This window comes from Lactuca sativa, chromosome 6, assembly GCF_002870075.4.
Source record: "Lactuca sativa cultivar Salinas chromosome 6, Lsat_Salinas_v11, whole genome shotgun sequence".
Taxonomy (NCBI): domain Eukaryota; kingdom Viridiplantae; phylum Streptophyta; class Magnoliopsida; order Asterales; family Asteraceae; genus Lactuca; species Lactuca sativa.
The window spans coordinates 167,697,498-167,769,586 of NC_056628.2; the positions used below are offsets into that span (position 1 = coordinate 167,697,498).

At 37.8% G+C, this 72,089-nt stretch overlaps 3 protein-coding genes, 1 non-coding gene and 1 pseudogene across 4 annotated transcripts; 1 reads left to right on the forward strand and 4 right to left on the reverse strand.

The window, feature by feature from the left end:
• Nucleotides 1–509: 509 nt before the first annotated feature.
• Nucleotides 510–615, reverse strand: LOC111911422 (small nucleolar RNA R71). Its single transcript, XR_002856855.1, has one exon. It is a non-coding gene; the product is annotated as a small nucleolar RNA R71 (small nucleolar RNA).
• An 8,910-nt stretch (nucleotides 616–9,525) lies between these two features.
• On the reverse strand, nucleotides 9,526–11,359 carry LOC111911405 (uncharacterized). Its single transcript, XM_023907186.3, has one exon. The coding sequence runs from the start codon at nucleotides 10,898–10,900 to the stop codon at nucleotides 9,782–9,784; it is 1,119 nt and encodes a 372-aa protein (XP_023762954.1). The 5' UTR covers nucleotides 10,901–11,359; the 3' UTR covers nucleotides 9,526–9,781.
• A 14,586-nt stretch (nucleotides 11,360–25,945) lies between these two features.
• LOC111911389 (subtilisin-like protease) lies at nucleotides 25,946–28,165 on the reverse strand. The gene has a single exon (XM_023907173.2). It carries the CDS (start codon nucleotides 28,163–28,165, stop codon nucleotides 25,946–25,948), a length of 2,220 nt encoding a protein of 739 aa, XP_023762941.1.
• Nucleotides 28,166–54,984: 26,819 nt separating this feature from the next.
• LOC111911390 (subtilisin-like protease) lies at nucleotides 54,985–57,196 on the reverse strand (annotated as a pseudogene).
• A 13,760-nt stretch (nucleotides 57,197–70,956) lies between these two features.
• Nucleotides 70,957–71,798, forward strand: LOC128126919 (uncharacterized). Its single transcript, XM_052765098.1, has 4 exons — nucleotides 70,957–71,079; nucleotides 71,151–71,299; nucleotides 71,395–71,526; nucleotides 71,608–71,798. Exons 1-4 carry the CDS (start codon nucleotides 70,957–70,959, stop codon nucleotides 71,795–71,797), a joined length of 594 nt encoding a protein of 197 aa, XP_052621058.1. The 3' UTR covers nucleotide 71,798.
• Nucleotides 71,799–72,089: the final 291 nt, after the last annotated feature.

Genomic DNA, 72,089 nt, shown 5'->3' on the forward strand with positions numbered 1-72,089 from the left:
TTTTCAATCGGAAAAAGAATTTGAAAGTTTCGAGAGGACGTCTGAAAAAGAAGGGAATTGGATACGAGCCAGAAACATCTATCGAAGAAAGTTCAGACAAAGAGATAAAAAGCGAGGTTGAAGAGATGGCGGATATCACAAGAATGACGATGGGGGATTACAAGAAGAGGATACGTGAAGAACATGGACCAGGTCTTGTTCCACCCGAGATACGAGCTGACAGAGGTTTCAAACTCAAAGGGAATATTCTATCAATGCTCAAGGATATACCTTTCGTTGGGAAAGAGTATGAAGATGCTTTCAAGCATATTGATGAAGTGAAGGACATTGCCAACTACGTCAATGCTCATAATGTTCCAAGAGAAGTTGTGTTACTTTGGATGCTTCCAGTTACATTTATCGGTGAAGCCAAGGTTTGGTTGAAGTCACTTGCACCCGAATCAATTACTATGTGGGCAAATCTTCGTGATGCTTTTATTGAACAATTTAGTCCGCCTTCGAATATCTCAAAACTTAAAAAAAGACTGTTAACTTTCAACAAGATGTTGAATAATCATTGTATGAAGCATGGGAGAGATACAAGGGCTTGCTTAGAAGTTGCCCTCAACATGATCTTAATGTCCAACTAGAAGTGTCCATTTTCTATGATGGAGTGAATGTCACAACAAGACAACTTCTTGACTCGCAAGGGCCAATGACAAAGAAGGAGCTGGCTACCATCAAATAATTGATTGAAGAATTTGCCAAGCAATCATGTAAGTACCACAACCCAAGAGAGGATGTTACTAGATGTAAAGGAAACGGAGGGAACGAGAATAAGTTAGTGGTTTTGGAAAAGTTAGAAAATATGGAAAGAAGAATGACAAAATTGGATTAATCCATTCATTCCATAAGAGTTGAGTGTGTTAATTGTAGTGGGTCACATTTGACCAAAGATTATGATTTGGACGAACATGGAAACAAAAAGGCACAAGTTTTTTACTCTAGTGGTGACAAGTATGATGAAGATTGGAGGAAGCCCAAGAAGGAGTGGTTTTCGTATGAAGAGTAAAAGAAGCAAAATGATGAAAAGTATAGACAAACCGGTCGGGGTTTCTACCAAAAAGAACAACCACCTCCCGAAAAGAATATGGTTTTTGATTCGATGCTTCATAGGTTTATGGAAGTCTTACAAAAAAGTCATGATGCTAATGATGCTAATGTGAGAAATCATCAAGCTTCCATCAAGAATATAGAGACTCAACTTTGGCAACTAACAACAATCTATGGATTGAAACAAGCTTCTCGCAGATGGAATCTTTGCTTTGAAGAAGAGGTTAAAGAGTTTGGCTTCTCTAGAAGTGAGGATGAATCTTATGTATATGTCAAAGTTAGTGGGAGTAGAGTCACCTTCATGGTATTGTATGTTGAAGACATATTTCTCATAGGAAATGACATTCCGACTTTGCAAGAGGTTAAGTCTTGGCTTGGAAAGTGTTTCGCTATGTAGGATCTGGGAGAGGCGGCTTATATTCTGGAAATAAGGATTTTTGGACTTAGTGAAAGCACATATTTGGACAAAGTGCTAAAGCGTTTTAGCATGGAGATCTCCAAGAAAGCAGAGTTACCTATCTAGAGTAATACCAAGATGAGTAAGACTCAGAGTCTGAGTACCAATGCAGAGATAGTAGAAATGATTCGAGTTCCATATGTTTCCACCGTGGGATCGATCATGTATGCTATGACATGTACTCACCCTAACGTGGCTTTTGTTTTGATTATGGTTAGTCGATATCAAGGAAATCCAAGTAAAGCTTATTAGATAGCAGCCAAGAATATTCTTAAGTATCTGCGAAGAACTAAGGACTGGGTCCTTGTGATTGGTGCCAATGATGACTTAAGAGTTGCTGGGTATAGTGATGCCAACTTTCAAACAGACAGAGACAACTTTCGTTCTCAATCTAGTTGGATTTTTACCCTTAATAGAGGAGCTATGACTTGGAAAAGTTCCAACCAGGAGACCGTAGCTAATTCTACATGTGAATCAGAGTATATAGCTACGAGCGAAGCGTCAAAGCAGGCTATATGGTTGAAATTGAAACCTTGGAGTTGTGGACCTAATGGAGATTTTATGCGATAATGAAGGAGCGGCTGCCTTGACCAAGGAACCAAGAGATCAAGACATATTGACAAAAAATAACACTTTATCAAACATCGAGTAGAAGAATGACACCTCGTCGTAAAGAGGGTATCATCTAAGGAGAATCCAGTAGATCCCCTCACAAAGGGTCTTAGTAGGGTGAAACACGTTCAACATGCGAGAAGCATTGGTCTAAAGGATGATATTAGTTTTAGTGATTAGATAGATATTTAGAAACTTGTAACAAATAAATGTAACTTACATTTGATGATTAAATAAATGGAGATTTGTTTATAAGTATTGTTTACTATCTTTTGTCAATTGTTTATCATTGTGTTTCACTTTTGCATGTTTTACTTCCCGAGTAATTGGATTATTTAAATATCCATAATCGATCATACTTTGGAAGTAAGTAGTGAATTAAGACTGTCATGAATCGGGTTGTAGATTGTCTAAGTGTTTAGACATAACAATGGTTTGCTGCAACATTCATGAGTACTTTTGGAAATGGGGATTTAAGTATTGGATTAAACCCACGCTTAGTGAATTACTTCATGGAATTTATCACGAGTAATTCTTAGACAATAATAACGTATAATCTTTAAATGGAGATATATGAGTTGTTGTTTACGAGTTGATTGTGCATTGATAATGTGTAAATGCATTAGTAACTTGTTGTTATAAAACGTATTGTTGTGCATGATTTGATGAGTAAATAGTGCAAGCATATAAGTCAAAGTTTATTTGTTCCTTTTTTCCTAACAGGAAAAGCGATATCTTGGGCCCCTCGATGATTTGGTGTTGACTTGTGTGTCGGGCCTGGTCAAGACTGAATTGATGTGTTCAATTAAGTTCTTTGTCATTACAAATCAGAAATCGGGAAACAAACTGTTGGACAATGAGAATGATTATGTTCCATGTCATTTGTCCACATGATATCTTGCAGAACGGAGGATTATATGATCACTTATCTTAGGACTCATTACCGACTCAGTCAGAGTTTGACAACGGCTTTTGAGAGCTACAATTTGATAGTTAATTTTGAAGTTATACTTGCAATTATAGTTATTAGACTTATCCAAGTGGGAGACTGTTGAATTAGGTGTCTAAGCTCAAACCTATAATTGGTATGTACTTGAATTGATAGTAGCACAATCCTTTTGGGTTTCCTTCATACTAGCAACTTGACAAGATGACTTTTGGAGAGAAAGGTTGAATTTATTATTTGGAATAATAAATTAGTATATAAAATGATTTTTTAATGTATTATGAAAATAATATATTAAATAGAAGTAATGTTGTTTAATTAATATTTAATTAGAAATTAATTTGGAATTAATTTTGGGATTAAAGGAATTAATTAAAAGTACATGGGCTGTTTTGCAATTAATTAATAGTTGTGGTTTGGGATCTTGGATCACCCTAAAGAGGGTTGGCCAAAAATTCTAGGGAGGCCCTAAGAATTTTCGTCCAAGGCCTTAAGGATGAGGAGTCCATGGTCTGCTTAGGCCTTAAGCTGGAAATTAGGGTTTCCACCAGCAAACCCTAGCTTTGGCTCTAAGCAATCAACAACTATATAAAGAGCTCCAGCCCCTTGAGATTTCAGCCATATGTTCCAAACCCTAGAAGAGCTGAATTCCAGTGCTTCGTCCTCATCTCTCTCCTCACATCCTCTTGTTTGGTGTGTTTGTGAGCCATTAGAGGTGTTGCACTTGTGACACTTGCTCTCAAGAGTTCAAGATCTTCAAGGAAACCATTTTTATTACTACATAACAATAAAGGTATGTATCTTAACCCTAGTTTAGTTAATTTCGAAAATTATACATGTCTCCAATGGTTTCTAATTTTTTGTGTTCAATGCTTGTATGTCTAATAGAGAAAACATAGATCCAACAATCAGGGTTGCATGCACAGATATGATTGTTTGTTATGCTCAAAACCCATCAGTCATTGCACCTTAGATTAATACCTCTAACCAAAAAGGGTTGAAGTTAAGTTCCCTTGCTTAAGCATATGTTTTTAGGATTTTTAGTTTGAAAGAAAAAAGTGAAAAAATAAAAAGAAGAAAAAAAAAGTTGCAAAAAGTTTGAGTAAATAAGAGTCTACAAAGCTATGAAGATCAAGAAATATCATGAAGAAAAGTTCCAAATCGAAGAATCAAGAATAAGGCGAAATTTTCCAAGTTATTGTAATTTTTATTTTCTAGGTTATTTTTCCATATGTATGCTTCGGGGTTTAATCAAAAATACCTTGAGGTTAAGAAAGTTTTATGGGGATGGATTTAGAGGGATGCATAAAATGAGTGTTATTCAAAAGAAGTGGGAGAGTGTTTATGAAGATTGTGAGTATTTAGGATTTGGGAAGTTCTTAGGAAAATATAGACACAAATACATGCATTGCGGTCTTGAAGTAATGGAGAAGCTCAAAATGGATTGTCTTGTGCGATGATGGTAGCTAAAGTCTTAATATGAAAATAATAAAATCAGTTTTTCTTGAGGGAAAACAAAAGAGAAATGTGAGGTATTTTGATATGTGCATATTTAACTACATATTTAATGCATATTTCTAATACTTTTAGCTACAATTATGTTTATTTGGAACAAAAGATGCTTATTATGTTTAGAATATGTTTTGTAGCAACAAAGACTTGTTAAGGACAAAAAGGAAGCATACGAGGAAAAAGAAGCAGGAAATGGGAGCTAAAACAAAAGAAAAAGAAAAGAGGAATGAAGACAACATCATGGTGATCTCCAACACGATGTGGCAAATGGAAAGTTCGCGACCAATCAGATGACTTGAAAGATACGGGATAAACATAAGGACCACGTCGTGGTAGCGATCAACCACGATGTGATGATCCGATTTTGACAATTATAAAATCCCGAATACTAGGTCGAATTAAAGAGGATGCAATCGGTTTTCTGAGGTTAATTACGAATGAGAACGCTTAGAAACCCAGAAGAATATCGAAAAACAAGTGGAGCTTAAGGATTAAAGAAGATTTAGAAGATTTTCACATTGATCTAGTTGGTTTGCTTATCATACTCATGTCTAGTTTAATTCACATGGATCTATTGTGTTTTTCTGCTACAATGAGAGGCTAAATACATTTTACTTCTGTTTGGTGAAGATAAACTTGATCCCAAGGTTGTCAAGATCGGCATCCTACCTAGGATCGCTTTTGGGTTTGCAAGATCGGGATCGATATCCTAAGATCCCACAAAATATAATAAAATTTTAATTTATAATATTTAATCATGAAAAGTATTTCAAACATTTAATTTTTCATTCAAAAATTATAAAAACTTCAAAATATTAGTCATAAGTCACAATAAAAAATGATAAATGATAGATTGGTAAAGGATAAGAGACATAAAGTGGTAAAAAAAAACTCATTTGCAACAAAAAAAAAAAAAAAAAAAAAAAAAAAAAAAAACAAAGGAAGGTCGGATCTCAATCCTACGATCCTACCTGCGATCCTACCCCAAATACGATCATTTTACGATCCGGATCATTTTTCATACCTAGGATCGTAGGATCGTACGATCCTACAATCAGGATCACGATTTTGACAACCATGCTTGATCCATATGTGTTGATTTTGATATTTGGATGATTATATTTGATTTTACTTGTGTTTGATATATATAAAAACCCTAGCATGTTTAGTTATAGCTTTTATTGCTTATAAATCATATGATGTGTAATAATCGATCACATTAATTGAATGAATTTGTCTCCTAATTGTTTATGATCATTAGATACTTAGAGCTATGATTAATCATACCTTAGATTAAATAATTAAAGCTAGTAACTTTAACTGTGTTAGAGAACATAATTAATCTTAATTTGTGTTTGGTTGCTTAACTTGATCATGGGAAATTAACTACTATCATTCATATTCCAAGGAGATTAACTACTATCATTCATATTCCAAGTTGTGCTTATTATCAATTTGGTATTTAACTTGTGCATGATCATTGCTTTGTCATTTATAAATTGGTAGGCCTGGTTATTTGATCATAATAGCTAGTAAATTGGTAATCAATATAATCCATCCATTAGAAATCAACCATGGGAGAAGGTGAAATCGGATCTAGGCAGAAGTATTCTTTTTAATTCTTGAAATTAATTTGTTTTATTTGCTTGCTTAATTATTAGTTCATATTAAGTTCTTCCGATCTTGCAAAATCAATAAAAACCCAAATCATAGTTTGTATCTTGGTTTAATTAGAAGTAGTTAATTTATTCAATTGAATTCTGTTTCCTGTGATCGACACCCGACTTACCTAAGCTATGATATAATCTGACTAGGTACACTGCTTATAAGTGCATAGTTAGCAAATTAAGTTAGGTTATAAATTTAAAACGAATATGTACTATTGTACACATCATCAAACATTTAACAACTTACTTGTCCATGTCCTATATTATCGTTGTCCACCAATAATACAGTTTCTAGCGTAAGTATATCTTGGTGCTCCTAGTATTAATACAATACATAGATGTGTGGTATTTCTTTAGGAGAAGGTTAAGTATCTAACCGATGAGAGGTACCAAAATCTGAACATGAAAGTCTTCACCTATAACTATCATCTTCAAAATTCATTGATGTATTTAGTTCTCCCATTTTATTTTATTTTTTCTAATAAGGTCCCGAATTAAGCATCTTTAATCATTACTATAGTGTTTAATACAACCTTACGACACATAGATCTCACCCTTTTTCTTTTTGAATTTTACTTTTAACTCAAAATGATGGCTACACCATTCACTTTACCTAAATGATATCATAGTCTTAATCCTTCAACTCTTCAAATAAGCTCCCTTTCTTTCGGTCTAATCATATGAAATCCATTTTTTGTTTAAAGACATCAATGGAGCAATTATATACATAAAGTATTCGATAAGTATCTACTAATTTCTGATCAAACCCATGAAAACCCAAAAAACTACGAACCTCTATCGGACTTATAGGTTGTTCCCATTTCATAATTGATACTATTTTATGTGAATGAATCTCGATATTGTCATGGTTAACCATGTGACACAAGAATTATGCATTTTGGATCCAAAAGTATTATTATTATTATTATTATTATTATTATTATTATTATTATTATTTTGAGATATCCTTTTCAAAACCTCTAACATGTACATGTCTTTTATATTCCTCCCTACTTTTAAAATAAACTAGAAAAGTGTCACCCCCGCGTTGCGGGGGTTAGCTGCTATTAGTTATGTGTTTTGATGTTCTGAAACTTTCTCTTTGTGAGTCGTTGATTATTACATGATGATATGTGTGTCGACTTCAAATAGGTGGTCGTGTTTCTATTACTGTGATTTTTGGTCATCGCCGGATGAGAACTCGAGATTCAATTCACCTACAAATTCTCATATGCAGATATTCGATTTTTCCGATTCATAGGGTTATTCTATAAATAAAAGTTTGACATATCTACTATCAAAATTTCCATATAACATTTTTAAATAAAGAAACGATGCTACAATAAATATTTTGAAAGGCAGAGTATGTTTACCTGTCTTGACAGACCGGGACACGTCAAGGTGCAAGAGGAGCAAATTGATTAAGCTATTACGAAGATGATAATATAGGAGGATATGAGGGTTAATAAATGATCATAAATACACAAAATAGATGCAAAAACGTATAAGGAGATGATGGCTTAAACGATCAACTGATAAACCTAAATATACACAAATAAATATATACACATATACACAGATAAATATATTTCGGTCTTTTGACAACATAGATGCAGAAACGTATAAGGAGAAATGTCACCTTGCGCATTTAATTTTTATGATTCAAAGTAAAAAGTTATAACAAAAAATATTGAAAAAGTAATGACTTAACTACAATATATATTGTTGTTTTCTCAAATATTTGGAAAGTACTAAAATCATTGTTGCTTTACTTTCTTTCAATGTGACACCATTTGACCATCTTCTTATGTCGTCTGAAGCTTCTAAATCCCAAAGCAAACTGAAGTCAATGAGATTATGACGTGTTAATAGTGTTTTCTTTGTGATTTTGCAGAAAACAAATTGTACACACACATATAATCTTATTTTTGTTTTTGTTTTACAAAGTATAAGTGAACCATTTTATTAAAAACCTACAATATTCCCCACAATCGTTATCAGATCAATGAAAAATCTACTTAATTATTTTTGTATACATGTTATTATTCATAAAAATATAAGTATCATGCTTTTTACCGAAGTGTTGGTTTTCTTAAGATAATAAATATGTTGGTTTGTACGATCATTGAAATTATAATAGATCATGTATGATTTAAGTGATCAATCAGATCATGAACCACATCCCCTTGAGTGTCTAAGAACATGGAATTCTAGGAATGGATTGGGAATTGAAGCTTTTGTAGTTCAAATTTTGTCTAAGCCTATATTCATAGAATATTTGTTTTTTATGTCTGTGAATGTTTTAAAGTTATGTTATTTGTTTCATGATAAACTTCCACATGATTATGCTTCATAGACATGAATTTTTTTTTTCTTAGATTGTGCTTTTGAAGGGTTACAATATAATAGATATATCATATGATTAGGTGTATATATTGGGTTTTCTTTTATTCAAATTACAAGAAGTAATGAACATAAATATTTTAATTAATAATAAATGATTCATATACCTGAAGCAGGAAAGAAACCCTGGACAATTAAGAAATCCAGAAGGAGTAAACATAGATGGGAACATAAACCCAGATGGATGGAGATCATGCAATTACTAAATGTACGGATCACTTTTGCCTAAATCCCCAACTTTCTATTCTGAATCTAGTTGTTTGGAGGAAGAACAATCATGAAGCACGGATGTAGGTGAGATTTGAGATGTTGGGGGGACGTCTCCTTCAAATCTATGAATCTTCTATCCTTTCATTGGTGACAGAGAGCAAACGATAGTTTTGATGTGATAACTATGTATCGCCGTCAAGATGGGAAGCGAATACAAGACTAGAGAGAAGCAGAAAGAGACTCAATAAACTAACCCTTATTTGATAATCTTGGCAGCCGACAATTGAGAAGTTCACAATCGAATTCAATGTTTTTTCCGTGTTAGTTTTCAACATGCATAGTTCTAAAACATGTAATTTTTTTTTCTACATTTTCCCAAACCAAAAATGCATCGTCACCCCTAGTATTATACATTGTCATTTTCTATTATTGTAGTTAAAGTGTTTGTTTTCCAATTCATGCAGCTCAATTTTGCATATGTTATTCTTTGTAAACTATCAAACAATTAAAGTAAAAACTTTTACATTTCTGGCAAATTTTAAAAAGCTTTGTTGTTCAACATTTACAAATAGAATTTCAAACTAAAAATAAATAATTATCAAACCAGTAAAAAAAAAACTAAAGAGTACCAAAACTTGTTTGTGTGCCACTACATTGGCAGGTTTAAAAGCATCAACAAACCATCGTTAAAACAGGACCACCGGCGGCCAATTTCAGTTACCTCCGGCTGATGAGTTCACAGATCAACGGAGACTTTAAACAGAAATGATAAAACTCACAAATTGTTTCCATAACTTTATACACATCTAAAATACCTTTAAACTGAAAAAGACATTAATTAAACCTTATGAATTCTCTGATCATATCACAACTGAACTGAACCTACAAATGTGCCATTGTTGTTGGCTGCTGCTTCCTAGACTCGATCACTCCTTTCACAAACGCATCCACGATCTGTTTCTGCGACTCCAATATCAACTCATTACGTTTCATCTCACTCTCCATTCTCATCTTCTCCATCTCCCTCGCCATATCGATCTTCATCTTCTCCATCTTCAAAAACCCATCTCCCAATAACTTAATCGACGACACCACCTCCGATAATCCACCCTTATTCTTCTTTCCCTTGTTCGATTCCTTCCCATTTGCGTTTTGAGATCTTCCTCTAAACATATTTGTATTCCTCGGGACTTTTACCCACATTCCGCCGTTATTAGCATCCTCATCGTCATGGACGACGACCTTGCTGAATTTCCTTGGCCTGAGACCCGATCGTCCGGATTCTGGTTGAGGGGTGATCGGTGGTTTGTTCCTAGTTCCTCCTCCAATTGCAGAATTTTTGTGGTTTTTTGCTTCTCGAATTGGGGTTTCTACAAGGAATTTGTGACCCTTGTATATGGTTTCTTCAATTGGGGTTTCTACTAGACCTCCATCTTCATCTTCGTCTTCTTGATTAGACCCATTATTTGGATATAAAGAGTAACGATTTGAAACTTTAGGACCAAAATTTGGGCTTGATTTCATGTTATGTTTGGTGGAACTGGTGGCTAATGTTACCAGATTCTGAACTGCGGAAGGCTTGAATCGAAGTCCACGACCCGGATTCAAACTCTTAGGGTTGTGGATTTCTGAATCGATTTGGAGATTACCAGGTTCGGTGTCATACCCGTTTTCCATAGCTTCCATGGCTTCGAAGTAGAACCAGGAAGAGAAGAATCGCTCGCCGGAGAAGGCGGAAGCACGCTGCTTCTCGGCCCGGTGGCGTTGACGGAGCTTCTCCATCTTGTGGCGGCACTGAGCGGAAGTCTTCGGCGGGGTGACGTCCGGGCAGCTGGTTGTCACTTTCTCAGCCACCGCGTCCCAATCTGGTGTTCGAAGGAACGCGCGGTGGAGCGCGTACCATCGCTCACGGTATGCTTCAATCAGAACCAGTGCCTCGTCGCGCGTCCAGCACGGCGGTGGAAACTTCCGTACAGGTTTCTCTCCGGCGGTGGCAGACATGTCGGTGATCTTCTTCGAGGAGCGTACGTTAGTCAATCACAAGCGTACGTTAGCAACCTAACCAGTAGTGGTGGTCGGCGATTTTATCTTTTTAGAGAACGACATCGGGCGGAAAGTTGTGGGTATTTGCGGTGGTGGGAAGCGGGCTTCCGGTGGCGGCGGAGGAAGTTTAAGAGTAAATCTTTTTGTGGGTGTGCGGAATGTGGGAGTAGTAAATAAATGGGTGGGGGTAACGGTGGATAGGTGGACGGTGGGTGATAATGACGATGGGTTTGAGGTTGAGTGGGTGAAGCTAGAATGCGCCGATCGGTGACGTGCAACCCCACTAGTATAAGTAATTGTCTACCGCCCCACCATAAACCCATAAGCTCACTCAATCAGGCGCGTGAGGGATACATTGATACATGCGCGTAAAGTGGGCGGGTTAGGGTCAAAGTGTTGCATCCAATTGGTGTAGGCAGGTGTGTGTTGAAATTTGATTTTTTTTTTTTTTTTCAAAAACCAATACCAATGGTTCTTGACTTATTATAACACATTTTTGGATACTTACATTATTGGAAAGACACGTGATTACATGATGAAATTTTAATGTTATGTTAAGGTTTATAGTTCAAGATCATTCATGAGTCGGTCGCTGTGCCTTGTACACCATCTTGTGGTATAGTATCATATGCGGTGCTGATCTCCAAACAAAAATGTGGTATCTGTTTTGTATGTTACATCTTTACCGCACGATAGAAAGTCACATACTTCAAATATAGTATTTTGTGCATAAAAATATGTATTGTGGTGGGTGTGGTACAATATGGTATGACATCTATCAGTTTTGTGGGGTGAGACAAAAGATAATATGACAATAGAAAAATGCGATGAGTATGATATGACACCCACCAGAATGAAAGACATTTCATTTTATATGAATAGGATAACAGAAGAAACTAATTAAAGTATGATGGAAAAAGTAGATGATGATATACATTAAAGAGATTTATACCCATGTGTGAGAACGAAGAAATTTAAGATATTTTGTATAGTTGGATAGACTTAAAATAAGTATTATTCACTAAAATGGTGTATATGTACTTTAAAGATCCAAAAACTTTGTGTGCATTACTTAATAACACAAATAAGGGTGATGATTCGAATAATCATGGGGTTTAGATGAAAATATGAGGCTATGAAACTTGAGATCATAAAAATATCAATTTAGGATATCTCATGGAGAGATTGTACATTTTGATAAGGGTAGCAATTGATAACATGACACGACAAAAATAAACAACATGAAACGAAATTTGGACGAAACTGAAATTCGAATTTGTGTTGATGCCATGTTCGTGTCAAGTGTGTCGCGTTCGTGTTCAAAATCACAAAATTCACATGATTTATCATTTGTCTATCGTGTTTTTCGTGTTTGTCGTGTTATGTATGATTAAGTATTAGGATGCGTTTAAGAGCAAGGAGATAGGGTTCATGCAGATCATGCATAAAATAAGCAAATATGTTAAACAACATTGGCAATATTAGGACGAGTGAACTTGAGATCTTTGAAAGCACCGACAAGGCTTTGATAGAGAGTAGGATCAAAGATAGGAGTACCATCGGGAGATAGTTTAGACTTAGTGTCCAAAGGAGTACAACATGGATTGCAGAAGGACATCTCAGCACAAGAGAGAATTTCCTTGGCAAAGGAAGTTTGAGATAAAAAGAGGCATGTGGCGGTCTAAGAGACAACAATCCCAATAAAAAAGGAAAGAGGGCCCAAGTCGGAAATGGGAAATTTAGATGATCAACGATAAATGATGCAAGTGATAAGAGCGAAAGAAGAGGAAGTGATGATGACATCATCAACATATAGGAGAAGGAAGATGTGGTCGGATTCAGAGTGATAAGTGAACAGAGAACAGTCAGAGTGATTACTTGTAAAACCAAGAGAGGTGATGAATACAACAAACTGTTGGTGTCATGCTCTCGGTGCCTGCTTAAGGCCATGGAGAGCCTTACGAAGACGAAAAACATGATGAAGAAAAGTAGGTTGAACATAGTTGGGAGTTTGTTTCATGTAAACTTCCCCAGATAAGTCACTATGAAGGAACACATTTCTTAAATCTAATTGATGTACGGACCAATTTTTAGATATCACGATGCTAAGAAAAGTACGAATTGTGGCAGGTTTGACAACATGACTGAAGGTGTTATTAGGATCAAGATTAGGGAGTTAAGAAAAGCCTGGAGAAACAAGACATCCTTTATAGTGATCAACGTTGCTTTTTTTTTTCAAACTTGTGATGGTATAGCCATCGATAACAAATAATATTGGCATATGGAGGAGGATGCACAAGATCCAAGTGTGATTAGACGTGAGAGCATACATTTCAGAGTCCATAGTAGATTTACAATGGGGATCACAGAGAGCTTGGACAATAGACTGAGGAATAGTAGAGATGTCAGAAGTGGTAGATAAATTGAAGATATATCGAGGCTTGAGAGACCCAATACGAGAACGAATGACATTATGATGAGTCGGTGGTTGAGGAAGAGGGGGAGGAGTAAGGGTCCAAGTAGGAGTGGTAGGGGTGGCAAAACTACCACTAAGAGGAATGGGAGTACTTATAGAAGGAGTGAGAGGGGAGATATGTAGTTGTAACAGTAGGAAGGGGAGGAACATCATCAAAATAGAAAGGGTCATAATCAGAGACAGATGGGGTCATGGAAATCTGAGAAGGGGAAGCGATCTTTATCAAATATGACATGACATGAGATAATGACACGTTGAGTGATGAGGTCAAGACATCGATAGCCATGATGACCAAAAGAGGGTCCTAAATATACACAAGTAGAAGATCGAGGAGAGAGTTTATGAAGAGAGGTAGAGGATAGATTCAAATAGCAGAGGCGGCCAAAAACATAGAGATGGTCATATGAAGGGAATGACCCAAAAAAGCTCAAAGGGTGTTTGTAAAGAAATGGAGTGGTATGAAGAAGGTTAAGGTATGAACCGTGGTGAGAAGAGCTTTAACTGAACCGTGGTGAGAAGAGCTTTAACCCATAACTTGGAAGGAAAGGGAGCTCGAAACAAGAAAGTGCAAATAATGTTGTTAAGTGTTCAAATTGCTCATTAAGCCTTTAGCCTTGCCTTTTTGTTGAGTCATGTATGGGCAAAAAAACCCTAATTTTAATACCTTTAGAGGCAAAGAAAGAAACTAAGGCTTGATTAGTAAACTTGTAACCATTGTCACGTTGAAAAAATTTAATGTCTATCTGGAATTGTGTTTAACATAAGTATGAAATTTAGAGAAAATATCAAACACATCGAATTTAGCACGAAGCAGAAACACCCATAAAAAATGAGTAAAATCATCCAAAAAAGAATATAGTACCTCAAACCACTCATACTAGTGATAAGATATGTCCATAAATCAGAATGAACCAATTCAAACATAGTTTATGTTTTGGTTTTAGAAGACGAAAAAGCTAAACGACAATGCTTCCCAAGCTAACAAGCATGACACATGGGAATTTTATTCGTAGAACTGGAAATAGACCTATAAGAATATCAAACAATCCAAAATAGAAGAACTAGGATGTCCAAGAGGGCGATGACAGGTAGGAAGAGAGACCACAAAACATATATTAGTATATAATGATGGTGTAACATCCATCACTTGAGGTATTATTTATTGTAAAATACTTATTATTTATTGTTGGATTATGAATTGGATAAGTGGACTATTGAGTTGGACTTTAGCAAAGTGGGCCGATAATTTGGGCTACCCGAAAACGTACGTTGGGCGTAAGCTTGGCGTACACGGGGCGTAGTGCAACATTGGATGCGGGCTTAGGGGGCGTACTCAGGCAGACTCCAAACCCTAATTTTTAGGGTTTAAGCCATATAAATACAACATTATGACTCAAACCCTAGCCTCCTTACCAGCCTCTCAACCTCAGAAACCCTAGATAGCTTCTCATCCTTCATCCTTGTGTGTTTTTGGGCCTCAGATTGGGCCAATCTATGGACTTATCAGCTATTGGGCCTTACTGGGCTAGCAGAAGTCAGTTAATGGGCCAAGGACATGTTTGGGCTTAAGGGAAGGCCCATTTGAGGAGTCAGGCCCAATTTAGAAAATTGGGCCATTAGTTGGTCTTTAGTGGGCCATTAGTGGGCTTGGAAAGATTAGATGGAATTGGGCCTAGGTTATGGTCCAAATTAGACCAAGGGGTAAAATGGTCATTTTAACCTAAGAAGGACTATGGGATTTTAACTAAGTGCTGTTGTAACAATGATAGTCGGGGAGTCGTTGGAGCAGTCGATAGAAATTCCCTACCGAGAGATTTCGCAGTCAGCTTTGCGAGGTGAGTTTCCTCCTGGTTTGAACGGGTCGAAGGCACCAAGGTCGGCCCGTATATGTTTATATTAGTAGCTGAGTGTGGGCAAGACCCATATCTCATAAATAGCCGAGTGTGGGCGAGGCCCGTATCTCCTACCATTATTTGAGTATGGATATAGGATTGATTAATAGATTTGATTATACTTGTTGTATGTGTGATACTGGTATGTATGCTTAGTAGCTGAGTGTGGGCGGGGTTTGAATCTCATAGTTAGCCGAGTGTAGGAGGGGCGCGTATCTCATAGTTAGCTGAGTGTGGGCGGGGCTCGTATCTCATAGTCAGCGGTGTGTGGGAGGGGCCAGTATCTCCTAGTAGCAGAGTGTGGGCTGGCCCCGTATCTCATAGTTAGCCGAGTGTGGGCGGGGCCCATATCTCCTAGTAGCATGATTATGTGTATGGTATGTGGTAGTTTGGGGAGACTCACTAAGTTGTGTGCTTACAGTTATAAGTTTTGGTTTCAGGTACTTCCGGTAGCAAAGGGAAGAGCTTGGGATGATTGTAGTGCACATACCATTTGTTTAGCCTGGGATGTTTATACTCTGATATATATATATATATATATATATATATATATATATATATATATATATATATATATATATATATATATATATATATATATATATATATATATAGGCTTAGGTTATTCTATTCAAAGTAATTATTGTGTTATTGTATGCATAAATGTGGGCCAATCAAATTTACTTATTTTAAGAAAGTGATTAATATATATTATTGAATTAAATATAATTAAAAATATCATCTTAATTAATTGCAAGGGTAATTTAGTCAATTAATATAGATTTAATAAAGGAAAATTGCATTTTTTAAGGGATCATAAATTCTATTAATTTTAAAAATCCGATTTTACGAATTATAATTCTTTTAATTCGGACATTCTGACAGAATATGATTATGAATATATTCAAAAATAAAAATATTCTTAAACCATAAATAATAAAAATATTCTTGAACCTATTCCTTGATCATGACTTTAAAAACTTCTTGTAGAATAACAAATTCTTGAACAATCAATTGAAGAATAAAAACAAAAAATACATTATTTCTTATAGAATATGGGTAACAATTGTTAAGAATTACATTTATTATTAAAGAATAAAACTAAAAAAACTTTCAAAACGGGAAAGAAAACATCAAAATCTAACAACGACCCTAATACATTCTAAAAGAATAATGTTGCTTAAAATCACTTTCAATGTTGTGGTCCGTTCTTCAAGCATCAACTTCTGTGATTCCAACAGAATCGGAATTCGTGATTCAATTCCAACAGAATTGGAATCCGTGATTCCATTCCAATAGAATTGATGGGCTATACGACTTGAGTTAGTTGTTCGACTTGGTCCACATCATATATTTAGGATATTATCGACATGAAAGCTCCATGAAAATGATAAGGCACTCAATATGGCAAGGTAATAATTGCAATTGCCTCACTGGTAAACTTTTATGCATCTACTAGGATAACCTGTGAAATTAAGCCAATTTGTGTCCAATTGATATCCAAGAACCATTAGTCCAATCTGCTTCACAAGATTATCTATACATGTAATAAGAGCTTGATATAAACTTACCCGAGATATATTCAAATGTTCATCAAGTACAAACGAGATCACCCGGCCATCATCTTGTTCAAGACCATCTGGCTTCGGCACAAACACAACACTTGAACAGAATGTGTTTTCTAGGAACCTATTGAACATAAGCTACTGAATCAAACAATTCTACATGAAAGGTTTTGTTAATACCAAATTTATCGAAGGTCAATTTCAGGCAGATTTAGGTTTAGGGACGATCATGAGGAAAATTTGATCAACACCATGAAGATGATAAAGATATGAAACAATCTCAGGAAAACCCTAGCTTGAACAAATAAGAAGGAAAGCATGATTGAGAAAGCGTGTATGAATACCTTTGAGCAACGAGAGAGAGTGCGCGATCGGACAATTTGGATCAGACTATTTGGTTCGGAGCCTTGGTTTGAGGGATGCGGGCACACTCTCGGGTGTGTCTGAACTCAAACTAAGGACTTGGTATAAAAATTTTCAAAAGAAAACTATTTTTCTATATAAAAAGGATTTGAAAAGAGAAAAGGGTGTGGTGCATGCAATCAGCCGAGCTCAAGTAAGTACTCCCAAATTACCCATACAAGTTTATGTTATGATATGCATATGAGAACTGCATGCTAGATTAGGGCTAAGGATCTAGGAATGATGCCTTATATGCCTGTTATATGTGTATGAGCTTATGAACTGCATGCTAGTATTGATTAGTCAGTAATATGATGGCCTGATTAGGATATGCTTGATTATGTTTACTCAATGCTCGAATGTTGCTTGCTTTGTGATTTTAGGAGTTCTAGTTATCTTTAACTAACTAGTAAACGAATATGTTAAGTTACATATTACAAGGAATAAATAGTTTCAGAAGGTTAGGTTTAGCTCTATTTCGCAGCTCTTGTTTGAGTCCAACCATTGTAGGGTAGGACCTCTCATTCGAAGAATTATCTAGTCTTGGTGTATTCCAAGACCGAGAGTAGCACGAGGAGCACCTCAGGGAGTTATTGGGAGTTCTGAGACGAGAACGGCTATATGCCAAGTTCTCGAAGTGTGAGTTTTGGTTACGAGAGGTCTAGTTCCTCGGACATCTCGTTAACCAGGAGGGGAGTTTGGTTGACCCAGCCAAAATCGAGGCAGTCATGCAGTGGGAGGTGCCGAGATCTCCTTTAGATATCAGGAGTTTTCTGGGATTGGCAGGGGTACTACCGAAGATTCATACGGGATTTATCTAAGATTGCAGTACCTCTTACTCGTCTGACGAGGAAGGGGATGGATTTCTGGTAGGGCCCTAAGCAATAGAGGGCATTCAAGACCCTCTAACAGCGTTTTTGTGAGGCTCCCGTTTTGACTTTCTCAAAGGGAGTATAGGATTTTGTGGTGTGCTATGATGTATCCATCACAAGTTTAGGGGCGGTGCTCATGCAGAGAGGACGGGTAATAGCCTACGCATCGCGGCAGCTGAAGCCGCATGAGACGAGATACCCTACACATGATTTGGAGCTAGGAGTGGTGGTATTCGCTCTCAAGATTTGGAGACATTACCTCTATGGGTTCCGCTGTACCATCTACATGGATCACAAGAGCCTGAGACACATCATGGATTATCCAAACCTAAACATGAGGCAGCGCAGGTGGCTGGATGTAGTCAAGGACTACAACTACAAGATCTTGTACAACCCCGGTAAAGCGAATGTGTTGGCGGACGCTCTAAGCCACAGGTCAGATGGGTCTTCCACCCCAGTGATATATATGAGGATAGTGGTGGATTCTCCGCTTGTGAGTTTGATCAGAGATGCTCAGGTTGAGGGCATGCGACCAGAGAACTGGAAACTGGAGAGGATCATGGGTGGGAACATCCGGTTTGTGCAGGTGGTGGTTGTCGAGGCCAACAAAATTAATAACCCTAATTATTACACACTAAAATAGTGTATAGTGGTAAAGGGATCGAATCCACGGAGATTGGTTCAATTTATAACTCTATGAAAAATCTCTTTCTAAAAATACTTGTAAAATAGCAATAAAAATAAAATGGGGGGTTTTGGTCTTTTGAAATACTTGAAATAAACTAGAATTAAACTACAAATTAAATAAAAAAATTCAACAAAAGTAGGAGTTTGATGTAAAATCAATAAAAGAGGGATGGTTGACTTAACGTTTCCTCACTTTGACTTTTGAAGAACATATCATTAGAATCCAATGGTGCAATACTTGATTTAAATCCTTAATTTGGCTATAGTCATCCAAGAAGCTTGAGATTACCTAGACTTTTCTTAGTTGTTAAAATGGTTAGAGAAGCTCATAACAATTTCCTTAGTTAAAGTCACAATTCCCATTAAGCATGTAATTAGTGAAAGTCAACTAGCATTAAGAGCCAAAAAGTTACCAAATCCAAAAGGGGTCAAATGCTTTCACCACCATGTTGGAGGAAATGTTTTTATGATTGTGTGAAGAAAAAACAGCACAAAAATCATTTGTTGCTTGCTAATTTAAGGATCCTTTACTTAATCAAGAAATTAGCCAACTAATCACCACAAGCACATTTAAACTCATGAATAAAAACATACAAGTAGTGATAATATGTTAAAACACAAAACATTCCCATAAAGATTTAAGAACAAGTTCATGGATTCTTCAACATTCAACAAAAGTTCAAAGGATTCAACAAAATTCAACCAAGATTAGTTTAGCCAATCATGGCTAAACTCAAAGAAACAAAGTTAGAGAAGATTGTACCGAACATTAAACAAGAATCAAGAGGTAAAAAGATGATGTTCTTGAGGTGTTCTTGGCCTTCAAAAATCTTCAAAACTCCAGAGAGAATGCTCAAAAATTGGATGTCTAAGAGTTGAGAAAAGTGGCATACCAAACTTCCTCATATAGCTCAAAACAAGAATTTCCAGAATTGCCCTTGCAGGGGGTTGTGCGACCCGCGTGCTACTGCGCGGGTGGGTTGCGCAGGTGGCCCCTGTATGTAGCATCTTTGAGGTTTGGGCCTCCATATATTAGCCCACTTGGCCCAGTTTGAGTCCAATCAGCTCCTAGCCCATTTTTCTTCAAGTTTTCTTCAATTTAAACCCAATTTGGCTTCTCCAAATGATCCAAACTTGCCCGGTTAATAATCTACGCACGCTTGAATAAACTCCTGCATCTTGCAAATTTAAAGTTTATTTCTCTCCAAGCCTTCAAATATCATCAAGCTCGCTCCATGCATCATCTCCACTAACCATCAAGCCTAAAAGCCTTATTGTCCACCAATTCCCATCGCTTTTCATACGTCTCGAACACTCCTGCTCCACTAATCTCCATGAAATCTGCAATAAAGCTCACGAAACTAGAAAGTACCCGAAATAGTCATAAAATAACAAAAAGGAAAATATGCATGGAAATTAACTAGATTATGGATGAAATATGCTAAAATAAACTATAAAAATAAGTAAATAAAATGAAACTATCAGCAGGATAACCGGGGATTATTGACCCGATGTTGTCGGGTATGGGTTCCGATGACTGGTGGGGTCAAACAGACAGTTATGGAGGAGGCTCACAAGTCTCACTTCTCTATTCACCCGGGGGCCACCAAGATGTATCGAGACTTGAGTTTAAGTTACTGGTGGCCATGCATGAAGAGAGAAACCGCTTGGTATGTCGAGAGGTGCTTGACTTGTAGGATGGTCAAGGCCGAACATCAGAGGCCGCATGGAACGCTGCAGCCCCTAGAGATTCCCATCTAGAAATGGGAACAAATCACGATGGACTTCATTACCAAGCTGTCGAGGACGGCGAAGGGGTTTGATGTTATATAGGTCATCGTGGATCGATTGACCAAGAGCACCCATTTCTTGGCTATACGGGAGAATTCATCGGCCGAGAAGTTGGCCAACGTGTATGTTCACGAGGTCATCGCTCGCCATGGGGTTCCGATCTCCATTGTTTCCTATCGAGATGTTAGATTTACATCCCGTTTCTGGCAGAAGTTCCACGAGGAACTAGGCACGCAGCTGCATTTTAGCAAAACGTATCATCCGCTGACCGACAGTCAGAGCGAGCGGACCATACAAAACCTCAAGGACATGTTTAGGGCGTGTGTCATTGAATTCGGTGGGAGCTGGGATTTCTACCTACCCCTTGCAGAGTTCTCCTACAACAACAACTATCATTCCAACTAGGGGTGCAAATGAGTCAAGCTACTCGCGAGCTACTCGAGATCAGATCGTCAAAAGCTCGACTCGAAACCGATTTTAAACGAGCCCGAGCCGAGCTCGAGCTTAATATTAAGCTCATTTATTAAATGAGCTCGAGCTCAAGCCTATGTCATTAAGCTTGATTAAACGAGACTTTATATAATATAATTTAATATTATTTAAATATATTAAAATAAAAACATATTAGGGGAATTATGGATTTAGGGTATTAGTAAATGATCTTCTTAACGAGCTCGAGCCGAGCTTAAGCTTATTTACACACGTCAAATAAAAAACGAGTCGAGCCCGAGCCCGAGCCGAGCATGTATAATTCTTTACGAGCTCAAGCCGAGCTCAGTACAAGGAAGCTCGAATGGAGCCAAGCTCGAGCTCGAACCTTATATAACTTAAACGAGCCCGAGCCCGAGCCTGGCCAGGCTCGGGCTCGGCTCGGCTCGTTTGCACCCCTAATTCCAACATTGGCGCCCCTCCTTTCGAGCTGTTGTATGGGCGAAAATGTCGCACCCCGGTTTATTGGGGTGAGGTTGGACACAGGATGATAGGACGAACGGAGGTAGTCTTGTAGACAAGAAGATTCAACAGATTAGACAGCGACTGCAGACCGCTCAGAATCGGCAGAAAAGCTACCCCGACAGACGTCGATCTGAGTTAAAGTTCCAGGTCGGTAACATGGTACTCCTGAAGGTCTCACCCTGGAAGGGCATGATCCGCTTCAATAAGAGGGGGAAATTGGGTCCCCGATATATTAGGTCGTTCAGGATCATTGCCAGGGTGGTCAAGGTAGCTTACAGGCTAGAGCTTCCTGAGGAGCTCAGTCAGATCCACAACACTTTTCACATTTCGCAATTGCGGAAGTGCATCCTGGATGAGGAGGCAGTAGTATCATTGGATGACATTCAGGTCGATGAGCGCCTGATTATGTGGAGAGGCCCGTGGCCATTTTGGAGAGGAAGGTGAAGGTTATGCGGAACCAGGAGATACCTTTGGTAAAGGTACAGTAAGAGCACCGAAGAGGGTCCGAGTGGACGTGGGAGCCGGAGGCAGAGATGCAGGAGCACTATCTGGAGTTGTTCACCGCAACGGACTTCGAGGACGAAGTCTAGTTCAAGTTGGGGAGAATTGTAACGCCCCGACACTCAGGTATTAATTTTATGGCTTTAATTTTCATAGTTTACAAGGTCTATTCGACGAGTTGGATGCCCTGACTCGTCGAGTAGAAGCGGGTTTGGTCACGTGTTTAAGTGACCTACTCGTCGAGTCCAAGATAGGACTCAATGAGTAGGAGCTGGAGGATGAAACCCTAATTTCTGGGGGTTTGCACCCTATTTAAAGGATCATTAGCCCCCTTAGCCTCCCTTACAACCTCTTGAGAGTCCAAAAACCCTAATCCGTGTGTGTAGCTCCAATTTTTGTGTGATTTAAGCTTTGGGAGCTAGATTTTAGTGAGAGAAGCTTGAAGATCAAGTAGCTTGAAGATCAAGTAGCTTGAAGCAAGGAATGTGTGCGGATATGAAATCTACCTTAGTTTAGCGTCATTTGAAGGTATCAAGTTGTTACCTTGCGCTTATTTCCTTCTAGATCTCATTTTGTTGAAGATTAGGGCTTTTTCTAGCATGTTATGTAGCCATCCCTGAGTATGAGCTAGGATCTGAAGTTACAACTCCAGATATGAGCTCATATTAGTCTTTAAGTCCATAAAGTTTCTAGCTTTAGAAAGTATGAACCCTTCCTTATGAGTTAAACCCCATTTCAAGCTTGGATTTGATATTCTAAGTATTTAGAGCCTTGCATAAAGTTTGTAACATTACGTGATAAACATGCCTTGGGAAGCTTGATCTGCAATATGGAGCCTTAGAATGGCTTACAAAGCATCTGAATGAAGAAAGGTCTGAATGGACTCGGCGAGTTGCATGGTCAACTCGGTGAGTCCGATGAAAATTGTCATGCAAGGACTTCTGCATAGACTTGGTGAGTCAGTAGGGTGACTCGGCAAGTCAGCTAAGGCTTCCCAAACATTTGGACATGCATGAACTCGGCGAGTTACAGGGAGAATCAACGAGTTAATGGGGGATTTCACAACTACTTGAGTTCTGGAAGGACTCGACGAGTCAGTGAACTGTACTCGACGAGTCGGCTCAACATGGACTGTTAACCTTGACCGTTGACTTTGACTTTGATCAAGGGTTGACTAGTTGACTCTGGGGCATTTTGGGAAAATTGGAAATTTATGAATATGATTCTATGGTGAATATAGGTGGTAGAGTTTGTGACAGTGATCTAAGAGCTTGAGCTTATCACTTCGATTCGACCGTTGAGAGGTGAGTTATCCTCACTATATCAATTGGGTTTAAGGCACCAATGCCGACACTTTTCGGATGTATGTCCGGGTTTATTACACGTTATGCTTTATGGTATATATCCTAGTTATAGGATGGTTGCTATGTTAGAGATCGGTTAGATCAATATCCTGGTTATAGGATGGTTGCTATGTTAGAGATAGGTTAGATCAGTATCCCGGTTATAGGATGGTTGCTATGTTAGTGATTGGTTAGATCGGTATCCTGGTTATAGGATGGTTGTCATGATTAGTGATCTATTAGATATGCATGTTTACTTGTTTATATGTATGTGCATATGTTTGTTGGTTTGGGGAAAGGGTTGAGGCAGGTCCTACTGTGTGTAGTAAGCCAAGACACCCTGGGCGGACCGGGTAGACTGCATGCCTAGGCCGGGAAAACCTAGTCAAACCGATGGCCCAGTGAGCGGTCCGGATAGGCTGAAGACCCCGAGGAGGGCGGTCCGAACGTGCCGAGGGCTCGGAGAGCGGTCTAGATAGACTGAGGATCGGGAGTCGGTCCAGTCAGATTGATGGCTCATTATGCATGTTGTTTGCTTATATGTTTATCTGATATGATTATATCTCTATGGCGTTGGTATTTTTGGGGGTAACTCACTAAGCCTTTGAGCTTACATTTATCGATTATTGTTTCAGGTACTTCGGATGTTCTCGAGAAGGCGAAGGCGTAACCCTACACTTCCTCGATTTTTGATTTTTGATTTCTAGGAACTCCAATATTATACTATTTTGAAAACAAATTGTAATAACTTAATGATTTTAAATGTTTTAAAAAGTTCAAATTTGGCATGATCTTTGAGGATGTTACACTATTTAAGCATCCTTAAGTCCCAAGTCATCCTCCTTTCATCAGCCTCCCACCCCAACTTCGACCCTTCCAAACCCTAGTTCATTTTTTACCATTCTTGGGCCATTTATGGGTGTTTTGGTGTTCACAAAGGAAGAGGAAGGAAAAGGGAACAACTTAGAAGCTTGGAACAACCTTGGATCTGGAAGCTTTGCACCCTCCTACATCTCTGGAAGGTATAAAGTTATACCTTGATGCTCATTTGGTTAAATCCAGCTTATGTGATGTTATTATGTGCTTTTGTCCCCAATCAATGTTTTCCTTGAATATGGCATGCTCTAGATCCATTCAAGATGTCATTTGAGACGTTTTAGAGCATTTAGAAGCAAAAAAAATGCAATCTTGATTGCTAGCTTCCTTCCATGCATGAGTTTCAAGGTCTTAATGGGCCAAGTAGTTAGAGTTTTCATTGTTGGGCACATATTAGCCATACAAGACCATAAATTTGGAAACTTTATGGTTAAGGATGTTAGCTTAGGGTTGAATCTGGAATTTGAGCAAAAGAGCGTAAGGAAGAAGCTCTTAAAGGAAGAATTGTGTGTAGGCAGCGTACGCTGGGCATAACCCAGGTACGACGGGCATACTAAGTATAGCCCGTAATTGGGTCAACACTCGTGTGGGCGTACTCAGATGTGTTGACCTAGTTTGACTTTTGACTTTTTCTGAATTTGACCATGATTTAACCAAGTTTGACCTAAGGGTATTTTGGGTGTTCTGAGTTGTGTTTCAGATTGGTCACTATTTGATGTATAGATGACGGGTAGAGCTGAAATTCAACATGTACTACATTCATATCAATGTAGTACATTCATATCAATGTAGTACCTTTTGACTTTTGTAGTTACGAATGTTGCACGCAATAGGCCTGCTGAAATTCAACATGTACTACATTCATATCAATGACATGATATAGCGAAAGAGTTCATTGAACGTTCTAAAGAACATTAGAGGTAACAAAATCTGGGATTATAATTTTTCAAGATCGTTGTTACCTAATATATATATATATATATATATATATATATATATATATATATATATATATATATATATATATATATATATATATAATCTCATGGGGGACCTGAAATCTTAATAATAGAAAGTCTAACGTACTTACATTATGCAAATCGATTTTATGAATCAATTTGATCTCCGGTTGGGCAATTGCTTTATGATTATGTGTGGTACATATGACTCTTGTGATAAATCTGGATATATTAACTGCTCAATTGTTGTAATATCTTCACCTAATTGATGTAATATCTTCACTTATATCATTGTGACCCGGAGCGAAGGCCGAACTTTTCTAGTAGTTTATATTAATGGTATGGCATAAGGGGGAGCATCCCTATTTTTGCAAGTCAAATAAATAAATAAATAAACTTTTTTTACAAAACAAATCTCAAAACCGTCTTCCTTTTACCAAAAATTCAAGCCTTATCACATAATTTATAAATTATAGATACCATATAGCCTAAGTGCCCAACGGCCGAAAACTTTAATTAACATATATTAATTGAATGTAAAATTAAGAGGAATTAGAAATGTATTAATGACCTCTTTTTATTTCCGATTATGATATGATATAAAGAAGTTGTACAAGATCGATGATCACGTACACGAAAGTTGCAAATAATATTATAATTTATATTCGTAAAACATCAAACAAACTTATTCAAACTTGAACGCAAATGGGGTCCTAACCGAGTATTTACCGGAATTCCAAGTCATATGCCCTTGGCCGTAATGACCCTTCACCTCAACCGTACTATCCCGTGTAAAAGTTATATTGTATGTTAACTTGTGGTGTACTGTTGTGAACATGAGTTCTTGAGAAAAACTAGCAACCTTAGCTTTTACCCCATGTGGTACAGAAATTTCCCCGATGGTATAAGTCGAGTTTGCCATACCAACGTTTGTCACTGTTCTTGAGTATGTTTTTGTATCACCTTTTTTAAGTGAAACCACAAAAGAAGGATAGTTTAGTTGTGCCTCAGGTATAGTTTTTGAGCATGAAACTTTCTTTTTAGTGATCATTTCAATTTGTATGGGAGTATAACCTAACCCACATAAATACGGAATGTAATCATTGGGTTGGATATCAAACACGAGCCCTGGATCGTTGGATTTTGATGGATTTATGTGACCTGCGCCAATGGTGAACACGTTTGCATGGAGGAATCTTGCGTCTTTTTGGTCTACAATGGCATGCCCTTTGAGATTTACTTGACTTGCGGTGGTCATCATTGCAGACTTGATTGCAGCCGGCGACCAATCTGGATGCTCGCTTTTTAGCAGTGCTGCTATGCCGGCGAGATGAGGACAAGACATTGATGTGCCCGATATAACGTTAAATGTTGCTTTGGCCTTTGTATTGTTATCAATCGATATAGGCCAAGATGCGAGAATGTTAACCCCGGGACCAATAATATCTGGTTTCAGGATTCCAGGACTTTCCAAATTAGGCCCTCTTGAAGAGAAAGAAGCCACTTCTGGAGCTGTATCTATGCCGACTATAGTTCCACGAAAGAGGATGGTTGCTATAGGGGAAGTAGTCGAATTCAAATAGTTTTTTATCTGAACTCCTTCCGCGTAACCGACAATTGATGCAGGAATAACATTAGGCTCTATAACTGTAGTCTCCCCATCAATTTTGTGATTAGCAAGAATCACGGCAGCTCCTCCGGCAGCCTTTACTACGATGCTCTTATCAAGTCCAGAACTATAACCCTCATCACACAATACCACCTTCCCTTTGACATCAATATGGTCTAGTGATCCATTCAAGCAATATGCTGCTGGGTTCGTGTCATTTGCATGGTAAACAAGGGGCCGAAGCTTATGATCGAAATCTTTAGGTTGGTTTATTGCCTCTCCATCGAACAACTTTTTGTTCCCCAGATACACCGTTGTTCTTATTCTTCTATCAATCGTACTAGCTCCGACTGTAAGGATCCATGGGGCTTCATTTGATAATGATGAAGTACGAGGCCCACCGTTACCTGCTGAACAACTCACGAAGATCCCTTTCTGCATGGCAACGAAGGAACCTGTAGCAACAACATCATCGTAGAAGGGGGTGGAAGCTCCACCAAGTGATAGTGAAAGAACATCAACACCATCTTCAATAGCTGCATCCATGCCTGCTGCAATGGCGCTTCCTGAACAGATTGAACTGCACACTTTATACATGGCCACGTGTGCCAATGGTGCCATTCCAATGGCAGTGCCATTGGCATTTCCAAATACGTTCGCGTTGTGTACGTGACTTCCTGCTGCAGTACTTGAAGTGTGAGTTCCATGGCCTTGTTCATCGACTGGCGTTTTACTAAAGGGATCAAAGTTCCTTAACCCGATTAGCTTGTTATTACACCCTGATACTTCACATTTGCCTTTCCATTTAGACGATGGAGGTGGGATCCCTTCATCATTGAACGAAGGATGTCGAGGAGTGATTCCGCTGTCTATAACCCCAATTATGATTCCCTTCCCATAGTTTGAATCCGTCCAAAACCCTGAATTTTGTTGTAAGCCCAAAAAGTGTGGGGAATGAGTTGTGTGCAACTGATACACTCTCTCAGGTCTTACAGACAAAACCCACTTCATATTCTTCATCACCTTTGCTTGATACTCTGACATTTTTGCAGCAAATCCTGTCATCACGTGGTGGTACATATGAACCATGATCGGTTTCTCATTTGAGTTGGAAGCACTTTCAGATAGAAGTGATTTGTACCACTCTTCACGATCTTGAGGTTGAGAAAAGTCTTTGCCTTGGGGTGAAGTTAACTGAACAATGTAGGTTTTGAGTTTATTTTCAGCCATGGTGGGAGAGACATTAAAGATGGTGGTGCAAGTGAGAAGCAACACATAAGAAATAATTGGCAACATTTCTTATCTCTTGCTAGGAATAAATGTGAAAGATTTGAAGGATGTCTCTCTTTCGTTATTCATAACAAGTATATATAGAGCAATTAGTCGTAAATGTATATGATCAGTGGCTTCGTATTTCAAGTGGGCACCCATAGAAAGTGAGATTTTCTTTGGAATTTGTTAAAGGATAATTAATTTCTAACAAACTAATTATAAATGGTTAAAACACAAAATTAAATATCTTGTTACTCCATCGTCTACAAATAGGAATGAATTAGGCTTATTAGAGCAAGGTTTGCCTTGATAGAGATGTTTTCCCATTACTAAAGTTTTGCCTTGAACATATAAACACAGAGATTCTTATTCCATAGCTAACTATGCTAGAAATTGGTTCCTTGTCTCAAATTATCTTAATAACTTGCTTCAAGGCTTAAAAATTTCTTCATATGGTTGTTCTATGGATACATCTCTTATTATCATTTTTGTTAATCTAGAAAGCTATACATGTTTTGCATGCTTATATATGAGGTTTATTCCCAAACCCTTATTAGAAAAAATTGGTCTTTTTGTATTACTTTGAAAAAAAAGGTTGTAATGACATGCATAAAGCCACGAATCTATATTCAAATGATTCATTTACTCTTATTTAAATTTTAAGTATTTAAAATTGTAGTTCATATTATGTGTTTATGCATTTCGTTTATCTAAACTAATCAACTTTTTAAGCTTGCCTTTGTTCTTAGTGAAGTTAAGATACTTAAGAAAATTCCATAACATACAACATTTGTGTTATTTTGGAATGTATTCAGATTAATATATTTATTAATGGAAGTTTTGAAATGTAATATTTATTTATTATATATTTACATCAAATTAAGCTTAAACATAAACAATGATAGGAGCACAAATCTAAAATAAAATGATATTATATAACTATAAAGTTAAAAATATATATTCATTAATAAAGACCCCTTTTTATTACAAATTACTTGATATAAGTTGATAAGGATGTCCAACAAGATATTAATGAAATATGCATGAAATCATTCTAAGTCTTGTATTTTGTCAATTTGAGGATTTTGCATATAACCTTAGCAAGTTAGACATGCATTTTGTCTTCATTAATGGACAATGTTGAAGGTTTTCTTTTTTTTACACGTTTGTTTTGTAGAATATGAAATACACCACAAACTTATGGTAGAAAGTAGAAACATACATGAGTTGGACTATACCGAAAGAAATTCTAGGTAGTTTTCTTAAGCAATTTGATTCCTTCTTAATATGGAAATTTGTTGGACTCTTTAATTAGGCCCACGAATATGTTGTGGTGCATTGTTGTCTACTATAATGATTAATTAATCTTCTTTAATTTTTATAATTTCTTATAGTGTTGCAAGAAATACCCTTAAAACTAACGAAAGAATAAGTAAATAACATTTTTTGGATGAACCTTAAATACATGATCCACTACCAGTTGAAAATATAAGTTAATTGAGACTCTTCCCATAATTGTTTTATGTAGTGATAAGGTCTATTGTTAATCGTTTTATTAGTGTACATTTTTGTTATTCGTGTATAATTAGGGTCATCTTTGTATTATTCGTATTTTTTTTATGATAAAGTGTGTTTGTATGTGCATTTTGTATTGGAGGATGGGACTAGGATGAGGATTGATGGTGTAAATAGTTGTAAAGGCGATTTCACCATTATTAACATGTAGGTAACTACAAAGGGATTAGAGTTGTGTGATAGTCGTATCATTGTGTCAATAATGGGTCGATGTTTAAGTTACAATATCATGTTGATGTAAGAAATAAATGAGATATGCCTTTTTGTATTATGTGGTCTTATTGAGACTGTAAGTGATATTTTTCACATAAACGTATAAACGTATTATTTGTAGTGAATGGGATATATAGTACAAGGAATATAATACAATAATAAGAGAATTATTTACTAGCCATTTGCACATGGATTTAAAAAATATATCAAATCTTTTCTATTTTATCTCTAGTACCCCCCCCCCCCCCCTTCAAGTTGAATGGTGGTGGACCAACACGAAACTTGGCAATGAATTGCTCAAACAAAGGTCGAGGAAGACTCCTGGTGAAGATATCGACTAGTTGAAGATGAGTAGGAAAAAAACGAGAGTGCAGCTATCCAGAAGTAACAAGATCTCTGAAAAAGTGATAATCAATGTCAATATGTTTAGCTCATTTATGAGAGATGGGATTTTGACTCAGAAATAAATCACTCTTGTTATCACAAAGGAGAGTGGGTACATCTGGTGGTAAAGCATGGAGTACATGAAGCAGATGAGTAACCCATATAATTTCTGCAACAACATTTGTCATAGCACGATATTTTGACTTGTAACTAGATTGAGAGACAGTGGGTTGCTTATTAGCACTCCATGAGACAAGATTTCCACCAAAATATGGAATAACCCTAGGTGGATCTTCTGGTTTCTAGGCAACGAGCCTAGTCTGCATTAGAGTATCCTAGTAATGAAGAGGACTTAGGATACCGCAAATGCAAACCATGAGAAATAGTGCCTTTGACATATCTTAGAATTCGTTTGACTGCTTGAAAGTGATCATTAGTAGGAGCATGAAGAAATTGGCTAACTTGGTTAACTGCATGGGACAGATATGGGCGAGTATTTGTCAGATATGTAATGTAAGAACCTAAAATTTAGAGAAAGTTGACTTTTAGTCAAATATTGACCAAAATGGCAAAATGGTCAATTATGAGAAAAAATGAGATTATAAAGTTATGACTTCATAAAAATGGCCTAGCTTACCTGGCTAACCCAAAAATCGCCTAACTTCAAATGGTCGTAACTTCTTCGTTTCAACTTTGTTTTCGATGTTTTTTTATATCCACGAAAAGGTGTTGAAGAGATCTACAACATTATCTAAATATCTTGGACTAAAAACTTCTCGAACAAAAATCCATATTTCATGCAAGGACCCGGCCTATGAAATTTTCCTTTCTACCCTTTGGCCCAGAACACAATTTAAGGGTAAAATCTCTTAACTATCATTACATCCTTCCACCGGGACTAAACTTTGTCTCCTTAAGGCCCAAAACCTTACACAATCAAATTCAAGTCCATGGCTTAGAAATGGCAGGAAACTTGATGTTACAATTTTCATTGTTTCATAGGCTTATCTTATTTATAATCAAGATTGTACGAGTGCCTAGAGTATAAGGCATATACCACTCCATTGTTTTTTGTTGATGATTGGCTAAATCTGTATCTTGACCGCTATCATATGCATGAAGACCTTAATACATATCAAAAAAGAGACGACATAAGTTGTTCTTATTATCTTTTTGTGTACATGGGTGCAAAAGGCTACAACACTTTTTTTTCTTCTTCTTCTTGATATGGACATGGTTACCAATTTTTTATTTTATTTTTAATTTTTTGATATATTCAGGAACATGGACGACATCACATGTTGATGTTTTTAGGTCCTATAATTGGTTAGCTATTGCATGTGGCAAGAAGCAATGGTACATTTTGTCTCTAAATCAATACCACCTCGCTTTTGATAGGTGCTACATTTTAATATTATATCATCCATTATATACAAAATAGGCAATATCTTTTTTATGGTAGACAACATCAACTCTCATTTGAAGCTCCATACATATCGTATTGGTCATGGATAGTGGCTTGATTTGTTAGGAACATGCTTCTGTGAAGAAGAGCTATGGTGAGAAGGTGCTTATGCAGGTTAGTTGATAAGTTGGTTATATGCACCCTGTATACAAAGAAACGGATTATATATATATATATATATATATATATATATATATATATATATATATATATATATATATATATATATATATATATATATATATATATATATATATATATATATATATATATATATTATTTCGTTTGATATCATTAATTATAAAGCTTTGAGGATAATCCATTATTGTTATTTGTTTATGAAGAATTTTGGGGGAAGAAACAGATGTCGTGAACCTAGTTCTAAAATTTAAATCACATACTTTACAGGGTATGTTCTACAAACAAAGGTACTTATTTTATCAAGTGATATAATGATATTTTAATTTTAATATTTTTTACTTGTAAAGTTATATTATAAAGTGAATTCATATAAACTTATGATATCATTTTGTCTAATAATAAATAAAATATTTTCTCAATAATTAAAACACCATAACATATTATGTTTAGAACTTATTGGAATGTGTTTTAATACTAATAAATATAATTTTTTAATTTAAAACAACATATTCCATGTATTGTTAAAAGTAATAACTAAATCTAAGATATAAAATAACGTGGAAAGAATTCAATATTAAGTTATTTGGCTTCATTTAGAAAATATAATTATAATTATGTGCACAAAGAAGTCATGTTGATTTAGTTTGTTACCCTTGACGAAATGAATGGTAGAGAATTTTCCTCGCATTCATCATCACTTTTTAATCCTCACATTTTTATGTTTGATGAGTTGAAAAACTCTTTGATCGTTTAGATCTCACACAGGTTAATCAGAATAATGCAAATATAATAACGAACAAGAGAATGAATCAAAAATAAGCTGAATGATTCAATAGATTCACGTCTCAGCAGAGCTCGATAAAGAACTTCCACTGTAGAGGCTTTTAGGGTTACAATCGATAAAACTATAATTGTTGTGACTGATCGACTGAAAAGCTACGTACAAAGATGCATGCAAGCATCTATAAATACTAAACCCTAATAATTAAATCACGGATGGACAAGCCCAATCCGGATACAAAATTGGACTATGGACCGAGCCCAAGACACAACACATAATGGACCCAACAATCTCCCCTTTTGCGTCAATTGGGGCGAGACTCTACTTTGGCTTACTGGATCCGGCTGCATTAACCTTCTCTGTGGTATCGAACAGACAAGGAATGATGGCAAGAATAGTTTGTCTGAAACGAATATACCAGTGGATCATGTCATTGAAGTATTTCTTATCATCTTCAGAATTTTGCTTACATTGATTGATGATCCCCAGAACATGCTCCAAACACGAAGTGGTATAAAGATGTTTGTCAACCAAGGCGAACAGACATTTTTGGCCTTCATTTCTGGTGAACATAACTGAGTTTCGCTTCGGATCGATCCTCCCCATCTACATTTTATTCAGATCACTTGCAGAACCGACTGGGGAGATGGTGGGCTTCTTCCTAAATACATTAGCAATTTCCTGATCCATCTTAGCAACCTCCATGATATAACAAACCAACATCCTCTTGAAGTGATCTATGATCGGCCCATATTCAGCTTCATTGGCGAGGAGGATGTTATTGTTGGATAAGGTGTCTAAGTCCATAACTATTTCGGGCTTGTACTTGACCCGACCCGGCATGGTCCATTTGGGTTGCATGGCACCATGTAATTAGATAGACTAAATGAGAGAAATAACACTTGGAGATTATTAATATATTATAAGTTCTAATATATTAATAATATTATTTGATTAGTTTGATCAAGAATTAATTTGGAATTAATTAAGTGATCAAAGGTTAACTAATTAAATATATGGGTTCATCCATATCTTGTATAGTGGGCTAAGAGGCTCCATGGATTATCAAGTTGGGTTCTACCCATAGGATGCTCCATGGATGCTCCATGGGAGTTACAAACCCATGGGTCATGGAAATGAAGAGTCATGACACATTAGGGTTTACATGGTGTAACCCTAGATGTGTCAACACTATATAAGGATCCCATTCTCCACCAAAAACGGCTAGACATAAGAAACAAGAGGGCTTGGCCGATTTTGAGAAGTGTGTGTTATCTCAAGAGTCTTTCCAAGAGCATTTGGTGTTGTGTGAAGCATTTGAGGCATCACACTTGGGGTGCTAGGCTCACAAGGTTTCAAGGAACACAAGCAACAACAAGGTAAGTTATTCTATCTATGATTCAAGTTAAAATTGTTCCCCATGTATGCTAGATAGGAATATAACCTTGGAATTCAACTTTGCATGATAATTAGACAAACATAGATCCAAGGTTATTAGGGTTGCATGTACAATTAGGAAGTGTTAGAATGCTCAAAACCCATCAGTGGTATCAGAGCCTAGGCTTGTTTGTTTGTTATTTGTGCTTAAAAGTTGAAGAAAGTCGAAAATCTTGCTGTCTGACTGATGGACTCGGCGAGTCCATGGGGAGGACTCGACGAGTTCACGTGTATCTTCAACCTACTCGGCGAGTAGGTTTATGCACTCGGCGAGTAGGGTCGACAGAGTGCAGAATTTCGACTTGTGTTGCTGGAAATGGATTAGAATCATTACCCTAAAATGTTTTGGTACTTGAAAACTTATTTTAGAAGGTGTAATGTCTTTTCTAACTCATTTACAACAACAAATTATCAAAATTACAAAGATTAAATGTGATTTTGATTCTTGAAAGTGTTCATATTCATGTTCTTGTTCTTATGATGTTTAGATGATCATAGGAATTATTTGTAACCTATGTGGTAGATTAATTCATGATCATAATGTGTTTTAATGGAGTCCATAACTTGTCCTCAAGTTATGGAAAACCAAAAGTCTCTTGGATTAAAAACCATTAAAAGAACACAAGAGTTAGAAAAAATGAAAAGTCCTCATTTTATTACTCTATTAAACTCATAAGTTACAAGAAATGAAAAGTTTTGAAAGATTACAAAACTTGCCCTCAAGTTTTGGAACAAGTAAAGTTAAGTTAAAACTTTAGTTCCAACCCCTAGAATTTTAAAAGTTAAAATTCAACCCTTATACTTATATTATTATTATGATTTAATAATTATATATATATATATGTATAAGAACAAAGTCGTCTTACCGCTAGTACGCCTCATTCACGAAGCCGGTCTATAAGGTGGGTATAAGGTTGTTGCCTATAAAATGGTGACTTAATGGGTGTCCACTCTCACCCACCGCTTGCTTGATCGGTGGAGGGTCGTTAGCCGAACGGGTAAGACAAGGACTTATTAATTCTCATTCAAAGTATGATGAATATTATAAAGTAACTAAATGTTTTATTAAATTCCCAATCTTAGTTACTTTAGGAAAAATGTGAATAAGGTGCTATTCCATGAAATTACACTTTACACTTTGATTAAGTCGTTGGTGGAGCGTGTGTGGTTAACCGGCACACTAACTTGGACTTAACAAGGTAGGTAAAGGGTGACTTAGGGTTTATTATAGTATCGATGGAGCGTGTGTGGTTAACCGGCACATCGATTGAGTGATAAACTTTAAGGGTACCAAGTGATTTGCATGGTTACTTCACACCTCGTTTTGTGATCCTCGGTATCCCAGTCACAAAACTTGGAGGGCACACTCGAGATTGAAACATGCCTTTGAAAAGTTCATTGAATCTCAAAGAATCTAGGAATTTCTAAGAACCATTCAAAAACCTAATACTAAAATATTGCGGTTTTCGTGGTGGAAATTGGTGAATCGTCATTCACCTACCTTTCAAATATGATATAGCTTAGATTACGGCATACCTCTTCTAAGTTATATTATATTGTGATTGGATCCTAGCCTTAATATTACATTTGGGTGTTTTATTAAGGACTCTCTTATATCTAAACTAATCTTGTCCTCTTTCCTTCAGATGTCTTTCAACAATGCTTCTGGCTCTAATCCTAATGGCTCCTTTTCCCTTATGAACTTGTGTGGGAAAGTCACCTTTGATGGATCCAACTTCAATGAGTGGATCAGAAACATCAGGATGATTACCCGCTACGAGGACAAAGAATATGTCCTTGACAAGGAGCTTAAGGAGATTGATGAGTCCACTGCAACTCCTCAGGAGATCGCTGAATTTCGGGCACATGAAAGGGATGCTACGAAAGTGGCTTGTATCATGATGGCCACGATGACAGCGGAACTCCAAAAGTCTTATGAGGATTTCTACCCTTATGAAATGCACCAAGATTTGATGGAAAGATACCATCAAAGTGCAAGACAAGAGAGGTATGAAATCATCTGCTCCATGATAACAACCATGATGAAGGACGGGGAATCCGTCACGAGCCACATGCAGAAAATGCAAAGGTATGTGGATCGTTTGCTGAAGCTTAATGTGAACTTCCCGGAGGATCTTGCAATAGATATTATTTTGCATTCCTTACCATCGTGCTATGATCAATTCCGCATGACATATCACATGAACAAGGAAGAAGTCACCCTCAGCAAACTTCAGGGACTTCTCAAGACCGCAGAAACAGGTCTTAAGGGGAAGTCGGTTGCTATCACTCCTACTCAAAACTCTACTCCGGTTTTGGCAATCGGGAAAAGTCGAGGGAGGAAGAGAAAGAGCTCTTCTAAGGGTACCAAGGTTCGGACCCTTGATGGCTCTTCTTCAAGTGGAACCAAGAAAGGTTTCGTTACTCCTTCTTCTGACCCAAAAGAGGCTGAATGCTTCTATTGCCATGAAAAAGCTCATTGGAAGCGGAACTGCCCAAAATACCAGCAAGATGTGAAGGATGGGAAAGTTAAACCCAACCATGCAGGTATTTACACTATCATTTCTAATAACTCACCCCATTCTAATTCTTGGGTCCTTGATACCGGGTGTGGTATTCACATTTGTTGTGACTTGCAGGGACTAAGAAGAAGTGAGGATGTGGAGCAAGGAAGGATAAACTTGATCATGGGGAATAGGAAAGCTATACCTGTTACCAAGATTGGAGTTTATACTTTATCGCTAAGTAGTGGGTTTAGTTTAGATTTGAATAAGTGTTGTTCGCCAGGAATGGCAAGAAATATTATTTCCTTTCATGATTTGTACAAACAAGGGTTTACCTTTTCATTTAATAATGAAGTTGGTTCTATAGATGTTTTCTATAATAATGTCTTTTATTTTAAAGCATTACCTTGTGATGGTGTGTATGAAGCTGTATCTGTTATAGATAACTTGGGAAATAATGTTTTGTGTATTGATTCTACTAATAATAACTTGGATAAAGCATCTTTATGGCATTGTCGTCTTGGACATATAAGCAAGAAACGCATAGGCCAACTCCAAAAAGATGGAGTCTTGGAGTCGTTTGACCTAAAGTCAGATGATAGTTGCGAATCATGCTTACTTGGAAAAATGACAAAGTCACCCTTCACAGGTTCATGTGAGAGGGGTGAAGGTTTGTTGGACCTTATACACACGGATGTGTGTGGACCATTCAAACATGCCACAAGGGATGCTAATCGTTATTATTTGACTTTTACTGATGATTATAGTAGATATGGATATGTCTACTTGATCAAGCATAAGTCAGAGACTTTCGAGAGGTTTAAGGAATTTAAACAGGAAGTCGAGAATCAATTGGGCAGGAACATTAAGATGCTTCGATCCGATCGTGGTGGTGAGTATCTTAGTTCAGAGTTCCTCGACTATCTAAGGGAATGTGGGATAGTCTCACAATTGACACCTCCCAGGACACCACAGTTGAATGGTGTGGCTGAGAGGCGTAATCGAACCTTGTTAGATATGGTTCGTTCCATGATGAGTCGAGCTACGCTACCAATCTCATTCTGGGGGTATGCCTTAGAGACTGCCGCCCATATCCTCAATCTAGTCCCTACAAAGAAAGTTGCCAAAACTCCTCACGAGATGTGGACTGGTAAAGTACCTAAACTAGACCACATCAAGATTTGGGGCTGCGAGGCTTTCGTGAGACGCGAGACTCATGATAAGCTCGAACCTCGAAGCGAGAGGTGTATTTTCATCGGCTACCCACAGCATTCCTTTGGTTACCTCTTCTACAGACCTAGTGACAATGTGGTCTTTGTAGCAAGAAGAGGAGTCTTTCGAGAAAGAGAGTTTATAAGCCAAGGAGACAGTGGGAGGCAAGTTGATCTTGAAGAAATTCAAGAGTCAAGCGGTGAAGGAACTTCAAACTCTAGCCCTCAACTTGAGGAGGAAACTCCTGTTGAGCAAATTGACAAATCTGTACCTCTGAGACGTTCCACGAGAGTTAGGTGTGCACCTGAGCATTACTATGGATTCCATATTACTGCAGAAGGTGAGACACTTATTAGTGATGAAACACTAGTAAGTCAAGATGACCCTAACAGCTACGAGGAAGCCATGGCAGGCCCCGAGTCTGCTAAATGGAAAGAGGCTATGGATAGCGAGATACAATCCATGTATGACAATCAAGTTTGGAACTTGGTTGAGAATGTACCAGGTCGTAAGACAGTAGGGTGCAAATGGGTCTTCAAGAAGAAGACCGACATGGATGGTAAAGTACACACTTATAAGGCTAGACTGGTTGCAAAGGGCTTCTCTCAAATTCCTGGAGTGGATTATGATGAGACCTTTTCTCCAGTAGCCAAGATTAAGTCTATTCGGGTTCTGTTAGCCATAGCTGCGTTTCATGATTATGAAATATGGCAGATGGATGTCAAAACCGCTTTCCTTAATGGGAAGTTGGCTGAAGATGTTTACATGAGTCAGCCAGAGGGTTTTGTCAGTAACGAGTACCCTAATAGAGTGTGTAAGCTTGAGAAATCCATTTATGGATTGAAGCAAGCACCTCGCAGATGGAATCTTTGCTTTGATGAAAAGGTCAAGGAATTTGGCTTTTCTAGGAGTGAAGATGAATCTTGTGTGTATGTCAAGGCTAGTGGGAGTATAGTTAGCTTCTTGGTATTGTATGTGGATGACATACTACTCATAGGAAACGACATCCAACCTTGCAGGAAGTAAAGTCCTGGCTTGGAAAGTGTTTCGCTATGAAGGACCTTGGTGAAGCTGCCTATATTCTAGGGATAAGAATCTTGAGAGATCGGAGTAAAAGGCTAATTGGACTTAGTCAGAGTACCTACTTGGATAAAGTGCTGAAGCGATTCAGCATGCAGGATTCCAAGAAAGGAGAGTTACCCATCCAGAGTAACACCAGATTGAGTAAGACACAAAGCCCTAGCACTGAGGCTGAGATAGCAGAAATGAGTCGAACACCTTACGCTTCGGCTGTAGGATCGATCATGTATGCTATGACGTGTACTCGACCCGATGTAGCTTTTGCCTTGAGCATGGTTAGCAGGTATCAGGCGAACCCTGGCAAGGCACACTGGACTGCGGTAAAGAATATTCTCAAGTACCTACGGAGGACTAAGGACTGGGTCCTTACCCTTGGTGGAAGTGATGACTTGAGAGTTGTAGGGTACAGTGATGCTAGCTTTCAGACTGATAGGGATAATTTCCGCTCTCAGTCGGGCTGGGTCTTTACCCTAAACGGAGGAGCAATTTCTTGGAAGAGTTCCAAGCAAGAGACAGTGGCAGATTCTACTTGTGAATCAGAGTATATTGCAGCTAGCGAAGCAGCAAAGGAAGCAATATGGCTGAAAAACTTCATTGGAGACCTTGGAGTTGTACCAGCTATTAAAGAGCCAATGGAAATTTTCTGTGATAGTGAAAGTGCTGTTGCCTTAGCCAAGGAACCAAGGGATCATGGGAGATCCAGACACATCGACAGAAAATACCATTTCATCAGACATCGGATCGAAGAAGGACTCCTCGTGGCAAAGAGGGTATCATCGGATGAGAACCCAGCAGATCCCCTCACGAAGGGACTGAGTAGGGTTAAGCATCTCCAGCATGCTCGGAGCATAGGGCTGAAGGATGATATAAGTTTTAGTAGTTAGATAACCCAGAAATTTGTAAAGTGTAATTGACATTTGATGATGAATAAAAGGTGTTTTATTTATGAGTAAAGTGTTGCTATCTCTTGTCAATCGTTTACTATATTTCTTTTGCATGTTTTGACTTCCAGAATAATTTTGTTTGGTATAACATATTATTCAAACCTCCACAGTCGGTCATATGTCGGAAGTAGGTATGAATCAAGACTGTCATGATGGGTTGTAGAGGTCTAAGGTGTTGGACAAGGCTACAACAATCATGAGTGCTCATAAGTTCTGAGCATTGGACTCAACCCACGCTCACTGGAATCACTTCATGGAATTCTATCTCGAGTGATCGTGAGACGGTAATATCATATAAGTCTTCAAACCTAGAGATATGATTTGTTACTTACAAGTTGGTTATGCATTGACTGTACGAAACCGCATTGGTAACTCGATGTTATAAAACGTACTTTTGTGTGTAATTCAATGAGTGGTAGAACAAACATATGAGTCGAAGTTTATCTGTTCCTTCTTGGATTAGAAGCTGATATCTGGGCCCCTCGATGATTTTGTTTTGACCCATGTACCGGGCCCGGTCAGAACTAAGTTGATGTGTTCAATTAAGTTCTATGTCAAACAAATCGGAAATCGGGAAACAAATGCTGGACAATAAGCAAGACAATGTTCCATGTATTTGTCCGGCTGATATCTAGAACGGAGGATTATATGATCACTTATCTTAAATGGCGTACCATCATCTTCTCAGTTCCGAGAGACCTTGAAAGAGCTACGATTGCCGGTCGGTTCCTGAAGTACTAGAGATATAGTTATTAGACTTATCCAAGTGGGAGACTGTTGGATAAGGTGTCTAAGTCCATAACTATTTCGGGCTTGTACTTGACCCGACCCGGCATGGTCCATTTGGGTTGCATGGCACCATGTAATTAGATAGACTAAATGAGAGAAATAACACTTGGAGATTATTAATATATTATAAGTTCTAATATATTAATAATATTATTTGATTAGTTTGATCAAGAATTAATTTGGAATTAATTAAGTGATCAAAGGTTAACTAATTAAATATATGGGTTCATCCATATCTTGTATAGTGGGCTAAGAGGCTCCATGGATTATCAAGTTGGGTTCTACCCATAGGATGCTCCATGGATGCTCCATGGGAGTTACAAACCCATGGGTCATGGAAATGAAGAGTCATGACACATTAGGGTTTACATGGTGTAACCCTAGATGTGTCAACACTATATAAGGATCCCATTCTCCACCAAAAACGGCTAGACATAAGAAACAAGAGGGCTTGGCCGATTTTGAGAAGTGTGTGTTATCTCAAGAGTCTTTCCAAGAGCATTTGGTGTTGTGTGAAGCATTTGAGGCATCACACTTGGGGTGCTAGGCTCACAAGGTTTCAAGGAACACAAGCAACAACAAGGTAAGTTATTCTATCTATGATTCAAGTTAAAATTGTTCCCCATGTATGCTAGATAGGAATATAACCTTGGAATTCAACTTTGCATGATAATTAGACAAACATAGATCCAAGGTTATTAGGGTTGCATGTACACTTAGGAAGTGTTAGAATGCTCAAAACCCATCAGTTATGCAGGATGATCCAATCGTGAGGATTCAGGTTAGGAAGATCAGTGAGAGAAATGGCATGTTCGGCTTTTTCTGACCCCCTCAACACCTTGAATCTGACGTTCGTGAAGTTACCCTCCCAAAAGGATTTGAGGACCTGAACGTTGACGATCTTCTGTGCACTCCACGTCTGATACTGAGGCTGAGAAAACCTCAGATAGAAGTCAATAAGTTCCCTGTCGACCTTCAGGTGAGGATGAGGGAATTCAGCAATGTGGGGAAATGCATGAAATATAAAAGCCTTTCGGGTCAAGGGCATGTCGAACTGAGAGTCAACAGAATTAACCATGTCCAAAGAGATCACAGGTTCAAGCCAGAGGATGTTGGGGGACTCAATAGCTTCTTTGAGAAGCTTCTCAAGAGTCCATGGAGGGAATAGGGTTTTCGACTTTCAAGGAGATCATGAGCCTCCTTCACCCTCCTTTCATTAGCTTCGGCCTCCCTAACGATCCTAACACTCATGTCTTGTTCCTTGTCCCTGGCTTGTTTCTTCAAGATATCAGCAATGGTTTCTTTGTCATCATCTCCATCATTGTCATCGAGAACCTTTTTGCCTTTGTCTTGAGCACCCGAACCTGATGCATGACCAGTTGTTGGTGGTTCGGTTGCTTTAGTTGGAGCTAATGAAGAAGTAGGAGGCGGTTGAGATTGAGCGGTGGAGACAGGAGGAAGTTAAGATTGATTACTGCCCTTTGAAGCTCCTTCTCCCCTTGTTTTGGATGGACCACTGGCTCAGGAAGCCCCTCAATTTTGCTGAGTAAGGCAAGGGCAGGAGCAAGTTTCTCAGCAAGAGTTCACCTCACTGAGTAGTTGAGAATTGGGTCATGTGCTTCAATGATGTTTGAGAGGGCTCCGTGGACATCTGAAACACATCTCGAAATGACAGCTCGCTCAGATCGAAGAGAATTAACCTCCTTTTCAGATTGGGAAAGCTGAAGACTCTTGATCTTTAGGGCAGTTGTTTTGCGTGCAAGCGCATCCATCACCAAGTTTTCCGAGGCAAGGTCTTCTTGGAGCTTGGTCAAACGACCCTCAACGGCTGCCTGGAAAGAGTTGTTGTCAGATTCAAGGGTCTGACGAAGAGTGGAAAAGTGGTGCTTTTCTGTTTCAAAGGAAGTAGCCAGCTTCTCAACAACCGAATGAACCTTCGCTGCATTAGATTCAGCGGCCCCCTGCAAAGACTCCAAAAAGATGTTAGCATCTTGAAATAGTTTTTCGACTTTTTCGGTCGCAGCAGCACAGGCCTTTGTGGATGCAACTATGGCAATACTAGCAGAGTTAATGGAGGCTTTGTGTGCCTTTGTGAAAGTATCAACCATCCCCTGAATGGCAGCTTCTGTGATATGGGACCGAGAGGAGGAGGAAGAAGCGACAAGACTATCAATTTTCTCATGAAGTTCCTTGATGTGCTTTTTGTTGATAGGAGCATCATCGTCATCATCGCTTTGAACCTGGTAGGGACTGTAGTAAACAGAATCGAAGGTCATATCTTCCCCTCCCAGAAATGTCTCGGTGTCGGCTAAGTGATTGGGATATGAAGGCGATGGTGGAGGTTCGGTTGTGGAAGTATGTGCGGTTGCAGATGTGTGTTCGGGTGCTGAATTACGAGCCCCCGTATCAGATACGTTGGTTCGAACTCCAGTTGTTTTTGTCGCGTCTGAGAAAATGGGAGGTGGTACAGGAATAGAAGTGGGTGGAATATGAGTGGAGGAAGTTATGGGGGGAATGGAAATAGAGATAGTGATAGGGGAGAAGAGACAAGTTTGGTTGTAACTGGTACCTCATGTGAAGGCGAACGGGGAGGAGAGTCACCTCGAAATGACTCCTCTGAATCTGAACTTTCATCCTCTGATTCACTTGAGGAAGAAGCAAGAAAGAGTTTTCGCTTAGGCTGGGTTTTCCTCTTTTTCGGTGGAGGTGATTGGGCTGCCTTTGTTGATTTTCTCTTTTTAGGAGAAGGGCCTTTCGCCCCTTTGACCACTTTCTTGTCTTTCCCTTTCTCTGGTTTCTTGCCCCTAGGAGCAGGTTTGTCGGCATCGTTGATGGACTGAAGCATCTCTGGAGTCAGCTCTCTGGGACCCGAAGGAAGAAACTCCTTGTAGGTCTTGATGATGCGGCTCTCCCCTGATACACACACATACATTGACTCAGGAATTGAGCCAACAAAGAGAAACTTGGAAGGATCAGTGACAATGATCTTTGTAGTGTGGAAGACGCCAATCGAGGAGAGTGGAGAAGTGGCCACTATGGGAACATGATACTTGTCCATTGCCCATTTGGTGACGAGCGTCCAGAACCTGGCATAGGAGATTTCAGTGTGTCGAGAAGAAGAGGCGAGGCTTTGGATCAACTGTTGCCATAGAACTGAACCATAGTCGAGGTTGATCCCATTGTACAACCCATAAAGAATCGTCATGAACAAACAACTGGCCCCATCAGAACCTGCACTCCTCTCAGATAAACCCTTGAACAATATCATGAAAAAGCCATTCCATTGAGGAGGAAGACACGACTTCTTGAACTTCGTTACAGTGGTAAGGATTTCAGTGTAACCCATGTTGTAAAACATGGAGAATAATTGACCCACAGAGATCAAATCAGGGTTAACCCTCGATTCATCAGGTTCAAACCCTAGAAGCGAGGAAAATCACTGCTTTGAGATGGAGGTTCTGGTATCAAGGATGTTGAAGTAGATGCGATCAACAGATTTATCGTAGTGAGCTGTGGAGAATATCTGTGATAGACATTCCATAGGCACTGTTTCGACCTTCGACAGTGCGAGAACCAGTGGAGAGTATTTGAGACACTCCACTATGGGATACATGAAGGCATCATAGGAAACTGGGGTGAGATAAATGACCAAGCTTTGCTAGGGTCTGATTGGGAGAATGTTGGAGGTTTCATGAACAGAGGAGGAATCCGCCATTGTTGAGTGCTTCAAAGAAGAAAATGAACAGTTGGAGAAAATCGACTTTGTTTGCTCTCAGAATTTTGGGTGCAGTAAAGAGGTAAAACAACTAGGGTTTAACCCTTTATACCGTGTATAGAGGTGAGAGAAAAATTCGCCCCCAAACCTTCTTGAAACGCGAATCGGTTCCTGAGTTGATTGAAGAGTGACAGTTTGCAACCCCGATGATTACGCATGAGAGAGAAAAACATTTCCATTTAGCACGCCTTCCCATCAAATGCCCTTTTGAATTCTTGAAACCTTTAGTCTCCCGGCTGAGTCATCATCTTATCTTTTAAAATGAGTTGTCGTCATTAAATAAAAACAAACACTTAGAAAAACCACTGCATCCCCTTATGAATATAGCATTAAGAACCGGAGCTACATAAAGAAAAGTAGCTTTTAGTGAACCAAACCAGACTTTTGGAAAATCAAAAAGATTTTCGTGCATAGAGTGTCAAAGATGAGGAAATAAAGCAACATCTATGTGGGAATTTGTGATGTCAATATAGACACGAAACAGTGGATCCCGGGCACGAATCTCTTCCTTCAAAGTCAAAAGAGACTTTAAAGTGTCTGTGTGGATTCCCGTTGAATTACGATCAAGCACTTGTTAAGAAGTGTTGAAAGGCATCTTTTGATGAGGCTTAGAAGGGTGGCTTTCGCTTCAGTTCAGAATTCCTGATCTTGACATAAGATAGAAACCGAATGAAGTACTTGTGAGACCGATGTGGTCTGTTGAACAAGTAGGTTTGGACAATATTTAGTGACTTTTTGGAAATGTTTGGTGAGAAATCTCAAAAACAAATTAAAACTGGATTCTATGGGAAGAAATGTTATGGTGTGTAACAATTTCATAAGAATCACACAAAAAGAAAAATAGAGATTTCATGGTACAACCACTTGGTTGGTTTCGTTAATTCATGGGTGAAAGCTAGAGCAAATTTAATTGTTCACCGTCAATTCAGAGTAGGTATTGAATTTTGGGTTTCACTTAGCACGTAGTGACATGAAGCTAAGATCATAAACACAGAGATTGTATAACCATAAACCTCAGTGGTTATTTCTGAGAGTCTCAAGGGTTACATGTATAAACCGAAATATGATGGAGAAAAATGTTTGAGGTGTTGCAAATAAACCAAAGTACCTCTGCTATAAAAAGAGTGACCAAGCAGAAAACTCTTAACTCATATGAGAAAAGAGTAAGGTAGCTCATGATTAGAATAAGTTTAGCAGCCTAATTAGGAAGACAAGGTTTGTATATACCTAGTCAATAAGGCTTTATTCAAAATCAGTTGTGGCTTTGGACAACATGCAACAGCATGCTTCTAGGAACACTTAGCTAGTATAAAGTGTGAGAATGATATCTGCCCCATCGATATTCCATAAACTGTTAACATAAACAGAAGTAGAGACAAAAAGAAAGAAAATATTTTTGGAATTTTTGATATTTTTGTAAAGAGTAAAAACAAAACAAACCAAACATTTTTTTTTAACCGAACCAGAAATGGACCGAACGCTCGGTTCATTTCGGTTCCTTAAAAAAATATTTTTGGATTTTTGGAAAACAATTGTACAAAAATATACAACCAAAGACATCACCGTTTTGAGATAAGCGAAAACAAGTGCAGTGGGACCGAACCCGAAATAGGCCGAGAGTTCGGTTCATTTCGGTTCCCATGTGAACCGAGCCCGAAATAGACCGAGCGTTCGGTTCATTTCGCTTCCAACTTTTATTTTTGAGAATGTGTTTTTGGTACTGACTCCGATTCCATCATACTTAGGCCTTGTAGGATTTTATTGAAACTTGCTTCAGGAAGGGCTTTGGTGAAGATGTCGGCCAGTTAATCAGTGGTTCGAACAAAGTGAATTTCGACGTTTCCATCTTCCACATGATCCTTAATAAAGTGATACCTCAATGCTATATGCTTGGTCTTGGAATGTTGCACTGGGTTATGACAGATCCTAATTGCACTTTCTAAGTCGCAATATAGTGGGATCTTTTTCATATTGAGTCCATAATCCCGGAGTTGGCTTTGGATCCAAATCACTTGTGATGTGCAGGAGGCGGCTGCAATGTACTCTGCTTCGGCTGTAGATAGAGAAACACATGTTTGTTTCTTCGATTGCCAGCTAACCAACTTCCCATCTAGGAATTGGCAGCCTCCTGTGGTGCTTTTTCAGTCTAGACCACATCCTCCTAAGTCTGCATCTGAGTAGGCTTGAACGAAGAAACCTGAGTTTGAGGGATACCAGAGACCGAGAGAGGTGGTTCGCTTCAAATACCGGAATATATTCTTCACTGCCAGGATGTGTGGTTCACGAGGATTTGCTTGAAACCTGGCACAATAGCATACTGAAAACATTATATCGGGCCTGCTAGCTGTGAGGTACATCAGGGAACCAATCATTTGGCGATATAGCGTTATGTCGACTGCCGGTTTTTCCAAAGATGGTGTGAGCTTGGTGCCGAACGCCATAGGAACTTTGACCTTTGAGTCTCCCATCATGCCGAATTTGGCAAGGAGAGTCTTTGTGTATGCTTCCTGGTTGATAAAGATGCCTTCGGGTCCCTGTCTAATATTTAAACCAAGGAAAAAGTTAATCAGACCCATTGAGCTCAATTCAAATTTAGTCTCCATCAACTTCCTGAATTCAGCTGTTAGGCTAGGATTCGTGGAGCCGAAGATGATATCATCGACATATATTTGAACGATCATAAGGTGGTTACCTTCCTTTTTACGAAAGAAGGTTGGGTCAACCGAACCTTGTTTGAATTTAGACATCCTTAAAAACTTGGTTAATGTTTCATACCATGCCCTAAGAGCTTGTTTCAAACCATAAACTGTCTTATCCCAGATGTAGCAGAGCTTTGGATGCTTTTTATTTACGAAACCAGGAGGTTGCTCCACGTACACGGTTTCTTCAAGTTCCCCATTCAGAAATGCACACTTCACGTCCATCTGGTAGACCTCGAAATTTTTGTGTGCAGCATAGGCAAGAAATATTCGAACGGATTCCATCCTTGCAACCGGAGCGAATGTCTCTTCGTAATTGATTCCTTCTTCTTGGCAGTATCCTTTCACCACTAGTCGTGCCTTATTTCGTATCACATTTCCCTCCTTGTCCATTTTGTTTCTGAACACCCATTTGAGACCGACAACCGAGGCATCTTTTGGTGTTGGAATGAGTCTCCAGAACTTATTTCTTTCAAACTCATTGAGTTCGTCTTGCATTGCCTGAACCCAATCAGAATGATCGAGAGCAATATTGACGGTCTTCGGCTCTATTTTGGAGATGAAAGAATTAAACATGCAGAATTCTACTTTGGAGAATAGAGCAGTTTGCTTCGCCTTCAGTTGTGATCGAGTTAGAACCTTTTCTGATGCATCACCCACTATTTGAGATACAGGATGATCTCTGGTCTATTTGGTGAGAGGAGGATAATTTGGATCATAGGATGGATCCAATTCAGTATTTACCATTTCTTCCAACTTTGATTGAATATCATCGTCATAGTACATATTGGAATTCTCCCCCTCGACAGATGATGAATCATTTGGATGGGAACCAAAAAGTCTTTCTTCGACAAGGCTTTCGGGCTGATCCGGACTTTCGGTTGCTACAGGACTTTCGGGTTGTTCCGTACTTTCGGGTTGTTCCGGACTTTCGGGTTGCTCCAGACTTTCGGTTCTTGATGGGCTTTCGGTTTTGACAAAGATTGGATTCTTCCCATGGCCATGAGTATTATCGTTGATTGAAAATGATGGACCCTCCACCTGGAAATGTGAGTCCTGTCGATCTGAAGAGAATTGATTCTCCCCCTCGACCGAAGTATTGCTCTGAGGAGGTTCGTTTCGAACTGGTTCTTCTTCTCCCATTTGTTTGGCTGCGTCTTCGATAATCTTCTTAAGGTGATCCATCTTGTTGTCTGCTGACGTGGCCTCAGAGTGAGTAGCCTTCTCAGGTTCATCAAATAAATCCATGAACTGGTCAAAGAAATTTGCGATTGAGACTGTGACTTGACCTGTTTGAGAGAAAATCTCTCCAATTGCTTCTTCGGTAGACTTCAACTTCTTGACGTAATTGTCATCGAACGTTACATAATAGGTTTCTTCAATTCGTTTAGAACGCTTATTCAAAACCCTGTACGCCTTTAAAGTAGGAGGATATCCCAAAAAGATGCCTTCATCGGCTTTGACATCAAATTTGTTGCGATGCTCTTTGGAGTTGAAAATGAAGCACCTCAAACCGAACACATGAAAGAACTTGACATTCGGCTTCCTGTGGTTAATAATCTCATAGGGGGTGAGAGAGAAACGATTGTTGAGATAAGATCTGTTTTGAGTAAAACAGGCTGCAACAATGGCATCTGCCCAGAAATATAGAGGAAGTGAGGCAAAACTCAGCATGGTTCGGGCCGCCTCACACAGGGAACGGTTTCGCCTTTCGACAATTCCGTTCTGTTGAGGTGTATAGGGGGCTGAGAAATTGTGACTGGTGCCCTTTTCTGCTAAGAAATCTTCGAATTCTTTGTTCTTGAATTCCAGTCCATTGTTGCTCCTGATGTTTCGAACGACTTTTCTCAATTGCACTTCGACCTGCTTGATAAAGATCTTCAGCTTGGGAGTCGCCTCAGATTTGTGCTTTAGAAAGAATACCCATGTAAATCGTGAGAAGTCATCAACAATAACAAGAATGTACTTGTTACCGCCAATGCTCTCGATTGATGATGGACCACATAAGTCGATGAGAAGCAACTCAAGTGGTTCAACAACTTTGGTGTTTATGATTGTTGGGTGACTTTGGCGACTTTGTTTCCCCATTTCACATGCAGCACATAAGTGTTCTCGATCGAACTTAAGCAGTGGAAGTCCCCGAACATGACCACCGATGACTAGCTTGTTGATGTTTTTGAAGTTGAGGTTTGAGAGCCTTCTATGCCACAACCAGCTTTCGTCTGAAGGGGCTTTGGACAATAGACATATGGCTGGATTCCCTTTGAATGGTTTGAGATTCAGAGGGAACATTTCACCTTTTCGTTCTGACTTGAGAATGACTTTGTTGGATTTCTTCTCTATTATCTCTGAACCTTCGTCATCGAACGATACTTTGAGACCTCTACCTCCCACCAGTTGAGACACACTGATGAGGTTATGCTGCAACCCCTCTACATAAGCTACCTTCCTGATTGTAAAGTCTCCATTGGTTATCATCCCATAACCCTTTATCGTTCCATAGGAGTTGTTACCAAGCTTGATGTTACCACCGTTTTGAAGGGACCAAAACTCTCTTAACTCTTCCTTCCTTCCTGTCATATAACGTGAGTAGCCACTGTCTATGTACCATTCTTCTTCGAACTGCTCGTCACTTATAACCTGCAAAAAATAAGCAGATTTAGGAACCCAAAGTTTCTTGGGTCCTCGTGAGCCTTTTACAGAAACAGGAATAGTAAGAGAAACATCAACAAGATAAGTTCATTTTATTACGGTTGTTTCATCTTTCCTCTTAATAGTAAACACTTTGATTTTATTGGAGTTAGATGCAGGTATTTTGGATTCAGGTTCGGGAGTTTGGACTTTAGCTTGCTTTCAGTCTTCATTTGCTGAGGAAATCTTCATTTTTCCTTTCAAATCCTTCGTCGATTTTGAGCTTGGTGTAGGACGAGAATTAGGCTTAGAAGAAGAATGAGAACGAGAAGAATTGGAGGAATAGAAATTAGAATGAGAATCTTTCCTGACTTGAGGTTCGAAATGACCCTTTTGGTTGTGATCATCTGAGGGACCGAACCTGGACCTTCAGTTGCTATTTGTTGATGGACCGAAACTGGCTTTTCGGTTGTTGTAGGTTTATGGATCGAAACTGGGTCTTCTGCTGTAAAAGCTTGATGGGCTGAACTCTGGTCTTTGTCTGTTGTTGTTTGGTGGACCGAAACCAGGCTTTCGGTTGTTGTTACTTTCGTGACCGAACTTATCTTTCCGGTTTTGTTCTTTTTGTGGCCCGAAAGTCTTCTTTTGGTTCATTTGATCCAATGGACCGAAGCTCCTTTTACTCTTATTTTCTTCTCCTTTTGGCTTGGAGTTTCTATCAAAGTGAGTATAGTGGGAATTTTGGGAGTGCCAGAATTGCTTTCGCTCTGAGAGATTTTTCTTGTATCTCAGATTTCTCTGCTGCTTTTGATTTTTCACCTGTTTCGGTTGTCTGTGAATATTTGCCTTTTGTTTCGGCTTCTGAACAACTGGTTCACTTTCCATGGAAGAGGTTTCGCTTGTTGAGGAGACGCATTCTACCGAAAACTCTTTTGTGCCACTGGAACTGGGCACGTCAAAGTTGGTAGGTTTATTGAGTGGTTCTGCCACATATCTACCTTTGACTTTCCATGATGTTCGCTCCGATAAGCCAACTGTTTCATCTACGTTGTCTATCGGTGCAGACTAGAAAAACTCATCACAGCCATCTGCATTATCTTCATTCACCATTGCAATGAGTTCGGTTGTCTGATGTTCGGTTACTCCTGTGACCTTATAAACCTGATTAGGAGTGGTTCTTACCTTTTGGTATACAACGGCCTTTTCTTTAAGGATTGGGGACTTATTTTTGGATAGACGAGCGAATTCCACAAAATTTTCAGAAATCAAGTTTTTGTGGTTTTCAGGTTCGCTCCTAATAAACTCTGAACAGTCAACCTCGTCCTCTACAGAGATTTCACTCATGTCATCGTCCTCATTAAGTTCAGATGCATTTTCAACATTAATTTTATTTTCTGAACTTAATTTGGTACTCAATGAGTCAAATTTTTGTATAGTTTTGGCTTTGAGTTTCGACCAATCATTTTCATCCAAAAGATTCTTAAGCATGTCCTTATGGTCTTTGGACTTTATAAATGATTCAATTTTGTCTAGACCAAACATATAAGTGGGATTAACATCATCTGAAGATACAACACTTTCATAGTTGTATGCTTCGGCATCGATTTCACCTCCTTTAGCTCAAGCAAGGGCAAAATCAAACGATGTATTTTCTGGCCTATTTCACAGTCTAAATGCAGTTGAGTAATGTTAGTATAAAGTCTTTTTGCAATCAAACAAAAAACATTTCTCTGTTTTAACAACTTAAGATTGTCTCTTTGCAAATAGATATTCTCATCCCTAGACTTAACCACCTCCAACTCCTTCTGCTCAATCCACATTCTTCGCTGCTCACTCTTGGATGAGACCCTGCTTATTTGGTCAGTCAGATTAGAATTCGTGACACGTGTTTGAGTTAAACAACTATCTAGATTTGAAATTCTTGAATTCAAGTTTTTTAATTCTTTTTCATATGATGTTTGTGGAATTTTAAACAAAATAAAAATAGATTGTACCTTCTTGATCAGTTCATCTAGTTCACTGATCTGCACACTGAGAGGCTTCGCTGTAAAGCACACGTCCTCTCGCTCCTTAGCCGCTTCGTTTCCACCATCAGTGTTGTATCCCCTCATCTGGGATACATCTGTCACCATCAAACATCGTCCACCAGCATCACCACTCTTCGCCACATAAGCCTTTCCATGAGTAGGCTTTCACACTTCATCATCTTCTGAGTCGGTCGACCACACCTGTACACCACCGAACTCATCATCATCTACCGAATCCTGCACAACAAGAGCATTCATAGAGGGATTAGCAGTAGCTTTCTTCCTTTTAATCTCCTCCAGTCTTTTCAGGAGACTTGCTTCTTCATCCTTCTCCTCATCTTTCTCTGCCATTTTCTTCAACACGCAATCTTTTGCGTAGTGATTTTTCCCTCCACAGTAAAAACAGTTGACACCAGAACCAGCTTCACCCTTCGCTTCTTTCTTTGGTTCTTCAACCTTCGGCTCCTCTTTCACTTTTTCAGAGCTGTAGCTTCCCTGCCAATTTCGGTTCTTGTTGGTGGGGAACTTCTTCTTGATGAACCTCCTGGTATTCGACACCATCACTGCATAATCTTCAGATGTCATATCGTAGTCTCCCAGATTCAAATCTTCTTCTTCTTCTGCTATACTCTTACCTTTAGACAGAAGGGCCAAAGACCCCAAGTTTGAAACCACACTCTTCTCTTGTAGCACAATCTTTTCCTGGGATTTCAGAATCCTCACCAGTTTCGCCAAAGAATATGATTTGAACTGCTCATGCGCTTTAACCGTTGACACAACTGCCCTCCATTCGGGTCTTAGGCCATTTAAGAAAGTGACCTTCTGTTCGATGAGCTTTCTTTCTATGTCATGTTTGATAATCTTACTGAGAAGATGATTAAACCGATCGAATGTTTGTGTAACAACCTCCTCTGGATTCTGCTTGAACTCTCCAAATTCAGAGAGAAGTAGGGTCTGAATCGAGTGCTCCAGATCTTCATCTGTTGAATACAGCTCTCGCAGCCGATCCCATATTTCCTTTGTTGTACCACAAGAACTTACTAACCGAAATGTATCGGATTGAAGGGCGAATCAAATTAGTCTCAATGTCTTAATGTTGCATTGGAACTTCTCCTTTTCGTCCTGAGCGACGTCCTTCACATCTTTTAATAGATCATTGTACTCCTTTTGAGTTTCAATGATTCTTGAAGTGCTTGAGTGAGCGAAGAGGTCAGCTGTGATAGCTTCCCATATCAGATACCCGTTATCTTCCGATCCAATAACGTAATCTTCAAAATGGTGTGTCCACACTTCATAGTCTTGAGTGTATAGGATTGGGATCTTGGTTGTTGATCCAATGTTGTTAGAGATGTTGATGGGATTGGATTGAGAATCGTCCATGCTTTATCATTTAACCTATTATAAGATCAGACTTTGTAATACGTAATATTATGGCAAGATGAATAATTAATGAGATACGTCAATTATGGAGTGACGGCTCAATAAATATCAATGATTGCGGAATGAACCCTAATTACTTCTTTCACAGAAGAGATGTGTATGAATTACATAGCCTCCTGATCTGATACCAATTGATGAGTTGAAAAACTCTTTGATCGTTTAGATCTCACACAGGTTAATCAGAATAATGCAAATAGAATAACGCACAAGATAATGAATCAAAAATAAGCTGAATGATTCAATAGATTCACGCCTCAATAGAGCTCGATAAAGAACTTCCATTGTAGAGGCTTTTGGGGTTACAATCGATAAAACTATAATTGTTGTGACTGATCGACTGAAAAGCTACGTACAAAGATGCATGCAAGCATCTATAAATACTAAACCCTAATAATTAAATCACGGATGGACAAGCCCAATCCGGATACAAAATTGGACTATGGACCGAGCCTAAGACGCAACACATAATGGACCCAACAATGTTCTTATTGGAGTAATTAAGCATATTCTTGATAAATTGGAGGGAAATCACTGCATAAGATGCAAGCCATCAAGAGTTGCAACAAGATGGTAATGCTCTTGAGAGTGACGGTGCACTTGTGGATCTTATACCATTCCTTGAATGTAAGCACCACAATTTTAATTCTCAATTTATATATTTAGTTATGGGATTTTCTAATATGTGCCCTAAAGAAACATATAAAAATCATCAATTGAAGTATTAATTGTAAGAAATATTATCATAATTAAATGAGATAAACATTAACTATGTATAAGATTACCATAATTAAATGTAAAATATATTAGTTATAAAGAATATTATTTATAATTTATGTTTATCATATTTAATTATAGTAATATTCCTCATAATTAGTGCTTCAATCAACACTTCTTATATGTGTTGTTTACAATGTTGGACTAATTAATTGGATTTAGGATTTATGTATGGGTACCTTTTTGACTTTTGTAGTTACAGATGTTGCACGCAATATGCCTGCTGATATTCGACATGTACTACATTCATATCAACGACTTGATATATGTAAAGAGTTCATTGAACGTTCTAAAGAACATTAGAGGTAACAAAATTCGGGATTATAGTTTTTCAAGATTGTTGTTACCTAATATATATAATCTCATGTGGGACCTGAAATTTGAATAATGAAAAGTACAACTTACTTTCATCATGTAAATCGATTTTTCTGAATCAATTTGATTTTCGTTTGGGCAATTGCTTTTTTGATTATGCGTGGTATATATAACTATTGTGATAAATCTGAATATATTCACCTAATTGATGTAATATATATCTTCACTTATATCATTGTGACACGGGCGAAGCCCAAGCCTTTCTACTAGAGCGTGTTGCTTTTAAAACAACTTTTGATTTTTAACTTTTCCAAAAAAAATCAAAAAATGGTATGGCATAAGGAGGAGCATCCCAACTTTTTCAAGTCAAATTCAAAAAAAAAATCTCAAAACCGTCTTCCTTTTACCAAAAATTCAAGCCTTGATCACATAATTTATAAATTACAGATACCATATAGCCTAAGTGCCCAACAGACGAAAAGTTTAATTAACATATATTAATTGAATGCAAAATTAAGAGGAATTTGAAAGGTGTTAGTGACCTCTTTTTTATTTCCCATTATGATATGATATAAAGAAGTTGTATAAGATCGATGATCACCTACACAAAAGTTGCATATAATATTATAATTTATATTCTTAAAACATCATACAGACTCATTCAAACTTGAACGCAAATAGGGTCCTAACCGAGTACTTACTGGAAACCCAAGTCATATGCCCTTGGCCGTAATGACCCATCACCTCAACCGTACTATCCCGAGTAAAAGTTATATTGTATGTTAACTTGTGGTGTACTGCTGTGAACATGAGTTCTTGAGAAAAACTAGCAACCTTAGCTTTTACCCCAAATGGTATAGAAATTTCCCTGATGGTATAAGTCGAGTTTGCCATACCAACATTTGTAACTGTTCTTGAGTATGTTTTTGTATCACATTTTTTAAGTGAAACCACAAAAGAAGGATAGTTTAGTTGTGCCTCAGGTATAGTTTTTGAGCATGAAACTTTCTTTTTAGTGATCATTTCGATTTGTATGGGAGTATAACCTAACCCACACAAATACGGAATGTAATCATTGGGTTGGATATCAAACACGAGCCCTGGATCGTTGGATTTTGATGGATTTATGTGACCTGCACCAATGGTAAACACGTTTGCATGGAGGAATCTTGCGTCTTTTTGGTTTACAATGGCAAGCCCTTTGAGATTTACTTGACTTGCGATGGTCATCATTGCAGACTTGATTGCAGTCGGCGACCAATCTGGATGCTCGCTTTTTTGCAGTGTTGCTATGCCGGCGAGATGAGGACAAGACATTGATGTGCCCGCTATAACGTTAAATGTTGCTTTGGCCTTTGTATTGTTATCAATCAATATAGGCCAAGATGTGAGAATGTTAACCCCGGGACCAATGATATCTGGTTTCAGGATTCCAGGACTTTCCAAGTTAGGCCCTCTTGAAGAGAAAGAAGCCACTTCTGGAGTTGTATCTATGCCGACTATAGTTCCACGAAAGAGGATGGTTGCTATAGGGGAAGTAGTCGAATTCAAATAGTTTTTTATCTGAACTCCTTCCGCGTAACCGACAATTGATGCAGGAATAACATTAGGCTCTATAACTGTAGTCTCCCCATCAATTTTGTGATTAGCAAGAATCACGGCAGCTCCTCCGGCAGCCTTTACTACGATGCTCTTATCAAGTCCAGAACTATAACCCTCATCACACAATACCACCTTCCCTTTGACATCAATATGGTCTAGTGATCCATTCAAGCAATATGTTGCTGGGTTCGTGTCATTTGCATGGTAAACAAGGGGCCGAAGCTTATGATCGAAATCTTTAGGTTGGTTTATTGCCTCTCCGTCGAACAACTTTTTGTTCCCCAGATACACCGTTGTTCTTATTCTTCTATCAATCGTACTAGCTCCAACTGTAAGGATCCATGGGGCTTCGTTTGATAATGATGAAGTACGAGGCCCGCCATTACCTGCTGAACAACTCACGAAGATCCCTTTTTGCATGGCAACTCGTAGCAATAACATCGTCGTAGAAGGGGATGGAAGCTCCACCAAGTGATAGTGAAAGCACATCAACACCATCTTCAATAGCTGCATCCATGCCTGCTGCAATGGCGTTTCCTGAACAGCCTGAACTGCACACTTTATACATGGCCACGTGTGCCAATGGTGCCATTCCAATGGCAGTGCCATTTGCATTTCCAAATACGTTCGCGTTGTGTACGTGACTTCCTGCTGCAGTACTTGAAGTGTGAGTTCCCTGGCCGTTTTCATCGACTGGCGTTTTACTAAAGGGATGAAAGTTCCTTAACCCGATTAGCTTGTTATTACACCCTGCTACTTCACATTTGCCTTTCCATTTAAACGGTGGAGGTGGGGTCCCTTCATCATTGAACGAAGGATGCCGAGGAGTGATTCCGCTATCTATAACCCCAATTATGATTCCCTTCCCATAGTTTGAATCCGTCCAAAACCCTAAGTTTTGGTGTAAGCCCAAAAAGTGTGGGGAATGAGTTGTGTGTAACTGATACACTCTCACAGGTCTTACAGACAAAAAGCCCTTCATATTCTTCATCACCTTTGCTTGATACTCTGACATTTTTACAGCAAATCCTGTCATCACGTGGTGGTACATATGAACCATGATCGGTTTCTCATTTGAGATGGAGGCACTTTCAGATAGAAGTGATTTGTACCACTCTTCACGATCTTGAGGTTGAGAAAAGTATTTTCCTTGGGGTGAAGTTAACTCAACAATGTAGGTTTTAAGTTCATTATCAGCCATGGTGGGAGAGACATTGAAGATGGTGGTGCCAGTGAGACTCAACACATAAGAAATAATTGGCAACATTTCTTATCTCTTGCTAGGAATAAATGTGAAAGATTTGAAGGATGTCACTCTTTCGTTATTCATAAAAAGTATATATAGAGCATTTAGTCGTGAATGTATATGATCAGTGGCTTCGTATTTCAAGTGGGCACCCATAGAAAGTGACATTTTCTTTGGAATTTGTTAAGGGATAATTAATTTCTAACAAACTAATTATAAATAGTTAAAACACAAAATGAAATCCATCATCTACAAATAGGAATGAATTAGGATTATTAGAGCAAGGTTTGCCTTGATAGAGATGCTTTCCCATTGCTAAAGTTTTTCCTTGAGCATAGAAACATAGAGATTCCTATTCCATAACTAACTATGCCAGAAATTGGCTCCTTGTCTCAAATTATCTTAATAACTTGCTTCAAGGCTTAAAAATTGCTTCATATGGTTGTTCTATGGATACATCTCTTATTATCATTTTTGTTAATCTAGAAAACTATACATGTTTTACACGCTTATATATGAGGTTTATTTCCAAACCCTTTTTAGAAAAAATGGGTCTTTTTTTTTATAACTTTTGAAAAAAAAGGTTGCAATGACATGCATAATGCCACTGGATCTATATTCAAATGCTTCATTTACACTTCTTTAAATTTTAAGTACTTAAAATTGTAGTTCATATTATGTGTTTATGCATTTCGTTTATCTAAACCAATCAACTTTTTAAGCTTGCTTTCATTCTTAGTGAAGTTAAGATACTTAAGAAAATACCATGATATAAAACATTTGTGTTATGGAAAGTATTAAGATCTATTTATTAATGTAAGTTTTGAAAAGTAATATTTATTATTATATATTTACATCAAATTAAGTTTAAACATAAACAATGATGGGAGCACAAATCTAAAATAAAATGATATGATATAACTATAAAGTTATATATATATATATATATATATATATATATATATATATATATATATATATATATATATATTAATAAAACCTTGAGTGTTCATTGTTGTAAATGGATTTTTCTCTTTTAGGACATTTTTTTTTTGCCTTTTGTTGCGTTCACCCATGTTGTGCCAACGTTTTCTGAATAAAGACACCTTTTTGTTATAAATTAGTTGATATAAGTTGATAAGGATGTCCAACAAGATATTAATGAAATATGCACGAAATCATTCTAAGTCTTGTATTTGGTCGATTTGAGAATTTTGCATATAACCTTAGGAAGTTAGACATGCATTTTGTCTTCATCAATGGACAACGTTGAAGTTTTTCTTTTTTTACAAGTACGTTTTATAGAAGACGAAATATACCAAAAACTTATCGTAGAGTTGGACTATACCAAAAGAAATTATAGGTGGTTTTCTTATGCAATTTTATTCCTTCTTATTATGGAAATTTGTTGTACTCTTTAATTAGGCCCAAGAATATGTTGTGGTGCATTGTTGTCTAATGATTAATTAATCTTCTTTAATTTTTATAATTTCTTATAGTGTACATGAAATACCCTCACAACCAACGAAATAATAAGTAAATCACATATTTTGTATGAACCTTAAATACAGAATCCACTACGTGTTGAAAATATAAGTTAACTGAGACTCTTCCCATAATTGTTTTGTGTAGTGATAAGGTATATTGTTAATCGTTTTATTAGTGTACATTTCTGTTATTCGTGTATAACTTAGGGTCATTTTTGTATTGTTCATTATTTTTTATGATAAAGTGTGTTTGTATGTGCATTTTGTTTTGGAAGATGGGAGTACGATGACGATTGATGGTGTAAATAGTTGTAAAGGCTATTTCACCATTATTAACATGTAGGTAACTACAAAGGGATTAGAGTTGTGTGATAGTCAATAATGTGTGTTAATGATGTGTTGATGTTTAAGTTACTGTAACGCTTAGTTCTGGTATGAATTTATTTCCTTAAATTGTGATTTTTCCTATTGAACTTGGCGAGTTGAAGGCTTCAACTCGACGTGTTGAGTGGGTTTTGGCCGCAAGAATTAATGCACCAACTCAACGAGTTAGGGTGCCTCAACTCGACTAGTTGGTGGCAGGGAAGGAAACCATAATTTTTAGGGTGTTGCACCCTATTTAAAGGCCTTAAGTCTCTTGGTTGGCCCCCTTACGAGCCTCCTCTATCCAAAAAACCCTAAAAGAGTGTATCATCTTCCTTAAGAGTGTGTGAGCTTGTGGAGGGCCTTAAGAGTTGATATTTTGCACACTTTTGGAGGATCCTTAAAGTTGAAGGTGCATAGCTTGGAGAGAAGACCTAGATCCAGAATCTCCCCACCCTTTTCAGTAATTTGGAGGTATAAAGTTTATACCTTTCTTTGCTATTGTTTTGGATCTATTATTTTGGGGTTTTATCATGATTTCGGGCTCATGGTTGAGTTGTACAAGAAGTTGAGTTTTCTAGTGTTTATCATGTTATCTAGCCATGTTATGGCCTTATGTGGCTTAATGTTGCAAACTTTTCTAGATCTTGTTAGATAAGGTGTCTAAGTCCCTAACTATTTCTCGTATGTATTTGACCCGATTTGGCATGGTCTATTTGGGTTGCATGGCATCATAACACTTGGATAGACAAAATAAGAAAAGGACACTTATAGTTTGATTAATATATTATAAGCTCTGATATATTAATATATTATTTAACTAATATTAATCAAGAATTAATTTGGAATTAATTTTGTGATCAAAAGAGACTAATTAAATATATGAGACTTGATTTGTAAATCATTCATTCTTATATAGTGGGATTATGGTTCATGATTCACTAGATTGGGCTAGGACCCATTGGGTGCTCCATGGATACTCCATGGAGGTTAAAACCCATGGATCATGGGGGAAATGAAAAGCCATGCACATTAGGGTTTACATGGTGTAACCCTACATGTGGCACACTATAAAAGGATCCCATAGGCTAGCAAAATTGGCACTTAGAAAAGAACAAGAAGGGCTAGCCGATTTTGTGGTGAAGCGTTCTTCTCTCAAGTTATTCCAAGGGTTCTTGTAACAAACCGTTATTTCAAAACTATATAATAATATAGGTCAATTTGTAGTTCTTTTTAAATAATAAAGAGAAATTTTAACATACTATGTACATTTACATAATCGAACCTCAAAAATGAAGTATTAAATAATCTCGATTGGGATAAACAAAGCGGTAGAGATTTTAACAAGGTTTCTAAAAATATAAAGAACACTAAAACCCAAGTTATAACGAAGAAGTTATGATCAATCGAAGATCCGCGACAAAACCGGCAAATCATTGTTCAGTGTAAAAAGTGAGTTTTCAATAAAAGGCGTTTTAGCCTTAACAATCTAAATGAAAGTTGTATAATACGTTAAACCGAGAACTTTCATAAAAAGAACGTCAAAATCTGACTTCGTATGAGGAAGTTATAATTTTTCTAAATTTCTGTATAGTAGTATACAGCTAAAAACTTGAAATAAAGATCGAGTATTTTTAGCCAACACAACCTCAACGAGAATTGAAGGTGTCGTCAATAGTAGTACAACGGTAGAAAGACAGACAAAAACGGACGTCGGATGAAGAAGTTATGAATTTTTAACAGATTTTCCTGTCCCGGTCTGTTAAAAATAATAATATTAAAAATAAAATAAAAATTAGCCGACGAAGTCTAAACGAAAGTCGTAGAGTATAATTTTACCTACGCGTGCATATAAATAACGTCAAAACGAAGCTCGTATGCGAAAGTTATGAATTTCGGAAGTTTTTGGCTCAAAAATCGAGAAATCCTTGAAAACCGGGAAATTTCGCATGCTACATGTCCGGCCACGTCGCCTCACATGCGAGACCACCCTGTGTCACCCCATGTCCGCTTCTGATTTGACTGAATTCTTGGCCCAGTGAGAATCCGATGTTCCAAACACCGACACAAAAGGGTGTAACTTTTAGTTGGGTAGAGAAGCAAGAAACAACGTTCCAAACACTGAAACGGGCTTTATGCAGTGCACCGATCTTGTCTTTAACTGACTGGACTGAGGACTTTGTAGTGTACTGTGATGCTTCTAATCAAGGGCTTGGGTGTGTTCTTATGCAAAGAGGAAATGTTATATCTTACGCCTCAAGCCAACTTAAGACGCATGAGGTCAACTATACAACACATGACCTTGAGCTAGGAGCAGTAGTGTTTGCTCTGAAGATCTGGAGACATTACTTATATGGCACGAAATTCACAATATTCACGGACCATAAAAGTCTCCAGCATATCTTCAATCGGAAAGAGTTGAACATGAGATAACAACGATGGGTGGAGCTACTGAACGATTATGAATGTGAAATTCTTTATCACCTTGGTAAAGCAAACGTAGTAGCTGACGCCCTTAGCAGATAAGAATACTCGGGACGTCGAGTAAAGTCGTTGACCATGACCATCCATTCACATCTGTCCATACAAATAAGAGAGGCTCAACTCGAGGCCTTAAAACCTGAAAACGTGGCAGGTGAAACCTTGAGGGGAATGGATAAGAATTTCGAAGTCAAGGATGATGGAGTCTACTATGTCATGAACCGAGTCTGGACACCAAAGTTCGGTGGTTACAGAGACGTGGTTATGAATGAAGCACACAAAACCCGATACTCCATTCATACAGGTTTAGACAAGATGTATTTGGACCTCAAGAAACTATATTGGTGGCCTAACATGAAGGCTGAAATTGCTACCTTCGTGGGCAAGTGCCTTACTTGTGCCAAACTCAAGGTAGAGTACCAGAAACCTTCAGGTTTATTACAACAACCTGAAATCCCTGAATGGAAGTGGGAGTGGATTACAATGGATTACATAACTAAGTTACCTGAAACATCAGGTGGTTATGATACTATTTGGGTAATCGTCAAGAGATTAACCAAATCCGCACTCTTTTTGCCAATAAAAGATACCGACAAGATGGAGAAGCTAACAAGAACTTACCTCAAGGAGATTGTTAGACTGCACGGCGTGCCAATATGCATGGTGTGACAATATCTATTATTTCTGACCGAGATAGCATATTCACCTCTCGTTTCTGGCAGTCTTTACAAAACTCTCTGAGAACTAGGTTGGACATGAGTACAGCCTACCATCCACAAACTGACGGACAAAAGTGAGAGGACGATTCAAACATTAGAAGACATGTTGCGAGCTTGCGTGATAGACTTTGGAAAGGCATGGGATACTCATTTTCCCCTTGTCGAATTCTCTTACAACAATAGTTATCACACTAGCATAAAGTTGCTCCTTTCGAAGCCCTCTATGGCCGCAAGTGCAGATCACCTCTGTGTTGGGCTGAAGTGGGTGACACGCTGCTAGCTAGAGGTCCAACTCCTGAAAATTCTCTCACTGGTCTGAAAATTATTCGAGAAACTATAGAGAAAATTGTACAAATTTCGGAGCGAATTAAAGCTTCCAGAGATAGAAAGAAAAGCTACACTGAAAAAAGGAGAAAACCCTTGGAATTCTAGGTTGGTGACCGCGTCTTGTTAAAGGTCTCACCCTGGAAGGGCATGATACGCTTTGGAAAGCGTGACAAACTGAATCCAAGGTTACATAGGACCATTCGAGATTCTTGCCAAAATCGGTCCTATAGCTTACAAACTTCGACTACCCCAAGAACTAAGTAACATTCATCCTACCTTCCACGTTTCGAACTTGAAAAAGTGTCTCCGACGAGACTCTTGTGATCCTACTCGAGGAAATCGAGTTAAATGAGAGCCTAAACTTTGTGGAAGAACCCGTAGAGATTCTAGACAGAGAAGTTAAGAAAACCAAACAAAGTCGTATCCCGATAGTGAAGGTTCGCTGGAAGGCAAAACGGGGACCTGAATTCACTTGGGAGCGGGAAGATCAAATGCAACAGAAATATCCACATCTTTTTCCATAGTCCACCTGTAATGCTAATTTCAGGACGAAATTCTCTCTAACGGGGGGATAATGTAACAAACCGTTATTTCAAAACTATGTAATAAGATAGGTCAATTTGTAGTTCTTTTTAAATAATAAAGAGAAATTTTAGCATACTATGTACATTTACATAATCGAACCTCAAAAATGAAGTATTAAATAATCTCGATTGGGATAAACAAAGTGGTAGAGACTGTAACAAGGTTTCCAAAAATATAAAGAACACTAAAATCCGAGTTATAACAAAGAAGTTATGACCAATCGAAGATCCGCGACGAAACCGGCAAAACACTGTTCAGTATAAAAAGTGAGTTTTCAATAAAAGGCATTTTAGCCTTAACAATCTAAATGAAAGTTGTATAATACGTTAAACCGAGAACTTTCAAAAAAAAAAAAGAACGTCAAAATCTGATTTCGTATGAGGAAGTTATGATTTTTGTGAATTTCAGTATAGCGGTATACAGCTAAAAACTTGAAATAATGATCGAGTGATTTTTAGCCAACACACCCTAAACGAGAATTGAAGGTCTCGTCAATAGTAGTACAACGGTAAAAAGACAGACAAAAACGGACGTCAGATGAAGAAGTTATGAATTATTAACGAATTTTCCTGTCCAGGTCTGTTAAAAATAAAAATATTAAAAGTAAAATCAAAATTAGCCGATAAAGTCTAAACGAAAGTCGTAGAGTATAATTTTACCTACGCGTGCATATAAAGAACGTCAAAAACGGAGCTCATATGCGAAAGTTATGAATTTCGTAAGTATTTGGCTCAAAAATCGAGAAATCCTTGAAAACCGGAAAATTTTGCATGGTGCATGTCCGGCCACGTCGCCTCGCATGCGAGACCACCCTGTGTCGCCCCGTGTCCGCTTCTGATTCGATCGAATTCGTGGCCCAGTGAGAATCCGACGCACCTCGCCCCCTGTCCGATGCGAAGTCTCCCCCGCGCCAGCTATCCTAGACACACGTCCCTTCCCCCTTCCTTCGGATCCGAGGCTTCGGCCTATATATAGCTGCGAGATCCTCCGGTTTTAACCCCATTTTTACACCATTTTCCATCCTTTTTCATCTTTTTCACTCCACAAACTTACTTACAACCCCCAAAACCCCAGTATCATATCTAAAACCCTAAGCAAGCTTCGAAGCGCCAAGATTCTCGAGAAAAACAACCTTCTCCAGTCAAAACTTTGCCCGCGTAAATCTGGTTTTTCAGCAAATAAACTCCTTTCCAGAAAACGAAACGCTATCCAAATCACCACTTATCAAGTGAGTTCATACCCCCGTATTTTCATAATTTTTATGGTTTTAAGGGGGGGGGGGGGGATACAAGTCTAACACAAGAAATTTTGTGTTACAAACAAATGATTTCAAATTATGATAAAATGATATTATCATCAAAAATACTTCAAAATATTAACCTCTTATATAAACTTATATTTTTCCCCACTTCATCTATATATATATATATATATATATATATATATATATATATATATATATATATATATATATATATATATATATATATATATATATATATATATAAGATTTAAAAGGCTTAGGACTGATAACTCATTATGGGTCCTTTTCCTTATTTGGATGTGGGCTTATAGTATATGTTATTTGTCCGAATGTCGTTAAAATTTTACTTCTGTATAATTGTATATGTATATAAATATAAAAGTTATTTCATTTACTTTAAATACCCTTTGTAACATGTTGAGCAAGAGGTTACATTCAAGAACAGTAAATATCAATTTAGAAAGTACATATAAATTATAATAGGTATAATTTATGATAAATAGAACATTAATTCATGATTCAAGTACACTAGAATACACCGTTTTACAAGAAACAAAGGTTTGATTCGAAACAAATCAAGTGTATACAACTTTCAAATACATGTTAAGAATACTAATTCAGGAATATACAATCAATAATTAGTTGTGGATGATTGGGTTTTCATAACTATTATACATGTAACGTTTATATTCTTTTTATGAGTCATTTGATTCTGGTTGTTTAATTCATTTAAACAATATAGTTAAAGTCCTGATATTATAACCAGAATCTCCAATCAGGGGATCGAAACAAGTTGTGTGTAGATCTATATTGGGATTGACAACCCCGCACTCAGGCTGCTAGCTACAGTCGGGCATACACGTCAATGAGTGACAATTGTTATCAATAGTTTAAATGCCTACAAAGCATTTGTTTCAGGCCATCTAGTCTCACTATGGTTATAATAACTCATTAAAAAGATATTAAGAATACGTTAGTGTATAATTAATAAAACATAAGTACATTTTCAAAGTACTAGTTTTACAAGAGACAATTTACAGTATTACATTACAGTTTACAATAACAGCTGGTGGAACCAGGCACACTCACATTTACAAGCCTTGCAAAAGGGAATACAAATACATAACATTGGTTTACAAACATAACGATTTTATGTGATTAAAACTACTTTTCATATACAACAGAAAATATAGGATTTTCTGGAAACAGTTTACATATTCAAGAAACAGAAAACATTCTTTCAAATACAAACACTTATGCACTCACTCAACTTTATGTTAATACTCTATTTTCAAATTACTTGTATTCTTAGAGAACCAGTAGACAGGTACTCCCCAAGCTTTTGAGAAGATGGAGCTATTTGATTCCTGTCTTCTTCTTTTGTATAACTATTTTGGTTTCAATATACAATGATGGAACACATGTAAATACTTATACTTATTAAATACAGTGGTTGTTTGTACTCTGATTACTATTATGCATGTGTTGTGATACTACAAATGAAGTCCTCCACCCCCGGACGTTTCCGCCGTCTGGTTTGGGGGTGTGACAGTTCTTGGTGTTGTTTGAAACATTTGAGGCATCACACTTGGGGTGCTAGGCTCACAAGGTTTCAAGGAATCAACTCCACAAGAAAGGTATGTCATTCTACTAGTTTTTGGTATTACAATTACCCCATGTCACGCTAGTGAGGATGTAAACCTTGGAAAAATCAAATTTGCATGTATAATAGAGAAAACATAGATCTAAGGTTTCTAGGGTTGCATGTACACCATAAGAGTGTTAGAATGCTCAAAACCCATCAATGGTATCAGAGCCTAGGGTTGTTTTCAATTATACTTGATGCAACTTATTTTTTAAAACTAAGAATCTACTCAAACTGAAAACTCAACGAGTTATGGCCAAAACTCGACGAGTTCAAGAGTTAAAGCATGACCTCACCGAGTTCCTTATAGAACTCAACGAGTTGGTCTTCCAATTTCCAGATTTTCGAGTTTTTAATATGGAATTGGACTAGAATCATTACACTAAACTGTTTTGGACTTATAAAACCTATTTTTGATGTGATAATGATTATGCTAATCCAATTTCAAAGGTTATTATCAGAATTTCATGTTTTTTGTGTGTTTATATGATTCTTGAAATTGTTGATATGAATATTCATACACTTATGAGTTTTGGTAGATCATATGAATTATTTGCAAATTGTTTGTTAGTTTAATTCTTGATCTAGACGTTTTTTAATGGAGTCCATAATTTGTCCTCAAGTTATGGATTACCAAAAGTCATTTCTTTTAAAGTCCATTAAAGAACACATAAGTTACATAAAATGAAGAGTCTTCATTTTAATAAACCATTAACTCATAAGTTATGAAGTTGAAAAGTTTTGAATATTTACAAAGCTTGCCCTCAGGTTTTGGAACATGTAAAGTCACTTTAGAAAACTTTAGTTCCAACCCCTAGAATTTTAAAAGTTAAAATTCAACCCTTATACATTATAGTATTATAAGTTAATAATATATATATATATATATATATATATATATATATATATATATATATATATATATATATATATATATATATAAGATCAAGTCGTTATATTGTTAGCAGGCCTCATTCACGAAGTCGGTCTATAAGGGGGGTATAAGGTTGTTTCTTATAAAATAGCAACTTAATGGGTGTCCACTCTCACCCACCTCTTCCTTGACTAGTGGAGGGTCGTTAGTCGAACGGGTAGGACAATGACTTTAATTCTCATTAAAAGTATAATGATTATTATAAAGTAACTAAATGTTTTATAAATTCCCAATCTTAGTTACTTTAGGAAAATGTGAATTTGGTGCTAACCCATGAAATTACACTTTGCACCTCGCTTAAGTCGTTAGTTGAGCGCGTGTGGTTAACTGGCACACTAACTTGGATTTAAAAAGGTTGGCAAAGGGTGGCTTAAGGTTTATCATAGATTGGTGGAGCGCGTTTGGTTAACCGGCATATCGACTAGGTGATAAAAATTAAGAGCACCAAGTATATTTGCATGGTTATTCACACCTTGTTTTGTGATCCACTGATCCTCGACATCCTAGTCACAAAACTTGAAGGGCACAATCAAGATTGAAACATGCCATTGAAAAGTTCAATGAATATCAAAAGAATCTAAGAGTTTCAAAACCAATTAAAACCTAATAATACATTTTGTTTTCATGGTTGAAGTTGGTGAATCGTCATTCACCTACCTTCAAATATTTTATAGCTTGGATTACATCATCTCTCTTCTAAGTTATGAAATATTGTGTTGGGTCCTAGCCTTAATATTACATTTGGGTGTCTTATTAAGGACTATTTATATATATATATATATATATATATATATATATATATATAATCTAAACTTGTCTTTCTTCTTTTTCAGATGTCTTCCAATAATGTTGCTTCTGGCTCAAACTCTACCGGCTCCTTCTCTCTCATGAACCTTTGTGGGAGAGTCATCTTTGATGGAACTAATTTCAATGATTGGATTAGGAACATAAGGATGGTCACTCGCTATGAGGACAAGGAATATGTCCTCGACAAGGAGTTGAAGGAACTTAATGAGTCTTCTGCTACTCCAGAGGAGATCGCTGACTTTAGGACTCATGAGAGAGATGCCATTAAAAAGGCATGTATCATGCTGGCCACGATGACAGCCGAGCTCCAAAAGTCCTATGAGGACTTTTATCCTTTTGAGATGCACCAAAATTTGATGGAAAGATACCATCAGAATGCTTGTCAAGAGCGATATGAAATAATCTCCTCCATGATAACAACACGGATGAAGGATGGTGAACCCATCACGGGCTACATGCAAAAAATGAAAAGGTTTCTTGACCGTTTGCTAAATTTGAATGTGAACTTCCCCGCGGAGTTGGCTATTGATATCATACTGCACTCCTTACCTTCTTGTTATGATCAGTTCCGAATGACCTATCATATGAACAAGGAGGAGGTTACACTTAGCAAACTTCAAGGACTTTTGAAGACCTTCGAAAGTAGTCTTAAAGGTAAATCAGTTGTTACCACTCCTACTCCTACCACCACCCCTGTTCTGGCCTTCGAGCAAGGTAAAGGGAAAAAGAGGAAGAGACCTTCGAAGGGTACCAAGGTAAAGTCTCTTGATGTCTCCTCTTCAAGTAGAACCAAAGGTGGTTCTGTCACTCCTTCTACCAACCCTAAAGAGGCTGAATGCTTCTATTTCCATGAAAAGGCGCACTGGAAGCGAAACTGCCCAAAGTACTTGCAAGATGTTAAGGATGGGAAAGTGAAACCCAACCATGCAGGTATTTACACTATATTGTCTAATAACTCACCATATTCTAATTCTTGGGTCCTTGATACTGGTTGTGGTATTCACATATGTTCTGATTTCCAGGGACTAAGAAGAAGTGAGAATATGGAGCATGGGAAGATAAACTTGATCATGGGGAATAGGAAAGCTTCACATGTCACCAAGATTGGAGTTTACTCTTTGTTGCTAAGTAGTGGGTTAATATTAGATTTGAATAAATGTTGTTACTCGTCTAAAATGGCAAGAAATATTATTTACTTTCACGGTTTGTACAAACAAGGATTTACTTTTTCATTTGATAATGAATGTGGTGGTATTAATGTTTTTTTAAAATAATGTTCTTTATTTAAAAGCATTACCTTGTGATGGTGTATATGAAATTGTTTCGGTTGTAGATAACCTAGGAAATAATGTGTTGTGTATTGATTCTTCCACTAGCTTGGATAAAGCATCATTATGGCATTGTCGTCTTGGACATGTTAGAAAGAAATGCATAGGTCAACTCCAAAAGGATGGAGTCTTGGAGTCATTTGACCTAAAGTCAGATGATAGTTGTGAATCTTGTTTACTAGGAAAAATAACAAAGTCACCCTTCACCGGTACCTGTGCTAGGGGTGAATGTTTGTTGGATCTCGAACACACTAATGTGTGTGGGCCCTTCAGAACCGCCACAAGGGATGCTAACCACTTCTATGTGACTTTTACTGATGATTATAGTAGATATGGTTATGTCTACTTAATCAAGCATAAGTCAGAAACCTTTGAAAAGTTCAAAGAGTTTAAACATGAAGTGGAGAATCAGCTGGGCAGGAACATTCACTACTAGAAAAAAGACCTTTAATGACGCGCTTTTTACGACACGCGATAATTAACGATACGCAAAAGGACGTGCCCTTAAAATAGTGTCATCTCTCCAAAAATTTTAAGGATTTACGTCACGCTTTATTGCGTGCCCTTAATTTAGTGTCTCAAGAAAAAAAATTAAAAACACGGAGGGTGCTTTATCTTAAACGCGCGTCGTCTGTACCTGTCGCTTTATAATTTTAATGAAGCGCGCTTTTAGTAGACAAGGGGGGAAATGAAATCCCCAAAATTTTGAAAACCCGCCTTTTTTTCTATCTTCTATCTATCTTTCATCTTCAACCTAACAAGGACGAGCATTGCACTCTTGATTTCCCTAACTCTTTCTCATTTTCTGATTCAAACTTGAAAGAATCGAAAAAAAATCTATCAATTTTGAAGCCTAAAAATCACAACCCCCTATCAATTTTGAAAAAAAAATCTATCAATTTTGAACACAGACCTACCCACAATGTTTTTCACCGGAAGTCTCTTTCGTCTCCACACCCTTGAGATCTCTCCATCGCTTCCCGGAGGAAATCTCAGGTTGTTTTCAGCTTTGGGGTTTTTCGATTTCATCATTTTCCCTAATTTTCAGCTCCCGATTCTTCCCCTCTTGTTCTAATCTTACCCTTCGATTCCACCCCACCCTCCTAATCTCACTGATTCCTTCATTTTCAATGGGATCTCTTTCTTTGTGAGTTTTCTTTTCACGTCACAACAGTTGATCACCGAAGAAGCAATTTTCCAAATCTTTTTGTTGTTAATCAAAATTGTGTGTATGGTGATCAGATTCACTGTTTCTTACTCCGGCTACGTGGCCCAAAACCTAGCCACCGCCTCCGGAAAATCCAATACATGCCGAATTTTTCACGAGGTTTTTTCTCGTCCTCGTATATTCCAGAATCCCGACCGAGATCCCGTCGCCGGGTACGGTCCGACAGCAACGACGAGTTCAAGATCCATCCCCTCTGCATCCATGAGCCCTACCCTTGATGTGGGTGATCGCATAATAGCCGAAAAGGTATAATCCCAATTCTAACCTTATTACACACTATATGAATGATGGTTGCCAATTTCGCCATTTTGGCTTTTCAATTCACATAGTGATTGTATGCAAGATTTTGAGTTTTTGCCTGTTATTGATTTAGGTTTCATACATCTTTTGGAAGCCAGAAGTTTCAGATATTGTGATCTTCAAGGCTCCTCCCATTCTTCAGGTGCGATTTCACTTCTTGATTATAAATATCTTTGATTAGTTCTGTGTTTTGTTGTTTGCTCATTGTCTTGTATCAATAATCTTGTAGGAATTTGGCTACAGTTCTGGTGATGTATTTATAAAAAGAATTGTAGCAAAGGCTGGAGATTGGGTTGAGGTAAGATTATGATTTATGATTAGTTTTGACAAAAACACAATCTTGATACAGCTTCGTGATGGTTCTTCTCATCAAGGCACCGTTACATCAATGGAACCCAATGAGGGTCTTTTTGTCCTCAATTCCGAGACCTCCAAGGTAAACAAGCTACTTTCTTTACTCTTTAACAAACCTAAATGAGGGCAAATTCGTAATATGTTGTTTTGCAGAAAGGCAAGATTAAGGTTGTTCACCTTGTTGATGTTCCTGGCCACTCACGTTTGCGCCCTAAATTGGACGAATATGTCCCTCGAGCAGCTGGCTTAGTATTTGTTCTAGATGCAGTGGAATTCTTGCCCAATTGTCGTGCTGTTTCAGAGTAATTTATTTTTTTAATAATGATTTGAAACTTAATTCCATATGTGTTTTTTTATGGATATTAATCTTAACATATATTGTTTTGTTTGCAAAAAGGTATCTCTATGACATTTTAACAAAATCGAGTGTTGTCAAGAGGAAAATTCCACTTCTTATCCTTTGCAACAAGGTGGATAAAGTCACTGCACATACAAAAGAGTTCATTCGAAAACAACTGGAGAAAGAAATGTATGTTACACTTGTTTTGTCTGTGTTGTAAATGAAAAGGGTAAAACAATAATTTACTCACATTCTTGAATGACTTTGCAGTGATAAGCTTCGGACATCAAGAAAAGCTGTATCAGATGCGGATATATCTAATGAATTCACACTCGGAATCCCAGGGGAACCCTTTTCATTCTCTCACTGTGTAAACAAAGTCACTGTTGCTGAGGCTCCTGCATTAACTGGTGAGATTCAACCCTTGGAGCTCTTCATTAGGGAACGTGTCAAGCCTTGATCTTTCACTCAATTCCATTCCATTTGTCAAAACGGAATTAGATAAATATCAACGGAATCAGAAACAGAATCGAAACTTTTCAGGACAATATCGTAATTTGTGACACAGGTAAAATTAAATATTTTCATTAAAAAGCAAGAAACTTCTGGACAAATCACAGAAAGGTAACCTTATTCTGTTTCGAAATTTTCAATTTGACTAAAACTAAAAGTCAACAATATGAAAGTTGACTTCTTTATGGTATTTATTGATTTCCAGATTAGAAAGCATGAGTTTGGACTCGCTGATACCT

Excerpts from the sequence above, each read along its gene's own strand:
- LOC111911389 (XM_023907173.2), bottom strand. The coding sequence starts at position 28,165 with ATGTTGCCAATTATTTCTTATGTGTTGCTTCTCACTTGCACCACCATC.
- LOC111911405 (XM_023907186.3), bottom strand. The coding sequence starts at position 10,900 with ATGTCTGCCACCGCCGGAGAGAAACCTGTACGGAAGTTTCCACCGCCG.
- LOC128126919 (XM_052765098.1), top strand. The coding sequence starts at position 70,957 with ATGATTAGTTTTGACAAAAACACAATCTTGATACAGCTTCGTGATGGT. Across the intron at positions 71,080-71,150 it reads TCAATTCCGAGACCTCCAAG|AAAGGCAAGATTAAGGTTGT; the intron begins GTAAACAAGCTA and ends GTTGTTTTGCAG. Across the intron at positions 71,527-71,607 it reads AAACAACTGGAGAAAGAAAT|TGATAAGCTTCGGACATCAA; the intron begins GTATGTTACACT and ends ATGACTTTGCAG.